The following is a 72,089-nucleotide window of genomic DNA, read 5'->3' on the forward strand; positions in this document are numbered from 1 at the left end:
CTCTATTGTCTGAAGATAGATTCTCTATAATTTAAGTAATTTATTCGTCGAGAATTGATATATAAAGACTTAAATAATAAATTAATTGAAAAATAATTTGCGACTAGTATTGAAAATTTCAATGAAAAGCATATGTATATAGTTTACGCTTCGAGAATTATATGTATTGAGAATATGTATTTGCGCTGATTCTTTGTCCCGCTTGTTATGGCATACGTGTTATAATGATCCTCTAACAATGCTTTCAGGTATGATATTGTATACATTCATCCAGTTTTATTCGACGCCGGTGTCACGTAAAATGGATACTTGGGTTGCGAGAGAAAAGAAAGCTGAGTCGTAGCCCAACTATTAATTCTCTTTTATCGAACTTTATTATGACTTTGGCACTTACAGTAGAATAACGTTGAACAGAGAAAGGGGTGTTGTACAAGAACAGCAACTAGAACGAGAACTCCCCGGGCTGGGTGAAGTCTCGGCTTATATACACCCTGGCTTGGGGATGTTGGGGGGTTTGGTGTGGATTCCAAGGAGTCCGAAAGTCGGGGTTGGGGCCTTATCTCTGATGGGGACTAAGATGCGTCGCGGCGTTGGCGTCCGACAGTCGGGAGTCGATGTCTTTTCTCTGAGAGGTAATTGGTGTCACACCGGCAATCGTTACGTCCGTTTTCATAGGCCTTGGCATCGTGTTTTGTGGATGCGCAATGGTCCATAACGTCTTCGTGTGGCAGAGGGTAAGAACATATCGCTATTAAAAAAGAAAACGAACACGTTAAAACACGTCTAAATCATCTTTTATGTGTATTTTACTCGGAAATCATTTTATCGTGAAATTTTGTTTTCAGAGTTACCATAATTTATCTGGTAGAGTTCATAAAAATTTTTCTGAAATCAATTGCAAGCTTTTAGGAAACCAGGATTTTTCACATTTTTAAGAAGCGTTATAATTATATTGCTGATCTTTATTTTATTCGTGCGAAATTGAAAAGTACGCAAATGGCGCAAAATGCATAAAATGCGCTAAAATATACGTATATAAGAAAACAAATCTCGATTAAAATTTTATTTCCTTGATTATGTTCGTAAAACTACAAACTTGTATAAAAATACGCATTCTAGTTATAAGTGTTAAAACATTCGATCTAGTCCTTATCACATTCATGAAAACCTCCATTTAACCATTCGTTGTATCAACGAACATTCATATGCAAAACTTACCACCTACCACATCCTCCGCGTATTAATATAATCCCCTTTTATAAATTATACACTTTAGAGTGGACTGGTTGGGTCAGAGTGATATAAGCTTACAAGTTCTCGAGGAGTTCTACCGAAGTTACATTTACGTTTGCATAATTTCACCGAAAAAGATACTCTGTAGAATGACAGGTTCGTTTGTTTATGTGATCCGCGATCGCAACTATTTCAAGGGGATTTTATAAATAACCATACACACGATATTCAGTGTATTTTCGTATTCTCGTTTATTTTTGGGAGATTTGTAAAACTGTTGAACAAAATAATTGAGTAACGATTATATTTGCTGAGAAAAAGTCTTTTTCTCTGTACCCCTCCTTCTACTTCAAGCATGTAGTATTGACAATAAGATTGACAATGGCTGAAAGTAATCCAAAAGATTTTTCACCATGGTTATCGGTAACGAAAAAGATTTGAATCATCTTTAATACTTATTCGTAACTAGAATCATTTCAACTAAAATGTAAATTCTTATATTATAACTTTTTTAATTTGTTATGGCCCCTGACTACAACCTATCATTTTTATTTCTAACCTATATTTTATTTCTAACCTATAACCTATCATTCTTATTTCGTAGGAGAAGACGAATGCCGTGAAGGCGTTAGCGCGCGAACAGTGCGAAGCGGCGGTACAGCTGCAGCGTCAGCAGCAGCTGCAACAGCACCAGAACCAGCACCAGCTACAACAGCAACAACAACTACGTGGCCCGTTAACCATCCACCATGCTGGCTGCCCAACGAAAGTCGGGCCCGTGACGAACCAACTAAATACCAGCCACGCAACGCACGGCCGAGCTGCACAGTACCAACACTATCATCACCATCATCATCATCGACACGTGTCAATGTCTCCACCGCTCTTGTTGCTCTCATCGCCAGCTCCGATCGCGGCGACGCACAATCATCTGAACGTGAGCGGACACAGAAACGTGGTTACGCCACCGGATACACCAGCAGATAGATCGCCACCGAGTCCTGGAAATAAGCTAAATAGATCGCAGCATTTGCCACGGGAAGCAACCGGCAGCGTCAGTCCTGGTCTTCCGGCTGCCACATTGGATCTAAGTAGCGCAGCAACCACCAATAGTCCGCATGAATTGTCCACGTTAGTTTAGAAATTTGGTCCGAACATTATATCTTCACATAGGATTGGAGATTAATAGTTGATAGTTAATTTACACATCGATCTTTTTATTTGTAAATTGGGTCGTGGTTTAGAGTTGGTTTGTAAAAATTCGGTCCTAATTGTTAAATGATGAATATTGATTAAGAATAATAGGCATTGATGTACCAATCTTTACTTGAGCACACGCATTGGAGATTTCACTTTTATTCAGTGAAACAGCAACTTCATTACTCGCTTATTCAATACGGCAATTGCATATATTTCATGGACATTTTAACAATGTTTTGAATAATTTCTAACGGTACAATTGTGATGAAGTGAAAAAAATCGTGATAAGAAACAGAGAGAAAAGTTGCTCGTTAATGAATATTGACCAGAAATAAAGTAATTTCTAAAGAATATCCCGAAGACGTCGTAGATATTACGAAAGGAATGATTAATTTATACCCGCGTGTATCTTGCCATTACCATACTATTATTATTATTATTAATATTGTTAGTAGTACTCGATTACATTATTATTAATATTAATATTATTGCCTTATTATTATTAATGTTATGGAACCTCTAGTCCTAGGTTACTTTCGCTGCCACGAAAGGATAAGATTTTCGAATTTTTTACTATTACGTGTAATTCAAGTTTTCCTGTTGCGCATGCGCAGTAGAAAGAAAGTTAGCGGAACTCAAATCTCGAACTATAGAGAGTTGAAAAGTAGTAAAAGTAAAAAAGCACGAATAACATTTGTATTTGTGCTGGATTAAGTTTGATAATTGAAAATTGAGTTTGATGATAACATTTTTTTCGTATTCGCTTTGGTAAATATTAGTTTTATTTAAAATTGAACAAAGCATTTTATGTTTTTCAAATACGGTACATAATCGTAATATCGAATTTTGTAAACTGATAGTAAGAAACTCTATAATTCGAGACTGGAACTTTGATCAAGTTCACATTGAACGTAAACTGACTTAATTTTGTTATTTAAGCGTGTATACTATACGTGTTTGTTCCTTCTTCTCTTGTGCGCAGGCTATAGCTTAATTACTTCCAATAAACGCAGTTATATCGAATCAATGACCGATACAAATTTAGATATTAGGATTATTTAAACAAGAGATTAAAAACTAAAAAGTATTGTTTTTATACTGCATATGTACATATGCAATATGAACGACAGTTTGTGTAATAATATGTCCCCTCTTCTTAGTTTACTTTTGTATATTTTGCGACATTTGATATTAATTTTATGAGGAACGTACTTACACTTTATCTTTGTAATTAAATGTGAAATGAAAGAAAAGAAATGACATGAGAAAAGGAAATTCGATGTACGAGTATATACGAATTGACGGAATTAAAATTTAACGCTATATTTAAATAGAAGACGTGAAATATCTTGTCATCTTAAAATAACTTGATCATTCCTATTCTTTTACATAAAAACACTTTTCGACTGTAACTTAAGAAACATGTCTGCTAACGTGAAACGTGCCAGAAAAAATTAACAACTTCCATTAAATTGGCAAATTTCTCATTAATATCGTAAAACTCGCGTTTACAAAGATCAGATCAGTGTACATAATATACAAAACAAATGCAGAATATATAAATATAGCACATACGTTCTGAATTATATTCGAATTGGGCAGGGTAACCAAGTGAAAATATGTAAATTTCACGATGTGTAATGTACACTTTATCGAACTTGTAAGTAGTGTAGAAATAGAATATTTTACACGTAACAAAATATACAAACGACAATACACAAGTTAAATTATTTGTTAGATCCATGTATAACAAGCATAGTACAAAAGTGTTTTAGCTTTATGTACTGGTAATTATGAGAAATACCAACTTAATAGATGTATTTGGTATGTACCTAGTTAAGAAAACAATAAATTATTCTGAACAGATAAAGCGTTTAGTAGCTTGTAAAGTATGAATTTTCGAAAACGTAAGTATTTTATATCTAAGTAGTTAAGAAACGCGAGCAAGGGAAATCAAACAAAGGAACAAAGTTTTTTTGTTTAAAAATATTTAATTTGTTGTTCTATTATCCGAGGTTAGAAGCGATAATGTACAAAATCTGAATAAATAAGATTCCTCAATATTATTGAATTTTAATTCTAGGGTAAAGTAATATATCCGCATATTTTATTTATATACAATATGTATAAATAATGATGTGATTTGACTAATTTTGTTGAAAGAATATTTGTACTTTTTACATAAAACTTCAGTCTTTTACAAACTTTCTTGTAATTAATAAACCAGTAAAAACAATATTAATAAAATCTATTAAAATTATAAACAAACTCATAAGTTTTAATTTTAGTCCTTAAAGGTTGAAATATTTTGCCCCAATGTCGAGACACTTGTTTCAATCCAAAACATTACTATACTGAATCGATAATGTTGCATGTGCCACGAAAATGATGATAGTGTCAGATAACTTGTTGTGAAACGAAAAAGCATTGCATGTACATTTCTGTTGTTTTGTTGACCATGAGTTTGATGATCTTTTAAACTTGCCCATAGCTAAGAAATCAAACAGTATATCTAAACGAAATTAATTTCAAATTATTTTTTAGGTTCTAAGCTTTTATCTAATCTTTCAGAAGTTGCAAAATTTATTCCACAAGAGTCTTTTTTATCATAACCAAGTACACATCTTAAAACCATTTAAGTCTTCCTTAGTAATTTCTTCTTATCTTTAATAGTAACGAAAATAATTTAGATGAACGTTTTAAAATTGACACCCTGTATATTAAAAATAAAAGATATATTTTCTTCATAATTGGATAGGCTTTTTACAATGGCAATGTACAAATATCAAAATTGCAATTATACTATAACATATGTATATATATAAGCTTCACATTTAAACACAAGATTCTTTATTATATTTTTTTAATACCAATATTTTAATAATTATAACAAGGGTTTTTTAACAAGAGATGTATAACATTGTATACAAATTTTCAAAAACCTATAGATAATTTCAGTTATGCTCTTGCATCATTAATTGTTGATGGAACTCTTACCTCAATTCCATCTAGTTCCTTAGACATTACTATTTGACAGCTTAGCCGTGACCTGAAATTAAATATTATATAACTGAATATGTCAATAAATATATTTATTGCTATACAAATTAATACTAATACACAATAAGATTTCTATTTATCCATTTGAAAATCAACATTGTAAATATGCTAATTCCAACATAGATTTGTAATGATTATAGGGTCATAAATAAAAAACTATGAAAATTTATTATAATTTCAGTTTCGTAGTATTCAGAGATAGCGATTTGAAATTCTACATTGAGATGCAGATTTCGAAATACCCAATACTAACCTGTTTTTACATAAATTTAAATAGAAAAATTCACTTTATAAAATATTAAAAGGTAATAGAATTAATAATGTGAATGATTTGATACTGATTATTAATATTACTGATTATAACGTATCTATTAATTCATATGCTAAATCCAACATGTCTAATTCTTCATCTGTTGGTTTGTCAGGAAGTGCATCATAAACTTCTTTCGAAAATATTAAACAAGTTAATGTTCCTTCACAAGCACCTATATCAATTATATTTTAAGATTACAACATACTTATATAATAAAGTATCAAAAGTTAAAAATAATAAGAATATTAAACTTGATAAAAATGAAAATTTTCAAATATTTTCTACCTCAAAATTATTTATTTTAAATTAAGTAAATTATGCTTCTTTAAAACATACCATATCCACCTAAATCAATTTCATTATTTACTACTATATCTAATATAGTATCTCCTACTTTCCCTTTTGCTTTGATTCTCTCTCCACTTGCTTTAACAAACGTTATATTTACTCTGAAAATAATATTTATGAAAGATAAAAATTATTTCAATATAATTATTTTCTTTATTTTTTGTGTTTCTTCAATTAATCTTCTCTTAATTATACCTTAATTATATGTATCACTTATGATAATAGAAATAATTTAAAAATAAGATATACTTGTCTTAATAATACATAAATAAAATTCGTATATCATATATTTATAACAGTGTTATATTTTTAGTTGTTCACTGTCAATGTTGTTCTTATTAATACTATTCTATTAATACTATGTTATTTTTCTAGATGTTATACTCCTACAAAGAGAAAAATTTCTTAGACATTATTATTAGCATTATTATTTTGACACCAATTTTATATTGGAAGGCAAGTACTGAAATTCTATTAAAAAAAGAAGGAAAGCACAAGAAAATTTGTATCACTTACTCTTGTTTTTCTGAAAGTGGTTGCGTGGTCGATATTCCTCTTGTTGCCTGCAAAAAGGGCAACGTTGTGTTGCTTGTATATTTTGAATAATTTGATGCAATACCGAGAATTGATCTCGAAAATTTTTGTAATTGATTTACTAACGCCATTCCACTGTTATAAATATCATGAGTATGGGACACCCTGACCGAACACCAGATAAGTATTGCGGAAAATATCAATTGTAGATCAATTGTACTTTGTACAAAAACTTCCACGGCATTCTTCGGCTGCTATACTGGGACGTTCCTTTACTGTGATAGGTTATAAAACGATTCCTAACACAAGTGACGTATCTCTACCGGACACGTGCTCTTCGGGCCACACGTTTTATGATACAAGACCAGCAAAATGATCAATGTGTAATTTTACATATCTTACATTTTTTCCAAATGAAATATTGTTTTTATTAAACGTTTAAAACCTCAGGCAACATTTATTTCATCTGATTTCAGTTTTACAAATATATATCTATAATACATATCTGTATAAATTACGGTCTGGTTATATCAAACAGGGACCGACACTCGCTAGGGAAAACTGCCCAAAAATTGAATCGTAAAAACCAATATGAAAGACAACAAATTTCTCGTTCTGCGGAACAAATAGAAATGAGCAGAGTATCTTTATCTTTATCTGAGACATTCAAAGCGTATCACGCATACGCTAAACCTGAAGAAAACTTTCTTGTCTTCCATGTTCATTTTTCCCTTTCCATTTCCGAACGGTTTCTTCTATATTTATTTATATGTTCGTGATTGATGCTATCGACAACATACAACTAAGGGGAAATACGAATAGTAATAGATAGATGTATAATTCATTATGCAATTTTATAGAATTAAATCTTATTTATCTTCAGATATAAAAACTATATTTACCAGCTGAAACACTAACGCATATGCAGTATAATATAATCTACTTAACAATCTCGTTTTAGTTATAATATGTGATTAATTCTTTTGCTATTTCGCTATAAACAGTTTCTTGTGCATACAATATTTTTTTATAGTATTCTAATATATTGTTAGATATTGTAAAGAAAGTAAAGTACAGTTATTGAAGTTTGGGAACATTCAATGTTAACCTTGCTTCAAAAAATAATCTTTAGAATGTATGGGGAATAGATTTTTAGTATTATAGTTGGTATAATGTCATCATTGTTTACAATGTGTTAGAGTTAAAGAAATGAGACAAATTAATATTTCAGAAGCAAATTCAATATTTAAATGATGTTATTTTAAAATGGCAGATGATATGAATGTTCTTTTTATACGAGGAAATGGAAACGTATGTATGGTAATGGAAACGTAATGGTTTTAACATTATTTTAGTACAAGATCTTAGCATAATAGTAATTAACAGTATCCACTACCTTTTAGTCAATTTTTGAAAAATGACATATATGATAATTTGCAATAGTTTGATAATAAAATACTTGTATCAATATTAATAACGTATAATTTGCTATCTCAAAAGGATACAGACTCAGCCAATGATAATGTTTGGGATGATAGTGCATTAATAGAAGCATATGATAAAGCAATATATTTAGCAAAAGAAGAAGTTATCAAGCGAATGGGAATGGATGTTGGAAATTCTCAACCGAAAGAAAACCTACAAAATCTTAAGCAGCCTAAACACGCAAGTAAATTACACAAGGTTGTGATTTTGATAGAATATTACAAATTTGATACAGAATATTATTAAATATATTGATTAAGAAGCAAATTATTTTATTTTGCTATTTACTTATATTTATTTGTATACACATCTTCTCTCTATAGAAATGGATCATAGGAGCACCTTATCGTGCAATATACTCAGAGGATGGAGAAACTTATGAAGCTATAATATCAAAAATTTACGAAAACAATGGCACGTGTTGAAGTGGTTACCACTTCTAAGAAAACTCTACATCTGGTCTTTTTTAGTTTTCTCAAGCACTGAAGCCATCGACAGCGTGTAGACAAAAGACTGCGACGAAGTCAGGCCATAAACAGTAGACAGGCGACGTTGGCTTCGGGGTTTTTCAGTTATTAGGTAACACAGCTAGCGTGCGGATCTGGACCAGCTCAAATTGTATTTTTACTTATTACACTTCTATTTAAATATATTTTCTACCTTACAATTTATCCACGTGTTTTCTCTGTTTACACACCGAATAACCTCAACAGGTTATGGGCCCAGGGCTGTAAATTGCAAGGTAGCAACGTGAAATGAATAAATTGTTAAAGTGTTGTGCTTAGTAAAATAAGGGATAGTGCTAAAATGGAATCAGCAAGTGCGAAGGTCGAGATGTTACGCGGCGAAGAAAATTGGCTCCAGTGGCGTTTTGTTATGCGTACACTTTTGGAGGAAGATGACGACCTGATCAACGTGTGTGAAGAGAATTTGTGTCATCCAGGTAACAGCGCGGAGAAAGAAATCGCTCGTGGAAGATTTTTGAAAGCAGATCGATTAGCGAGAAAATTAATCGTGACCTCAGTAGGAAAGAAACCGTTGGATCTTCTTTTATGTTGCACGACAGCACATGAAATGTGGAAAAAGCTGAATACAGTATATGACATGAAGTCGGATGAGAATTTAAATATGGTCCAGAAGCAGTTCTTCGATTTTAAATGGGAAGAATCTGAAAATGTCTCTTACAACCTATCAAAGTTGGAACTCATAGCGGCGAAGATGAAAGTCCTTGGGAGTGAAATTGGCGAGAAAATGCTGATAACACGCATTTTATCGGTGTTACCAAACAAATTCGATCATTTTCACAGTGCGTGGGATTCCGTGGAAGAAGAAAAGAAGACCTTAGACAGGCTTAGTACCAGGCTGATGACGGAAGAAATTAGATGGAAGAAAGACGACCAGGAAACATCGGTGGCACTGGTAACAAAAGGTAATAATTATAAAAGGGAACAGCAGAAGCAGTCAAGTAAACGTGAATACGAGAAACAAGGACCAAGTTGCTTTAACTGTGGAAAAGTTGGCCATCTAAAGAAGGATTGCTTTAGATGCTTTATATGCAAAAGGAAAGGCCACACTAGCAAAAACTGTTTTAAAAATAACAAAAGAAGCAACAATAGAGACAACCAGGAACCTAGAAACCAAAATCGGGATCACAGCGGAATTGGTCTATTAGGAAGTACCTCAGCGATACAAACGGCAAACGCTGATGTTTGGATAATCGACTCAGGAGCTACGGATCACATGACAGGACGACGGGAATGGTTCAGCGTTTTCGAAGAATTCGATAACACGGTGAAAATAGAGATCGGCGATGGTCCGTTCATGGATGCGTGCGGCAAAGGAAAAATCAGAGTAGAGACTTTTGTGGACGGCAAATGGGTAACATGTACAATGAACGATGTTCTATACGTACCAGGTATGAAAAGAAATCTGTTTTCGATTAGATCTGTCGCAAGAAGAGGCATAGATTTTTGTATTTCAAAGGAAGGGACCAATTGCATATTTTTACAAAATCAGAAAATAATAGCAAGAGGTTCTGTTATCGGAAATTTGTATAAAGTAGATATGCGAGTTATCATACCGTCAGTTTGTAATTTTAGCAATAGAGCGGAGTCAAACGCGGACACATTGCAGTTATGGCACGAACGGCTATGTCATCAGAACATCAGACATGTTAAAGAATTCTTAAAGAATTCAAATATGAAAGTTGTAGAGGACAATAACTTTTTCTGTGAAGGTTGCGCGTACGGGAAACAGCATAGATCGAGTTTTCACGAGAAAATCAATCGGGCGACTAAACCTCGCGAAATTATTTATACGGATGTATGTGGACCTATGAAAGTCGAGTCATTAGGCAAGAAACTGTATTTTCTGACATTTAAAGATGATTTTTCAAAATTCACAAAGATTTACTTCTTACGACGTAAGTCAGAAGTAATTGAAAAACTAAAAACCTTTTGCCTAGAAGTTGAAAATCAATTTAAGGATAAAATTAAAGAAATTCATAGTGATGGAGGGAAAGAATTCCAAAATAAAGAAGTCAAAGAATTTTTAAGAAGTCAGGGAATTAGACACACGATTAACGTCCCATACACTCCTGAACAGAATGGTGTCGCAGAAAGGGAAAATAGAACAATAGTAGAGGCAGGTCGGTCGATGCTATATTCGAAACCAAATCTACCGCTGTTCTTATGGGCCGAAGCCATGAACACAGCAGTACATGTCATAAATAAGACGAGGCCGACAAGACAAGATAAGAAAACACCATATGAACTGTGGTACGGGAAACCGCCGAATTTAGAAAAGTTTAGGGTTTTCGGTACTGAGTGCTTTGCTCACATACCTGCGGAGAAAAGGACAAAACTTGACAAAAAGGCTAACAAAGGATATTTGGTAGGCTATTAGATGACGGACGAGGGTATCGAGTGTACGTGCCAACAGTAAAAAATGTAATATTAAGCCGTGACGTAATATTTAAGCCTGAACTAGAAAATGCGAAATTCGTAAAATTAAGTTTACCGAAAATTGTCGAGCGCGAAGATGTGAGTGCGCAGAGCGATAGAGCATGTACGTATGAAAGTGCAGAGAGTGAACATGAAAAACAACCTCATGGAACTAGCGACAATATGAGACAATTGAGAGATAGAGATAAGATCAAACGAACCGATTTTTATGGTTACCCAGTAACGTACGTGGCGGAAAAATTACCGGTGGATTTTAACGAAGCGATGAGATCCGAAAAGAAAGAGTTATGGGAAACAGCTATGAATGATGAAATGAAATCGCACCATGAAAATAAGACGTGGATATTTGTAGAAAAACCTAAAGATCAGAAGGTACTTAGCAATAGGTGGGTTTTAACGATAAAGCTAAATCCGGACAACTCGGAACGATACAAAGCGCGACTTGTAATAAGAGGGTGTTCACAGAAAGAAGGCATAGATTATAAGGAAACATATAGTCCCGTTGCTCGGTTTGACACAATTAGATTAATGCTCAGTATTGCAGCCAAAAATAATTTACACCTCGGACAGTTCGACATTAAAACCGCATTCTTATATGGAAGTCTGAAAGAAGATATTTATATGAAACAACCTAAAGGTTATGATGATGGTACAAATCGGGTTTGTAAATTGCTAAAAAGCCTATATGGCTTAAAGCAGTCTCCAAGATGTTGGACGGAACGTTTCACAAAATTTATCTCGAACTTAAAATTTTATCAGAGTAACGCAGATCCTTGTTTTTATATTTATACAGAAGACGACAAATTAATGTTGATGACCATATACGTAGACGATGGACTGGTAGCAGCTTCAGACGAATCTTTAATTGATAAATTCTTCGATGATTTAAATAAAGAATTCAAAATTACGAGTTCGAAAGAAGTAAAGAGTTTTCTTGGACTTGAAATTAATAGATTAGAAGATGGTTCAATATTCATTCATCAGAGTAGGTATATCGAAAACATATTGGAAAAATTTAATATGAATGAGGCAAACAGTGTTTCTACACCTATCGAGACTAATTGGAACGAAAGTAACATAGGCGATAATGATTGTAACGCACCATACAGAGAAGCCGTAGGGAACTTAATGTTTTTACAAACCGTAAGTAGGCCAGATATTAGTTTTGCAATAAATATAGCGGCGAGACACTTAGAGAATCCAAACCAGTATCAATGGAAATTAGTCAAACGAATTTTGCGCTACATAAAAGGGACCGCAGACATGGGACTCTTATATACAAAAGCAGGCAGTCTCGAAACCTTTAGCGACGCTGATGTCACGTAAAATAACAAAATAAAAAAAGGAATTTGAGGTAAAAAATAAAAAAAGAAAACTTTATTTTTTTTCTAACATCAATACACTTTACAATTTACTTCCGAACTCTAGGCGTGACTTTCTAAGACTGACTCTTATGATTTTACTTTCGATCGGATCCGATTACTTTCTTTTGTCATCCCTCAACATCCCCACCGTCCATGCATTTGCTAGGCGTCCGCGATCGTTGCCACGTGCTCTTTCTTCTAGAACCTTCGGTGGAAGGACCGTTGGGATGTTGATGGTTCATTAGGCACTTCAGCGATATACATTGTCGCCGAGTGCCGCCACATCTTTATCTCTATCGTCAGTCCGTCGGATTTGAAGTATGCCGGTCGTGACATACCCCCCTGGTTAGATTGATCTTGGTCCTCTAAGATCGTAGTAGAATGGAATTATTTAAATGTAGATCAAAGGATATGTTTATGCTTTTTTTTCAGGAATCGCTATGAATTGATTTTCTGCATGTTATGGTACAAAAGTTATTTCGTTAATCTTAAATATAGCAATTTTACAATATTTGTTAGTGTTCGAGAAGCTAATATTTTCAGAGGCGTAATCATGTTGTAGTTTTCGATCGTGAATTGGTTGGGTTTGTTTACAAAGCGTAATTCCTATCCCGTGAATTTAAGGCAACTAATTAAGGGTATTGTTACTAGTGCTAGGGTCAGCATTATCCTGAAAAAAGTACGCTTTCAATCGGTTACCATGTATCTTTTTCTTAGCATTGTCGATAGAAATAATGTAATAAGGAGTTTTCACATCGTTAATTCTGTAGGGTCCTAACCATTCAATGTCCAACTTATCTCTTTTATGGTCGTTGTGAATTAAAACAAAGTCTCCTTTCCTAAACACAGTCTGAGTTTTAACAATCTTTCTTTCTTGGTCTCGCTTGTATCGTTGCTTATTCTGAATAAGTGTTTTGTGAGCTGTTTCCCAATATTTATTCAACTGTTTTTGCCAAAGTGAGTACATATCATCATAGGTAAGTGTGGGAAATTTGGATATTGCGGAAGGTAAGTTAGCTTTTCGCCCAAAGGTCAATTCAAAGGGAGAGAATCCTGTTCCTTCATGTTTCGCGGTGTTGTACCCTAAACAAATGAAATTAAGTACTTCATCCCATTCTTTGTCATTGTCGTGTAATGCAGTACGAATTAAATCTTTAACTGAGGCATGCGTTCTTTCGAGGGATCCGTTACTTTGTGGGTGAAATGAAGTTGTTTTGATGTGTTTGATTTTAAAAGCTTCTTCAAATTTCGTCATTAAATCACTAACAAAATTTTGTCCCTGATCTGTTAGGATCGTTTTTGGTGCCGAAAATATGTAAATATAGTGTTCAATAAGCGCGTTAATTATGGATTCAGTTCGTTGCGTTTTAAGGGGAACTAGTATCAGATATTTCGTAAGTTCATCGTGTATTGAAAGTATGTATTGGTTTCCGCGTTTGGTTTTCGTCATCGGTCCTATGATGTCCATAGCGATTTTGTCGTTAGGGTTAAGTGGCGTGTCTGAGATTTGTGGGGATTCTTTGGGTCTGATACGTGTTAGTTTCTCCTTTTGACATGTGTCGCATGTTTTCACAAAGTTTTCTACTCTTTCTAAAAGTCCGGAAATTTTGAATTTATCCTTGATCCGTTGATACGTTTTCTGTATCCCTAAATGTCCTACGGTGTCGTTATGGTTTTCCTTTATTGCTTGTATTATTTCGTTTTCGTCTAGTTTTAAGATGGGATTAGGTGCATAAGTAATTTTCTTGTACGTGTCGTTAAAATATATTAGCATGAGTTTAATCTGTGTTTTCTCTAATTCAGTGAAGTCGTTATTTCCTATGCCGATTTTTGTTGTATCTTTAAGAATTTTGTAAAGTCTTCTGATCCAAAGTGTCTCGTCGTATTCTCCTAAGTCGTTTCGAGTTAATTGGTAAAATGTTTGGTCATTTGGTTTAATTTCTAAGAGTTTCGGATTCTCGTTGTTGTCTTTCCATGCGTTGAATGAATTAGTGTGATCAATTACTAGGTCGAGGTTAACTACTTCGTCGCGAGTTAGTGCGTGAACTCTAGATAAAGCGTCTGCAGCTGTGTTATCTTTACCCTTTGTATATTCGATTTCATAGTCATATTCTTCGAGTCTAAGTCTCCAACGAATCAGTCTGCTAGAAGGGTCTTTGCAATTGTGTAGCCACTTAAGAGCTTGGTGGTCGGTTCGAATAATGAAGCGTCGTCCTAACAAATATTGTCTTAATCTTTTCACGGCCCATACGATGGCTAAGAGTTCCTTTTCTGTCGTGGTATAGTTTCGTTCGGGTGGATTCAGTGTTCTTGAAATGTAACAACAAGGATGACCGTCTTGCGACAGTATTGCTCCTAGTCCTTCGTTACTTGCGTCGGTAGTTAAGGTAAAGGTTTTGTTAAAGTCAGGATAAGCTAATATTGGGAAATTACAGAGTTTGTCTTTTAAAGTATCAAAGCTAATCTGGTGTTTGTCAGTCCAATGGAATGGTGTGTCCTTTTTTGTTAAGTCTGTAAGGCTTTTCGCGATTTTGGAAAAGTTTCGAATAAATTTGCGATAATAACCTGCTAAACCTAAGAATGATTTCACGTCCGTGGCATTGCGGGGTAATCGAAAGTTTTTTACAGCGTCTAATTTCTTGGGGTTTGGTTTGACTCCTTCGGATGAAACTACATGGCCTAAGTATTCTAATTCCGGTTTTACGAATTCACATTTGTCCGGTTGCAATTTAAGTCCTAATTCTCTGAGTCTCTGAAATACTATCGCGAGGTTTTCGTTATGTTCTTGAATCGTTTTTCCGAATATCACTATGTCATCCAAATAAACAAAGCAGTATTTTCCTACAAGTCCAGCTAAGGCTCTGTCCATTAATCTTTGAAAGGTAGCGGGTGCGTTTTTAAGTCCGAATGGCATTCGATTGAAATGAAAATGCCCTTGCGGTGTCGAAAAAGCGGTATATTTTTTAGATTTCTCGTTCATTGGAATTTGATGGAATCCTGAGGATAAATCAAGCGCCGAAAAGAATTTTGCGTTTCCTAGTTGTGTTAAAATGTCGTCTATATCAGGTAAAGGGTAAGCGTCTTGTTCTGTGAGTTCATTTAGTTTCCTGAAATCGATAACTATCCTCCATTTCTGTTTTCCTGAGGCGTCTAATTTTTTCGGAACTACCCATACCGGAGAGTTATAAGGGGATTCGGATTCTTCTATAATATTTTTCTTCAACATGTCTCCTATTTGTCGCGAAATCTCGTCACGGTGACATTCCGGTGGTCTATACGATCGTGTGTTAATAATTTTGTCTTTGGTTAACGAAATTGTGTGCTGAGTTAAATTAGTACAGGGTAAAAGATCGGTTTCTAAATTAAAGATGTCAATATAATGAAGGATAATCTTTTCGATGGATTCACGGATTGGTTTTTCAATGTGATCTGTTCTCACTAGGCTTTTTAGTTTTGATACGTTGGAAAAGTCATGAGAATTTTGAATATTGCTAGAAATTTCAACGTTTTGCTCTCCAGTGTTGATAAAACATACTTTAGTTGGTTTGCCTTCCAAATAGATTGTTTGAACTCTGTTTTCTCCAGGAGTCAAATGTATTGGTTTCTGAAATAAAATGGTTTTGTCGTTTAATCGGATTTTGTCATTGGATATTGAATAGTTATACTTCTCTAAACATGGTAGCCCAATGATTCCGTCTTCGATAATAGGGAAATTGTTCGGTACTATGTGAAAAATGTGATTTTGTCCAAAAATTCGTTTCGTTACGTATTCGTTAGTTTCGTACTTGTCTCGTCCCATAGAAAATTTTTGTTTAGGCCCTATTTGTATCGCGTTGACAGTTTTGTTACGTTTCACCAGGTTTATCCCTGCTCCTGTGTCGACCAGAAATACTCGCTCTTCGGTTCGGGTTGACAAAGGTATTGCGAGTAATCTTCCCGTGGCGATGTTGACTCGTATGTCTCGTACGGTTCGTCCATCTCCTGGTTCGATGTTGTTTCTTGTATTTCGTCCCATTCCTGGACTGCCTGGAATCCTTGCGGGTGGTCGATCGCGCTGGCTCGGTGGTAGAAAATTTTGACACTTGTTGGCAATGTGTCCCAGCTTTCCGCACTTGAAGCACTTCATCTGCATATGCTGGTTGTCGGGGCGATTACTAACCGAAGGTAAGCGATTACATGACCAATTAGGTTGTCGTTCTTCTCGCAAGTAGCGTTCTACATCGGCTGCCTTTTTTTCAGCTTCCGGAAGATTCAAGGGTTCACTGCTTAATAGTATTCGCCCTATGTCGCGTCTGAGTCCCTTTAGGTACACACGAACAGTCTTCTTCGTGATTTCTTCAGTCATAATTTTACGTGTTAGTGGTTGTGGGTACTCATTGGTTACTGCGTACAGCAAACGGTTGAGTATTCTTCTAAACCGAATATTAAAACTTTGCACTGATTCCTCGCGTCCCTGTCTCAACTCTCGTAATTGTTCTTGGTACTCATCCGAAGTCACTTGTGCTGCTAAGTTATTTCTCAGTGCGTCGTACAGATCACTGTAACACTCAATAGGAATGTTGCGAATACTTTGGGCTGCTTTCCCCACGATTTTTTCCACTTTTATTGCTTTTAGCAATAGATCTTGCTCCATACAGCGATCCTTCATACTTCTCACTTCTTTGATGAAGTCTTCAACTCCTACATCATCATCTCCGTTGAGCGTTGGGATGTAGCGTATTGCATCCTTAGCTCGTAGAGTGGGAGGAGCGGGCGAAAAATAGCCTCTTTCTTCCACCTCGGGTTGTTCGCTGTCGAGGTGGACAGGTGGGGTGTCTGAAGCTGCTAACCCTGACAGTTTGCGTGCTTTTGCCATATTCACAGTACGATTGATTGCTGTCGACGCACTTTCATTGTCTTCGGTGATAATGGAAGCAAATTCATCGGTCGCAGGGGATCCGAACCCAGTCCGTAGCGCTGCGACGGTTTTCCCGAGATTCTCGATTTCTGCTGCCCTGTGTCTGTTCTCTTCGTCATTTTGCATAGACAAATGTAACATTTCCTCTCGTAAAAGGGCAATGTTCTCGTTCTGTTTTTGAATACTGTCCCATATTGCTCGCAACATTGGGTCAGTTGAGGTTGAAGTTTGAGATTCGTTTGCCTTAGACATTATTGCGCTGATTTATAATTTTCAGACGAAGACGAGTCTTGGCTACTGAAGCTAAATTTTCTTTCACGGTAACGTACACAGGAATTCAGTTTACCTTTTATTGTTACTTCACTTGGTTCGTGATAGTTACTTTGTTGTTGCGGATGACCGTAGTCCCAAATAATTCGATCTTCCGTAGATGATGAATGTCTTTTGGTTTCCGAACAAACACTTTTCACTATCCTGGCAGGATCGCCAAAATGTCACGTAAAATAACAAAATAAAAAAAGGAATTTGAGGTAAAAAATAAAAAAAGAAAACTTTATTTTTTTTCTAACATCAATACACTTTACAATTTACTTCCGAACTCTAGGCGTGACTTTCTAAGACTGACTCTTATGATTTTACTTTCGATCGGATCCGATTACTTTCTTTTGTCATCCCTCAACATCCCCACCGTCCATGCATTTGCTAGGCGTCCGCGATCGTTGCCACGTGCTCTTTCTTCTAGAACCTTCGGTGGAAGGACCGTTGGGATGTTGATGGTTCATTAGGCACTTCAGCGATATACATTGTCGCCGAGTGCCGCCACATCTTTATCTCTATCGTCAGTCCGTCGGATTTGAAGTATGCCGGTCGTGACACTGACTATGCAGGCGACAAAGAAACAAAAAAGTCGACATCAGGCGTTGTATGTAAGTATGCGAATGCGGCCATCACATGGCAATGTAAGCGACAACAATGTATAGCTTTATCTACGACCGAAGCTGAATATGTCAGTGCAGCCTCAGGAGTGAAAGAAATTATGTGGCTAAAGAAAATATTTCTTGAATGTAAATTAGAGATCCTTAAGTATATGCTATGTGTAGACAATACTAGTGCCGTGAAATTAATTAAGAATCCAGAATTCCATCAAAGAAGTAAGCATATTGACGTAAGATATCATTTTTTGCGAGATTTATACAATAGAGGCGAAATTGATATAACGTATGTAACAAGCGAAGAGCAATTGGCGGATATATGTACAAAGGCATTGCCAAAACCGAGATTTGAATATTTAAGGAAAAAGTTAGGTTTGAAAAGTAAAAAAGATATTAAGATGTAATTGTTTGTAAACATGTAGAGTTTTTAGGGAGGGTGTCGAAGTGATTATTACTTCTCAAACAAAAAGAGGAAAAACTCTACATGATCTGTTTAGTCTTCTAGTTTTTTTTTTTGTGTAATAAATTAATTTGTATGGAAAAGAGAAAGGCGGCTGGCAAATGTACTTGAGAAGGCATTGACAAATTAATTTTCAGATATTTACGACAAGAGTTAGAAAATATTAAGAGATAATTTGTAAATTTGAGATAATTGTTTGTAGGGATGTAGAGTTTTAGGGAGGGTGTTGAAGTTCACTTCTAAGAAAACTCTACATCTGGTCTTTTTTAGTTTTCTCAAGCACTGAAGCCATCGACAGCGTGTAGACAAAAGACTGCGACGAAGTCAGGCCATAAACAGTAGACAGGCGACGTTGGCTTCGGGGTTTTTCAGTTATTAGGTAACACAGCTAGCGTGCGGATCTGGACCAGCTCAAATTGTATTTTTACTTATTACACTTCTATTTAAATATATTTTCTACCTTACAATTTATCCACGTGTTTTCTCTGTTTACACACCGAATAACCTCAACAGCACGTGTGTTGTAAAATTTGTAGGTAATACCTTTAGCATGATGGTTATGTCAATTAAGAAATGTACTAAAAATACATATATATATGAAGTAAAGGCTTTCGCATAGTCTATCACAGTGTCATTCAGCAGGTCCTTAACTGGGCAGGAGTACCTGTCAATGTCTATGGGGAGACCCGTGGGATATAGGGTCATGAACCATAAACATGCATGTTACTTATTGTTCATTATTAGCTGCTTGGAATATAATTCTCCTCATTAGACGAGTGATTATTACTACATATATCAAGGCAAACATTTATACATATACATTTATGCACGGGAAATTCTAATACATTGCCTGTAAGGACAGTAACCGAATGGCACTCAGTCATTCTATTAAATGACAAAAATTTCTTTTACTCTGTGTTTAGGCTATGGTAATACACAGAAAGTCGAGTTGAGTTCTCTTTTAGAATCAGAAGGTTTGCAAAGTCAAATAGGACAACAAAAGAAAGCTTTGGAAGAGAAATTCAATGAAGAGAACGATGAGACTTGTGAGACTAATTTTTCTACAAATGTAAATTCGAAAAAATATAATGTAGAAAAAATGGATTGTGACTCTGAAGAAGCAAATGCGTATAAACATCACTTCATACCGGGACCATCTTTCAATTCGATGACTGATATAATGCCACCTGCACCTCCTTTACCATCACAATTAATGGCCAAGTAAGTACAATTTAAAAATTCTAATGGAATGCTGAATACTTCTAATATTAATAAGTAATTTGGAATAAGTTTAACATTTTATTTGGAAAAAAAATACGAAATTTTAATAAAATGTACTAGATTACCAGATAATGATACAGACGCACTTTCAAGTATGTTGATGTCATGGTATATTAGTGGTTGCATGGTATATTACACAGGTAATTATTTCATATAAGTATTTTATTGTATATTAAATTTTCAATGGACTATGTTATTTCTTTTGTAGGTTATTACCATGGTTTGAAACAAGCAAGAAACAATCAAGAGAACAGGAAGAACTGTTGATTATATCAATTTTTTCAATAACAATATAACAATAATATAAGATATAATAAAATATAAAACTCATTGTATTTATTTACTTCAATTATTTGAAATAAAGAACAGCTTTATTTTCATATAAGACTTTAAGACTTTTTTAAAAATAATTACTAAGATAAGAAAACATAAAAAACATATTTTTGATAAAATACACTCACATATATATGTCGGGTTATCATTAGGATTTAAGGCGCGTAATGATCCTTCGTTTGAATTAGCCATTGTTTTACGAAACAGAGAATATATTTACGCGAATAAACAAGGTTTTACAAAATATTATGAATAATGAGTTTAATAAATAATAAGATTAACAAACGATAAGTTTAACTAATAATTAGATTAAAGATTAATAAGTTTAACGAACAATAAGAGGAACGAATAATATGTCTTACGAATAATGAATTTAACGTATAATGAGATTAACGATTGATAAGTTTCACGAATAATGAATTTAATTAACGCTATTAACAATGTTCCGGGGTTCAAACGAATCCACGGTCAACAGGATAACTCTTTACTATGTGTAGAATAATTTTAAACACAAACTACAATTGCTGAGACACTCGGTAAATTGCTCGATGTATCACTTTCCAAGGTGATCACACGAATGAATATCTGATGAAAATCTTTTTCGCTATACGATTGCATTTGTTTGTTATATGCTCGCTGGAAACATCGAGAAGGTTCCAATCGTTGTTGCTAGGCAATTTCTGTCAAAAGTTTGTTGTATACTCTTTGGAAACATCGAGAAAGATTCAAACGCCGTTACTAGGCAGTTTCTGTCTGGAGATTGATTCCTAATACAACGTGTGTCCCATTATATCGACATCTCTAAAGTACAATTCTATGTGATTTCTAGGGAGAACAATACAACCGATCCACACCTTCGTCAGGCAAAACGTTTATCCCGTGACCGTGGCTACGTTCGGCGACCAGTTGTCACCTCGAACCCACTTTCGCTTTCACAAATATCAAACAATTACAAATGACAATTGCTTAATTACAGTTATGATAAAATCTAGGCTAAAGCATTAGAAGGCTTCCTCAAAATTGCAAAGGGAAGGCTCCGGTTTTCCTTTCATCTCCGACATATATAATACAAGGATATAATACAACCGAACATTTTAAACTTAGCCTATAGCGCGCGCGCGCACACACATGCACACACATACGAATGATTTCTCGAACGATAATCCATTTATTTATATTTTTCAATATCTGTCCTTACGATTGCGTATTTATTTGTTCCACGTATCATATTTATCTATTTGCATAACTGTAGGTGACATTTTTTTTAACAATTTTGCTAATATTTCATAACTTTTTAATTCATATTTCAAAGTGGTAACAGGTGTTTCTTTCTTTTCAAGTCTCCTCCATATCGGGCTTATTTCTAGTAGCCACGCTTGCTTACAAAGCAATTTTATATCTGCACAAGAATATCTTTCAGTACATTTTACTATGTGGTTTACAATATCTGTATTTTCTAATAAGTGGTTGCTAAGGTATAATTTGAATATACCAAGTCGAGCAACTTCATTGGGTAATGATACGTATATTTGCTTTTCGAGACGCCTGAGTAAAGCTGCATCAATGCCCCTAATAACATATTTACAATAAATATTATCGTTCTATTATACTAATAATAATGAAGGAATACTTCAAACAACACAATAACATATTTGGAATTTGGAGAAATATTACGATATTTTCTACTTAGAAAACATTGAAATAACGTGATATACGTACCAAGGGGAATTAGTTGTAGCCAGAAGAACTACATTAGAATTCTCATTAGACACTAATCCATCCAATCTAGAAAGAAGTTCTGATCTGAATCTCTTTGCAGGTTCAGACAATATACAGTCTCCTTTATTTGTGGCGATCCAGCCAATCTCGTCGATAAAAATAATTGTAGGCGAATGACTATAGGCAAGTTCAAATAAAACCTGTTCAGTTTAACAAATGTATTATTCATTAAATATTATATTCGAAATTCCTTAAATTCATTGCCTCATCACGAATATGATATCATTTCGTTTTCCAAACAACTATTCTATTTATATATAAATGACGAAAAATAAAATCAAATCTTTTTATACCTAGAATCTCTCCTTCATAGACAAAGGAACAAAGAAACTTACATAGACAAAGCAACTTACACGTATATACTTCTCGGAATCGCCTCTCCATTTGCTGACCAATGAGCTGGCAGTTATGTTAAAAAAGGTGCAATGGCATTCTGTCGCGACTGCCTTCGCTAACTTCGTTTTCCCTGTTTTGTATATTTCTTGTAAACACGTACAGAAATGAAAAGAATACGAGTATCTTACCTGTACCAGGTGGGCCGTACAGCAAAATACCTTTCCAGGGGGAAAACGGGCCATCAAAAAAGATAGGATACTTAAGGGGATACACAACGGCCTCCTTAACAGCGGTTTTACATTCCTCTAGGCCTATAACGTCATCCCAATGTACATTTAATTTGTTTACTATGATCTCCTGTGACGATACAAAGATAAAATGGCGTCTTCTCTATATTAAGTAAGTGTTACGTAATTTGATATTTGAAGCGTTACTGAAATCACGTCATCGTCGATATACGTTGGACGGTTTATCGACGGGAATTTTATCGTTTAAAAGCTTTACGATACGTATATTAATCGAAAATAACTTACGCATGAGATGTCCTCAGCAATCTTTCGTAATTCCGGATTATCTGAATAAAGCTTTTCAACGCATTTCAATATCTTCGATTGCATGGATTGTTCCATTGGGACGTTAAATAGCTCTTCTGATGAACGTCCATCATTCTCATTGGGGAATATTGACGTCACTGTCATTGCGAGATTAATATGATTCGTATTGTCATCAGTTATCTTCTGCTGTAGATTCGTCTCTTTCACAGGCTCACTTCTCGCTTGTTTACTAACAGATTTGGCTTTTGTCTCAATACTTCTACAAACACTGGATCATATTGTAATACGATACGTTGAATACGATACGTTGAATACGTTGAATACCGTTTAATATCGTTAAATAATTTAAATTCTTACGTTTTGCTTGCATTTGTCACTTCCCTCGTCATTTCCCTTCCAGTTATTTTCTTACACAATATGGGATATTTTTGAAATTTCATCTTGTAATAATTTTCATACTCTGCAACGATAATTTCCAAATCGATGTTGTCGCAAACCCGATGTTCGGGAGATAGACGAGCTTCCCGGAATAATACATCGCTAACGTCTATATACATAAAAAAATGTAGTTTTTAATTAATTATAGTTTTTAACTAATTAAAAATATTTTTCGCAATGACTGAACACTATAAGATAACCATCAAACAACTGTTTTATCTCTAGGTAAGACAGGCAAAAGAATGTATTTACTATATAAATCCTCGAAGATAATTTCTTGTCTTCTGCTTTTTAATTTCCAATTTTTAGATGGATAAGAATAATTTGAATTTATACTTCATATATTTGTTTATAACTAGTTAATCTACATAATCGATTGAGTTATTCTTAACTACTGAATTACCGATGTCGAATTTTCAAATTTGGTTTCGCCTTCTCTCTCCATGATGTCCACTGATTTCTATTTCGATTGGTCACTGACACTATTCAAAAGAATTGGAACTAGGAATATATTTTAATTATAATATACTCACCCATTGTGTTCCAAATAATCACATATAAGGTGTAATATGTTCCGATGACGTTCCGAAATACGACTCTCCTCCTAATATAATTATTTTTTCATTACAATAATATAAGGTTTTTCATGTAATTTTTTGTTACATTTGCGAATTCAACGAGTTACACATGATTTTTCATGAAACACGAACGTTAAAAATATTTGATACAGCCTAATTATAAAAATTGTTAGAAGCAAAAGTCATAGATACTATGTGCGAGTATCGCATGAAACGAACAGCTATTAAGAGAACTGCAGCAATATTACAAATCAAATAACAAAACACACTCGTCTGTGACGTGGAAATTCTAAAATCTAAAATCTAGAATATTCCTTACCTTTTTTCGCAGATTATAAAATATCTTATTCATACTACCTTGCATCGATAAATCACCGTTCATAGTGACACTTTCAAATCGCCTATCGTTTCTCAATGCATACGAGAATTTCCGTTTATTGCTTTAAAAACAACCCGTCCATTGCGTTTCTCTTAAAAAATTCTTTCAACTCTGTTGAAAACCGAGCATCAAACAAGAGACAAACGATTTGTTGTCATGGAAATGTTTGGTTCACACATAAGCAACGCACAAATATAATGATAGAATAGCTGAGTGTGTGTACTGTATAGTAAGATGGATGCAACATGGAAATAGAAAGAGAACACCATGTATAGATACTTCCTGTCCTTGTTTAATCAGGCATGCACACTAGTGGACACTGACGCTGCTCGTATACCGCTGTTACATATTTCCTGTACAAGTGCGCGTCATTAGACAAGGACGGAACATCCTCTCTCTACTTCTCTATCGCGTTTTTAGTTCGCTCACGAGCTCTGTACTTATATCTATTACATTTCCACCATAAGCAGCGGCCGTGCAGTGACTTACAAAAGTTCCGAACGGTTCCATCCTGGGCGGACGGTTAATTGCGTTCGGTACTTCGAGGCAGGAAGGTGAGTACAGAATCGCTCCTCTTAGTACTCTTATTAGAAGTGTTATCATCGAATATAAGTTTTTTCAATAAATTCTTATCGTTTTACAATCTTTCTAGAATACAATGACGTCAGCAATCGATCATTTTCGCGAATTTATTGTAAAATAATTGGGGGAATATCTGGAGTTCTTTATCGGTTTCGACTGTAAAATCAGCAACTATTCGAATTTTTCATTCATAATTGTGACATTTTCGACTCTTCCGTTGCCAAGACTCTCTTGAGAGATTTTTGGCACGTTCCATCACCCTTGTTAAACGAGTGCACATTGGTGGATATATTGATTTTAAAAACCAATACGTGTACGAGATTTATTATCTCACTGGGACAAAGAAATCCGTTTTATTCGCGAATTTTCCGTGTTTCTTCTTAATTTTCGTGAGTGTCTGGCGCGGAGCATTATTTGAATGAACTTTTCATCGTTCAGATTATATTTCGTTTAAAAAGATTGAAATTGATGTCGAGAAGAAATGAAACAAGGTGCTCGGGCATTCTTTCGTTTCCCGGGGAAAGAGAAATATGAAAAAAAACGGTCGTTCTTCCTTCTGCCATTTTCGTCCATTACCAAAATGGCATGACCCAAGTGTCCCGGGCCGTGAATCAATCAAGCGAATTTTGAATAATTTTTGAATAATATCCAGTTAATAATTTGTGAAACAAATTAATTTCATTTTATTGTTGGAAACAAATTAGTTGGATTTTTCTTTCTTTAGCAGTTTTTGCCAGAGTTGACCTGACGTGCTACTTCAGTTTCCATCTTCGCTTCTTGAAACTTCCAACGTCCTTGGTGTTGGAGTCTCCTTGCCCAGGTGAGTACATAGCTTCTAGATACTCGTCGCTGTTCATCCTTACGAGCCTCTCGAGCTTTAGTTGTCAATTGTTATCGTTAAAGGAAGAGAAGCTCGCGACAGATGTTATCAAACAAATCGTTTATTCTCGAAAAGTTCGAACTTGTTCGTTGCGTTTGAATATATATGGACGGACGCCATTTTTCATGACATCATCATGATTTGTCATGTCGTGAGTATAGCTTCTGACTACCATATGTTTGTGATTTATGTGAAATTTGACCACTATACCGTGATAGAATAATATTTCCAATGAATTATAAATATTTTACATTGTGAATTATAAATATTTGTTACAAATTATATCGTACTTGAGATGAAAATGAACCATATATCTGCTTATGGAATATGAGGTAGTAAATCATTCGAAACATAATAACGATTAATTAAGCACATATACAATAACGTTTACGAATGAATATTGCGAATTATTGTATGGCTTTAATGCGGTATTTAATGTTTTGATTGCGGTCTTTGAAATGGTATCATAGGTGCTGATATAATATCGCGCGAAAAAGGAAAGACCAGTGGTTAATATTGCAGGTGCACCAGTGCGTTGCGCTCGTCGAGGGTGGTTTTGACGCTGGTGCCGAGGAAAGGCGCAGAACGTGTTCGATCGACCCGCGAACGTAGCCTGTGCTCATACTGCGACAGAGTTCGTTTCAGTTAGGCTCAGTCGCTGTTTGTCCGTCGACAGCGTATAGTCGCGTCGGCCTACGATTCCTTTTTTCTTCTTGTTTCTTGCGAACTCTCTCGCAACAGCCGTTCTATACGTACGCCGCCAGTATATCGCGTGATCATCGTTCCCGTTGCTCCCCTTACCCTCTCACGTCCTTCGAAGAAGACCTCCCTTTGGTTTTTCCTTGTTTGGAGGGAATTCATCGCTCGGACACATGGACTGCGAAGTACGAGGGTATTCCAATTTTTTAATATATAAATTTAGTTTCCTCTATGGTGTTAGAGAACATAACGCGAGCATTTTATGATATAACGAATATATTCGTATATATTTTAGTTTATTCATTCGTCAAATTTCCCTAGTAGGCCGGCCTGCAGCTCACATGCAGCACTTAGTAAAAATTTGTTTTGTTAGAGGTTGGCCATTCTTCTTGCTATAAAAATATCGTGAAGTCATATCATATGATAAAGCACCTTCTGAAAGCTAGATGCTCGATAACGAGCCTAATGATTCTCGGTAGTTTGTAATGTCAAGCTTTGAATTGGCGAGATCGCTTTGCTGTCAAACCGCCGTCCAGCGGCGACCACATTCTTTAACCACGTTCAAGGGGTATATCACGCTACAGAAACCATCAAAGGGTTTGCAAGTTAGTTGCCTTTTAGAAGTGGGGCAGTTGGTTGTTACATGTCATCCGTAGTTGCTGGCTGTTCTCCTTAGTCGCCATACATCGTAGAGACGACGGTTATAGTCGCCAGTTGTCCTTGCTAATGGTTGCTTGTTGTCGCTAGTTAGTTCTCGTTATCGTTATGTATTCCATCAATCACGCGAAATTTAACGTATGGGATTTTATTCTTCTTTATTCTTTCTGTAGGGAGATTTTTTAAGACGAGGAAAATATAGAATATTTCAAGACGACGGTAAGGTTTGAATTTAAGTAACTATTTTATGATACAACAAAGTGGAAAAACGATTTAATTTTATAAAGTTTAAGGTAATTTTTTAAAAAACTTCGAATTTAAAAGATTCAAATAGATATCTTAAACGTAATTAAACCCTCCATATCGTAAGAAATTAAATGAAATTGCGCAAGAAAGTTAATACATTTAATGTATTATTTTAAACATTTATTTAAAAACATTTATTTAAAATTTAAGTGTAGGCGTTGACGCGCGCGCGCCATTCGAAGCATTGGTCAGTTCGTTACATCTGCGGTAAAAGTTGTAACTACGAAGAAGCTTAACATATGGTGCGTCTCAAGACGACAGTAAAAAGTATTAAGAGATTTTTCGAGATTTTTTCTTTTAAGTTTCCAAGTACTTTTTCTATTTAACTTCTTTTTTTTGCATTTTCTCACAATATTCGATAAATAGAGACGAAATATGACAGTTCTTAGTTCGGGGATTTATTGGTTCGAAAGTTACTTCAAAAGTGTTTCTGGAGTTTGTGCGGTTAATACTTTTAAACTACTGAGTACGACTTATTCCGTATGGCTGGACAAATCTTTGTTGATACTGTAAGCGTAACTGGTCCGGATATTGTCTTGTGGAGATAGAAAAATACACGAAGTATTGATTGAACTACATATTTTTTTAATTCTTTTTTAATTCTTTTAGTTCTTCATATATTGATAATAGAACGATATTCCGCTACTTTGAGCACAATATAGTAATGTTTAAATAAATAATAAAATTTACGCATTTCGTCTTCATGCGTCGATAAGAAAATGCAAAAAAAGTTAAATAAAGATGATGCGTAGATGCGAAGTTTAGTCAGCAATAATATTTAAAACCTCTAAAATATATAGTACACATTTATTTGCAAATAAGCTCAATGAAATTAAACTGTAACTGTGTTTCCAATAATGTCTTCGATGTATTGCTCGCCATTATGTCGGATTAACAACTCTAAGTGATCGACCTTAATCACTAAATGGCGGCCGTGATTCAGTGGTATAGCTTTACATATGACGGACATCGCAGGCGCTTATAAGACGTCTGTTGTGAAACGTTTCCAATAGCACCGTTTATGTGATAGTGGAATCTGAATATATATATATATCGCTGAAATATATATCGCTTATCACTTGAGTCTGACACGATCGTTTTTAAATAGAATCACAATTTTTTATTCTTTACAAAATCAGTCTATAAAGATTATGTGCAAATAAAATAGATAAATAGATAAATGGTTGTACAAACTTATAAAACAGATATTACAAGTATATCTAAATAAATGATATATTTATAAATTGTAATATTTGATCTAAAGTTTAAATAAATAAAAGAGATACTCGTGACTTACAATAAAAGTATTTTTTTTCAATTTTTAAACAAAGCAAAAGTGGATAACAATTTTTCAAAATGTAAAAATCAACACAATGGTTGGTTTCTTTAATTAATCAATAACGTTTAAAGTTAATTAATGTCCAGAGTGGTTTGTACATTTTGTATTTCGCCGTATTTCAACGTTCGATATGTAAATAGAACTTGATGCCTGAAATATCGAAAAAATAATTAAATCCGATCGTTCTGTCGAATTTGCAAATTGTATACTCGTGTAAAATCGAGTGCGCTTGTGTATGCTGATACGAAATGTGGTAGTATATTTTTCTTTTTTCGATTATCGTTATCACTTTTTGTGTGGAAAAATTAATTCCGTGAAATGGAAGTGCAATCAATACGGTTTATCACGAAATAATAGCACAACGACGGTACATATTGGTATTGACGTCAGCTTCACAAAATTTCTCGAGTATCGCGGTCGACTATTTGGGTTAAGAATTCATTTTCAAGGTTCTACAAGCACGAGTATCTTATGGATATGAAATTTTCAGTGTACATTTTAATAACCATATTTCATATTGCATGCTGCGGTCCAAGAAAAATCCGCAGTTAATATTCTGCTAATCCCTGCTGCTTTTAAAGACCATAAGTAAGGTCCGTAAGGTCGTCCGTAAGGTTTAAAAGATTTCGAGTAGATTTGTATTACGTATTTTATCTTCTAATTTTTAAAGAGAGGGTCGTGTTTAATTAATTGAAAATGACGAAACTGTAATGGGACATTATTATCAAATATTAAACGTGGTTCCATTGGGTACTTTTATGGTCTTTGCGAGATATATATGCATTATATGTTGCTATTAGCAACGCGTAGCGATGAACGATGGAGAGCAGTACCTTCGTTATCTCGTCTCGGCTGTGTACATATCAGTAATGCACAGTACTCGTACTAAATATCTTACAAATTCCATACAGATTTTCAGATTAGTTTCGAATAATACCAACACGACCATGATAGTCACAGTACAGTATTAAATAGTGCCACTATGCATAATACACTCCTAAAATGTTTCTACAAATATATTTGTCCGAATATTTTTGTCAGCTACTATATCCTAACCAGGATTTATTAAACAATATATAGATTTAAAAAAGAATATATAACGACATTACTTGTTTAGGCTAGATTGGTTTAACTTGTATAGTTTTAATAACTGTGTAAGATCAAACAAGAACTTATCGTTAGTTTGGCGAGATTTGATTACACGAAGCAACATAATTGCTTTGAAACTCAGGACAGAAAACAATGTCAACCGGTAGACGCGTTTGTCTGGTGAACGTGTAACGCGTGAATAATAGATAGCGACAATCACGCGAACGCTAGTTACAGCTGACTTGGCTTACATTGTAGCATTCAAACTAGAGTATACGAGCCGTAAGCGCTATTGAAAGTTCAAAGGCCGACTAGTGAGCTTCATCCTATCTCATTTTTTAATCAGGCGATGGATCGACGAATCGTATTGATTTCGAGGATTATTATAGTTCTGTGGCAATTTTAAAGCGTGGTTTGTCTAATCTTGTCTCGTTAGCTACAGACTCTTTGGCGAGCAGCCTGAAACTTGATCCAGTTTCGAGAAAATGAAAAATTCGTTTCTTCTCTTTGCTTCCCTGTTCCCTCTTTCCTCCTTTTTCCCTTTTTACATCGCGTTAAGACCCGTTAAATAATATTGACTGCCGTGGACGCTGGCTGAGAAGTGCACTTTATAACTAGCTTTAAAATCGCTGACGTCGATGAGGACAAAGGTAAGTTAGAGGGTCATTTATCTGAGCTGGTGTTATTCGACCTGAACTCTGCAGCTTTTCAGAGCTTCTTTCGTTTTTCTTTTAAGAGCAGAGATGTTAACTGGTCTTTTGTTACGTGTAAGAAGTATGTACTAAAGCTTATTTAGCACCAATTGGTTGCTCAAAGTCGAGATATACATACCTATATTATATTAATACGTTACAGAAGATTACGCGTTAGTTAGCTTATGAGAATTTATAGTGTGTCACAGATCACAAAAGCAGAATGACTACTTTTTCATAAACGATATATGTATATGAATTGAAAGTTTAACTATTACGCCACATACTTCTCTCGATAAACGTCGTCGAGTGCATATTGTTAAAGAATATTAGCCATTTGAATTAAATAGTTTCGAAGATACTAATGCTTCTGTGAAGTTTTTGCAGGCTGTTAATTTTTTATTGAGATACTACAAATTTTGAATAACTTCGATTAGAAATAAAAATCACATTACATTAACGCGTAGAATGTAACGTAACGTAGATAATGTAAATATAAATTATATTACAAGGAAATAATACGGGTAAGTAATGTGAAACATTCTGGTTAAAATTGCATCCTTTGAAGGCTAGGACACACAGTACTTACGAAGTAGATTAAGTACCAAATGGGGTACTTAAGAAAATTCATGTTGTCATTGTTTAATAAACATCTTCAGCTAATAGCTTTCTGCAAAAGCTGGTTTAAGTTATGCTAGCTTATTCCTTATTAATTGCAATTATATTGTTCGTATCTCCTAGAGGATTAACAATCCATTTTTATAATGGATAATAAAAGTAAATTCCTATTAGGTTGTCCCAAGTTTCTTTCGTTTTATAAAGAAATGACAGATGCACAACATATTTTGTTTTATGTTATTCTATATTATTTTACATTAAATTGGAAAAAGGTGGATCACACGTAATTCAATAAAATAATATAAAACGAAAAATGTTGTACATCTATTACTATCTTATAAAACGAAAAAAACTTTTAAAACAACCTAATATTTCTCTACTACGACGCTTTTACAGTGCTAAAATATCTGATAAAAATGTTAAGAAATTCTAATATTGATTTAAGCGTATCGATTTATCTGCTCTTCATATTTAATCAAACAGAAATTGTTAATTATGATTTCCACTTAAAAGCGGATTGCATATTATGAGGATAAATTATCAAATTCATCTCTAATATAGACATTAGAGAATCATTCATAGCCGCAATCCTGTTTACCGCTAACATTCCTGGTACTCAATAATTCATTAGGTGACTGCTTTAGCCGCACAGAATACACCTACAAATAATTAATCGCGATTAATATTCCATCGACTTTTGAAAATCCCTCATGTGATCTATTTCATGCGATGAGAATACGTATAAATTGAGATTGCGATCGACCATCCTCAGTCGGATAAATCGAGTGATTCAAATTATAACACAAAAAAAAGTTAAAACTAGTTATATTATCTTATTCAATTTTTATGTATTATTTGGCGGAAGAAACTTTGGTAATTGGTAAGTAAAGTTCACCTCCTTAATGTTAATGATTTTAATATGTTATTAAGCTCAAAGTTCTAAGGAATTTTCTATATATACATATACATATACATAACTGTATGCGTATATGTATAATATACGTATAACAACCAAAGTTCAGCTCTCAAGTGTACGCAAAACTTTTATGTTCATTTTACGCTCTACCAGTATGTTTCATGAATTTGTTTGCTAACAGTATCGAAATAAATAACAAGCAGAGGACGAGCTATTCATGAATTGTTTTGCCAGCGTGTACGCTCCCAATATTTTCTATTTGAGAAAACATACTTGTTGCTATTGCAACTACAAATATTTTTACAGTCGACGCTTTTGCCGTGAATCATTGGCTAACATGTAAAATCGAGAAAAAACATGGTTTATTGTGATGGAAATGTGGAAAACCGCAAAACCGATATAGAAGGGAAAATAAAGGAAAGGAAGATAGATAAGTAGAAGCTTGGGGTCAAGTTTAATTCACTGAAACCGAGCTGCTTGTATTATCACAAAACAAAATTGCCAGTACGTCATTTCCGTACTCTCGTCCTCGCGAAAATGGTTTCGCTTGTTAAGGAAAAACGAAGAGACAGGGAAGAGAGGAAAAAGCAGACGGAGAGCGCTTTTAAAAAGCTGGCGAACCGTGTGTTACCACAACGAGACACGCGATGCTATTTGTCGCTTTAAATTGTGCCGCAACTCGTTTTTGAGATCTTTGCCAGGGGCGCGTTAAAACATGCTGAAAATATATTTCTGGCTTTTCTGGGGTTTAACTGAAATATGACAAATAACGTTGTAAAACATATGTACTTATGACTTACAGAGTAATTGAGTGTACAAAATATATAGTATACAAAATAGCCAGCGATTTAGGGCTTTAAAAGATCAAAAGGAAAGAAAAGAAAAGAAAAGAAGAAAGATAATATGTTGTGGCAGTCTAAGTCGATCTAAGAAAATAGATAAAGGGAGGGAGGGGCAAAGCTAGTTAATCTGGAAAGAATCCAAGCGTCAATTTCAAGCATTTACAGAGAATCAAGCGGGCTGGTTAAAGTCGTGAGTTGAGCAATTATCCCGCGTTAGGTTCAATCAGGTTAGTCCCACGCGAAATTGATCCAACCATGCGAAAACGAGTGTATTCTGATTTCTGTCGCAGATACTTCTGGCTAGTGCAGTACCTACACGGTGGTTGTTGAAATAGCCGCTTCTCATCTATTTTCCGCAGCACGGACATCATCCTTTGATCCCTTACGACTAACGAAGTTTTCGAAGATGTACGGCAGTTTGAGATTCTACTTGAAAATGATCATGATTGCGGTCTGTGTGCCGTGTGCTCTTCTTTCTGTCCTTCCGTTAAAAACTGGTAAGTTGATACTGATTAATTATGCCATCGAAACCATATATAATGGCTACAAAAATGCCGCTAATATAATATTCCTTCTTTCTTGTATCTTCTTTCTTGTATCTTCTTTCTTGTATATATATCTTGTATATATATTTTTCTTATATATATATATATATATATATATATATGACTGATATGAATTTCTTTCGGTCTCGAATGCGTTAAAAGAGAGCGCAAAGAAGTCGAAATTACTTATTGTAATTAGTAAAACGACCTGAGAGGCAGACAGATACAAGAAAGAAGGAATATTATATTAGCGGCATTTTTGTAGCCATTATATAGGGTTTCGATCGCATAATTAATCAGTATCAACTTACCAGTCTTTAACGGAAGGACAAAAAGAAGAGCAGACGACACACAGACCGCAATCATGATCATTTTCAAGTAGAATCTCAAACTGCCGTACATCTTAGAAAACTTCGTTAGTCGTAAGGGATCAAAGGATAATGTCCGCGCTAGGGAAAATAGATGAGAAGCGGCTATTTCAACAACCACCGTGTAGGTACTGCACTAGCCAGAAGTATCTGCGACAGAAATCAGAATACACTCGTTTTCGCATGGTTGGATCAATTTCGCGTGGGACTAACCTGATTGAACCTAACGCGGGATAATTGCTCAACTCACGACTTTAACCAGCCCGCTTGATTCTCTGTAAATGCTTGAAATTGACGCTTGGATTCTTTCCAGATTAACTAGCTTTGCCCCTCCCTCCCTTTATCTATTTTCTTAGATCGACTTAGACTGCCACAATATATTATCTTTCTTCTTTTCTTTCCTTTTCTTTCCTTTTGATCTTTTAAAGCCCTAAATCGCTGGCTATTTTGTATACTATATATTTTGTACACTCAATTACTCTGTAAGTCATAAGTACATATGTTTTACAACGTTATTTGTCATATTTCAGTTAAACCCCAGAAAAGCCAGAAATATATTTTCAGCATGTTTTAACGCGCCCCTGGCAAAGATCTCAAAAACGAGTTGCGGCACAATTTAAAGCGACAAATAGCATCGCGTGTCTCGTTGTGGTAACACACGGTTCGCCAGTTTTTTTTTTTTTTTTTTTTTTTTTTTTTTTTTTTTTTTTTTTTTTTTTTGATATCGGTGACTGCCATATTCTCTTGAGTTTCCAAATCGTAAAGAATCTTTCCCCAGGGATTGGTCAACTGTGTATGTCCCCATGCGACGTAACTTGCTTAAGGAACACGAGCCGGTGATATGCAGGCAACGTATAATTGATTATCATTCGCTCTGAAACGCTGAAGTAATGACCAGTGCAGTGGTCCAGTGGTCATATTGAATGCCGCTGGATATATCAGCATTTGGCAACCTAACCCAGAGAAGCAGGAAATATGAAGCTACCGAATACCAATTAACTTCGTAGTTGCACGGTTCACATTCCATCATTTCTGAATATGCGAGGACAGTCCTCTTATTGTGCTTTTAATTCTTTTATTTGTTTCATTTTCAGCAAATATACTGGTTTTTTTAAATTAAGCTTCTGTTTATACAGAGTTACAGATTATATTAATTTTATATAGAATATATTTAAGAAAGATATTTAATTTTTTGCTAGTTAAGTATTGATCGATTAAGTTACTGTACCTTTGTTCCGATAAATGCGTGCCATTTCCTCGAATCTAATATCATAGCAAATGCCAATACCTATTTTGCAGCCCTTCACATCGAACGTCGTTAGGGAGTTACCAGGACTGAGTGAATCACTCTCTCGAAAAGTAATCTTATTAGGAATGTCGATGTCGAATAGATGTACCTAATAACATAAAAATGTAGTCGCTAATTCTATTGCTGCAACTTTTGTAATTTAATATCAAAGTTACCAACTCCTAAACTTTAATTATTTTTTATTTAATAACTGACAGCGTTTTTATCACTTTCTTTTATTAAAAAATCTTATCATTTAATAATGTTTAAAAAGGAGAAAAAATAAGTATAATAATATTTTAAGTATTTGAAAAATTTATACAACACAAACACATTACAACAAAAATGGGCGTTTCCCGTATCATAACGTATTTTATAAACCGTAAATTATAGAATTGGTTATAGTATACGTATGTACATATGTATATTCCTAAATTATTCCTAGATAGAGTCACTTTCTTCGCCCCAATATTTTCAAATTCAAAGCCATAAAGGAATATATTACTTACCTTTCGGTGTTTTGCTATCAAAGTTCCATCGGGACCCCAAATAGTACAGGTATTGTACAATTTATCGCCCTCTATTTCAGGCATCGTACCACCAACTACATAGATGTTGTTTTCTTTAGCTGCGTTCGATGAAGCAACGCTCGTTTCACCATCAGGAATACTCTCGGCGTATTTTGGAAAGTACTCTGCGTTGCAATATTTCAATTAATGAAATGTCTTTTGTTCCAACCATAAATTAAATTGAAATGTTTGTCAGTTTTTTATTTTTTAAATTATTAAAATAACTAAGTTTTATATTTCGACTTAATTAAATATGCAATTACTTAGCTAATAGTATATATAATAAATTGTTTCTACAGGTTCAAAATGAAAAATGAATATTTAGAAATATTTAATTACGACAATGCTATTTGTGTTAGCATCAGTGGCTTGTTACTCAACGACTTTGCTAGTACTTTTTGAAACATAAAGTTAGTTTTCAATTAACACTTATACTAGAGGCGGAATTATAAATGCAAAATAATTGATAATACTAATTTATAAGTACCTAATTATTAGTATCTTCAAAAATATATTTATACAAAAATCACGATAATCATGAAAATGGGGAAATCCTATATTCTCGAATCAATTCACAATTTATTTTGTATATTAATTAGATTCCGCGCTCATCAGTACGTACTCACTGGCGAGATCGAGAAAATGTATCGGCAATTCCTCGTACGACCAGAGGATCGGAAATATCAAAGGATATTATGGCGCAGCGCGAGTGGAGAAACAGAAACATATGAGCTTAACACCGTAATACTCTTATCATAGAAATAGAAGCAGTCCTCAATTCCCGCCCGCTAACTCCTATCTCCACCGATCCAAATGATCTCCTAGCCCTCACTCCCGGACATTTCCTCATTGGCGATTCATTAATGTGCTTACGTGATCGAGATTTCAGAGACATTCCATCGAACCGACTCTCCAAATGGCAGCATATCCAACAGCTTAAACAACATTTTTGGAACCGCTGGCATAAGGAGTATTTGAACGAGCTAACCAACCGCAATAAATGGAGCAAGGGTGGACACAGCATCCAAAAGGGCACAATCGTCATCCTCAGAGAGGACAACGTTCCCTCCATGCATTGGCCTCTGGGCCGAGTTCATCCAGGCGCCGATGGTGTTGTCACGTAAAATAACAAAATAAAAAAGGAATTTGAGGTAAAAAATAAAAAAAAGAAAACTTTATTTTTTTTCTAACATCAATACACTTTACAATCTACTTCCGAACTCTGGGCGTGACTTTTTAAGACTGACTCTTATGATTTTACTTTCGATCGGATCCGATTACTTTCTTTTGTCATCCCTCAACATCCCCACCGTCCATGCATTTGCTAGGCGTCCGCGACCGTTGCCACGTGCTCTTTCTTCTAGAACCTTCGGTGGAAGGACCGTTGGGATGTTGATGGTTCATTAGGCACTTCAGCGATATACATTGTCGCCGAGTGCTTTATCTCTATCGTCAGTCCGTCGGATTTGAAGTATGCCGGTCGTGACAGTGTCATCCGGACAGCTACAGTTCAGACGGCAAAAAGCATTTTGGATCGGGGCGTCAAAAGGCTTGTCCCACTGCCAATTCAACCCGATCTCGAGAAACCCGAACAACTAGCCACCGAGACGAAATAAGATGGGAACTTCAACCACACCTCGCTAGTTTGATCGGTACCCTCTCAACGGGGGGAGAATGTTACGCCATGCGGCTTACCATAGGTCATATTCTTAACTATCGATCGCGGCACTATAATGTCGCAGACGGACCGTCGCGTCTGCCCGGCAAACAAACATTGTAGTGGCAAGCGCATGATTCATTAAGCAGGGCGACTTCCAGAAACGTCGACTCGTGGTCGTTATTTTACCTCGCGTAAAAGAATGTGGCGTGATCCGAACGTAGTGGGGGTCGCCTTCCAGAAAAAACGAAAAAAATCGAAAGGCGTTCAGAACTTTTCGAGAAGTCGAACCGTCAACACAGGTGGTATGTCGCGCATTACTTATCAACCAAAACGCAGTTACATTTTTTTTGTTCCATTTATATCTTTCTAGTTAATAAGTTGTTGAAATAAACATTAATTTATTTGTGTTAATTCTGTGGAATTTCATTGAACTACTGAACTGATCAGTTCGTGGCGTCGATTATTTAATCGTAACGGGAAATTACAACTCTCGTTGACGTGCTATCTCGCGATCGCGTCTCTCCGCGAACGGTCGAAACAAAATGATTCACTAAAAACTGTCCTGAATTCCTAAGAACTTATTTACCGCAAAACTGACAAAGTGTTTATTTAAAAAATGAGGTTGAAGGTAGTCCTTTTCTTTCATTTCATTCATTTTCATTTTCTTTCTTAAGTATGGCTAACACAATATCTAATCAATTAAAATTTTATATTTTCACGTGAAAAGTTTCTTTAGATAATTATTATCAACATGATGACTAACTCTTACGGATTAATACGTGTCTGTAGGGCAATCCGGTGGACTCGATCGGCTTTTTACTTCGAAAGTTGAGTAATCGGTGTCGCTTTCTTACGCATCTTTGAACTGTATAAATGTTTTAAAATTGTTTGATCCAGAATGTACCACACCGGACAATCAAGAAGGCAGGTGCCTTGACTACAGAAAATGTAAACCTCTGCAAGAAATATGGCAGATACAGTACCGTACAGCCACCGATTTTTATAGACGATCAGTGTGCAGATACCAGGGCAATGTTACGATCGTTTGCTGTCCGAACGATCCAAACAAAGAGAAGAGAGAAATTTTAATAAAAACTGTGTATAAGTATAAGGCTTTGCGACCACCATACTGAGGTTTTAGCAACGTCTCTCATACCAGGGTGGTCGATGGTAAACCAGCTGAACTTGGTACGTTTTATGTCTTTCTTTCCGATTAATAATAAGCCATTTACTGCAAAGAATGAACTTTAAAGGCATTAAACAGCACATCAATGTACATTTCAATTAGACTAAATAATAATGCTATGATTTTATCGGTAGTAACTTTACTTATTAACTTGAATTATTTCTTTCTTTTACTTCATGTTAGGAAGAGTATCTTTTTGCTTGAAATAAAAAATTGATATAGGAGTAATAATATGGATAGAGATCAAAAACTGTTAGGGCAGAAATTACACGTTTGAACTTTATAGTTCAGTATAGTTCAAATAGAAATTATATAGAATTATTTAATAATTTGTATTCCACTGGAATAAAAATTTAATTTCTGTCTTTATCAAATCTCTGTTTCAGAGTATTTGTACGTATGTACTTATCGTCTGCTGTATGATCGAATTTCGAATAGGTAATAATCGTTGTTACTCGTTATGTGAGAAAAAATTATGTATATTCACAACTATGACTATTGCATTTTAGGCGCTTGGCCATGAATCGCTGCATTAGGTTTTCGTAATCCCCGAAACCCAGACAAACCACTATGGAAGTGCGGAGGTTCCCTGATATCGGCTAGGCATGTTTTGACCGCAGCACATTGTGCACATATGGATGGAATAGAAAACATACACAATCATAATATTGCCATTCTTAGATTGGTGGAGGAGGTGCCATTTTCGAGTAAGTCCTCAAATATATATATATATATATATATATATATATATATATGCTATTGAGTATTACTGAAGTATCATATCCTGAAATTTCTTACTGTACACATATATTGTGTCATAAAGCGTGTATAATTCTTTCTCATACTTTTGGTCATTAGTTTCCTGCATTTTCATTTATTTTTTTATTTTTCAGGGTACGTATATCCCATTTGTACGAAAGAGCCCCTACGAAAGAGCAACTTCGTCGGCTATAACCCCCTTGTTGCTGGATCGGGAGCATTAAGATATAGTAAGTGATATCAATTTTATAATAAAATTAAATAGTTCCAGTCTTAAATATCTTTCTTATTTTCTTCGTAGGACGACCACGACGTAATGCATTAATGGAAGTACAAATGCCAGTGATTAAGAACGCCGAATGCAAAATAGCTTATTCCAAATTTCCTAATGCACCTGATATCACTGATGGTATAATATGCGCCGAACATGCTCAGGGTGGAGAGGATTCTTGTACGGTAATTAAGTTACAGAGTTACTACAAACTATACGGTATCTGAAGACACGTCGATTCGAATTAACATCAAATCGACGTCTTAAACATTAAAAATAATAGATAAACACAATTTAATAGTTTTGCCCACTTCTCACACCTCGTTATGGTATTTAATCTAATTTCCTCTAATCTTAGTTTTGCTCAAAATACATATAACATGTACGTTATAAATTGGAGTATTTCAATACACAAATCAATAGAAGATTATTACTGTATATAAGTATAATTTCAATACAATTCGATCGATATATTTCAGTATCTTTGATTAAAAATTTAACGATCCTTTCAGGCTGACCGCGGCGGATCACTGCTGATACAACATGAATTAACCTCGTATTTAATAGGTATTGTGTCTTATGCTTATAAGTGCGGCACAGCTGGGTATCCCAGCGTTTACACTAGGGTCACATCGTACCTTGACTTCATTCTCCAAGCGATGCAATAATATGATATTACTGTTCCATAAATATCATTGTGTAAAAAACGTAAAGTTGGATTTTCTTATTGTGGAGATAAGAAACAGCTCAAATTTACATTGTTTTGTACGTTACAAATTATAGGCTTAAAATGTACGAAATGTAACTTTGAAACGACACTAATTTTTTACGCACGATAAACCTCCACAACTTAGGTATGTAAAGATGATAAACGTATATTAATTCTATTAATTTGGTAATAATAAACCAACTTTCTGAGAAGTTCTGTAAATTTCGTTTCTTTTGTATCAAGAGAATAATGGAATATTCCACTTAGATCGTATACTTCTTGTATGTACGTACAAAATTTTCCGGCTAATCTAAAACACTTCATAAGATAGAGAGCTTCTGGAAATTCGGACACAGAGAGTGCATAAAATACAAGATAAGTCTCGTGTCTTTCAAAATTATTTTTTATTCGCTAAAAACGTCCTGTGTACTCATGCAATCACATGCAACCTCGAAACTTCACTTATTTTTTATCACTTTCCAATTCAATACACAGTTTCTGCATTTTTGACTATATGTAAGAGAAATTTCCATTCAGCCAAAGGTGTACTTACAGATTATAGATTCCTATACGACTCTCAGTAAAAATTTATCCGCACTCCAGATAGTTAAAACTTCTGTCGACCGTATTGATCCATCTGCACTCTTCGTATGACGTCAATATCTGTTCAGTGCTGCTGCGCAGGTTTCTTTGTGTTACGTCAATTCGTTTGTGACCGTTGCGCGAGTAATGGCGCTTTGCAATGGTGATTTGCAGGAAAACAGTGCAGGATGCTGTGATTCGTTTCTTGTGGTCGGAGGTTATGTTTGATGCCTATATTTATCAAAGATTTAATGCACATTATGGAGAAAGTGTTTTGTCACGAAGTGTGTTTGAATGGGCACAAAAGTTCAAAGAAGATCGCACAAGTGTTATGAAAAAACAGCTGGACGCCCGTCCACATCCACGATGACAACATTGAACGTGCTCATGAACTTATGCTCTATGGAATAGACGAGTGACAGTGGATAATGTGGCAAATCATTTGCAAATCAGCCACGGCTCTGCTTATGCAATAGTACACGACAGATTTGGATTTTAAAAAGTTTGTGCGAGATGGATGCCGAAAAAGCTGATGAAAAGGTGAAGACGACGATGCATTCGTGGTTCGCAGCTCAGCCCAAAACATTTTTTAATGAGAAAATATAAAGGTCCTTCGGCAAATGGACAAAGTGTATACAGAAATCGAGTGATTATGTCAAAAAATGATGTATGTCTTTTTTGACAATTGCTTAAAATAAATTCTACACCGACAGAGCGGGTAACTTTTTACTCACCCTCGTAAGACACTTAAATTTCCAATCTATTATGATGAATAAAAGAGCTTATACTATTAAATCTAATTGTATTTTGTTGCATGAGAGTACACGTGTATGTGATGTACATTACCTTTATATCCCCTTGAACGCTTCAATATTACGCATATATACTATATTTTGTACAGCTTCTATAAAATTTCGTATGTTTGTTTAGGCTGTTAATCTAGAGGCTGGAGTACAAAGAAGTGGCACAATGATGTGGGCTGATGACATTTATAATTATCAAGGAATCACCCCTACATTCGCTCAGGTATATATCGTTGACTATAATGTATTTAACATATATGATTGTTAGAATATTAATAATTAATTTTTAATTCTATCAGAATTTTAATGAAACTGTCCCTTGGGAAGGAAGAACTGATACCTTGATATCACGGTTTGTACATCCTATATATACGACAAATTTTAGAACATTATATAACGAAGAACCAGATCGTCGTGGCCATGTGATGTGAATAAAAGGACTTGAATTTGATGATATTTTTATAATGTTAGATAACATAACTAAGTATCTTCACAGTAAGATAGGATGACATGGTTTACATGATCTTAATGTTGTTCACTCGAGTGATGATATTATAAGGAAAAGCGTAATATCACAGGTAGGATGATTCATAATTTAGAACTACTAACTCATGTATGTATTAAAAATTAAAGAAATATATTAAATTTTATAGGATATTTATGTTTAGTAACCAGTAATTCAGAGATTGGTATTCATGGTTACTATAACGAGGCTGTAGAAACGCACCCTTTCTTCTTTGCAAATGGTCCTGTATTTATGTCTAAGCCGAAACTGGAACCTCTGAATAATTTAGATTTATTCTTGTTATTTTCTAAAATACTTATCTACAGTATACCATAAGGAATGATACCGTATCGCACCTAATCAAGTGCCTTAAGAAACATCAACAGGATATCACAGTAATCCCTTATCGACTGATATGTAAGTAAAAGTTATCTGTCATTGTTATACACAATTATGTGTTAGTGTTATACACAGTTATTTATCATTTTCTATTAATTCAGTTGTAGCCACTACAATATCTATGACACTGGTAGTAATTATAAGAACAATAATGATGTTCTATAAGAGGAAATGATGATTAGGAACAAAAACTTACAGGTAAGTCAAAGTATATGTTATTTGCCATTTGAAAAGAAAGTTACTAACTTGGAATTTTTTGATAAATAATAATTGTGCAAAATATATTGGATTTCAAATTTGTCAAAAATTGAAATTTAAGAAGCATTGTAATAATATAACATTAATATTTTGATTTTTCAGGAGATATCATGCGGTGGATGGATAATATGTAAAAAATATTAAGCAGTATATGAATTTTCCTATTGCGTAGAGATAACAAAATGAATTTTAAAAAATGTCGACATGGTAATAAGAAATAGCATCATGACAAAGAATATATAAACACAGTTTCATTTTTTATAAATAAAAATTTGTTGTTCCAGATTTTGAAATATAGTGAAACGTTTAATTAGTATCTTAATATCTTTAAATAATTATTATTTTAGAATCAATTGTAATTGTATCATACGTACTTTTGAATTCGTGCAAGAACATATGTTATTTTGAAGTAGTTATTATTAGGAAATTGTTAGACGCGAACAGTATGCGAAAAGTTAGTATGTAGTGTAATAATTATCAATCAAAGCACAAGAATTAAATTCTTTAGGAAAAAATTTCCGGAATTTCTTATTTACATGATTATAAAGAAATCCATAACAAAAAGGAGCTGCTTTCTAATACTTCTCTTCCTTGTAATGCCTACGTTAACAATAACGAGGTTCGACTTTTTGTTTTTAGAGGGATACTGGAAAATTTGAAAGTACAGTACCATTGGGAAGAAAATCACGATATTGAAAACGATATTTGCAAGTAAATTTCCAAAAAATCTGTTTTCAAATTTTCGCTTTCTATTTCACATTAAAAGAAAGGGAGGGCTGCCTTCTTTTTCTGCAAGACAAAACAAACATTCTGAATCTCGTATCAATGAATGATGTCAATAAGTTATTTTTCTTTTCAGATTGAACAATATTCCAGATTTATTCATAATTTCATACTACGCGAAGAATAGACTTTCATAGGTATATAAAGGAAATATTAAGTATAGGAAAACTCTTTTTCGTTGTAGGTGACATATGCTTCACGGTTGAACACATGTATTTTTGAACACATATAAATGAAAAAGTACTCTTATGGAGAAAAAGAATTGATACCTTCGATTGACATTAGATAATGTATATAAACTTATGAACAATCACTATCACTATCAGTTTGTATTTTAGGTGCACACGCAGATTTGTTGGAGTTCTTATAAAATGTACTTCCTGTACGAACGTTTTATTCTTCCAAATTTTACGATACTATGTCTCATATGATAACTATATGGATTAAACGTAATATAAATGATCCGAAAATAGACTCGAACGACATTAATTGTCTTTCTATTTATACCAATATCGAAAATACAAGTAAAGCTGGAGCAATAGTATGCAAGAATGGACTATTTATTATTTTAAACCAAATCATAGCATATTCAGAATGCACAGTATTATCATGAAACGACGAGTTTTATGTTAATTCCGACCGATTACAATACCTTTCTTTCGTTTACAAGGAACGACGAGACTGGCAGTTGCGTGATTTCCAATGCAAAAGCCGCGATATCTGCACGATAACCTAACCTCAACCGATTTTGTTGTACTATTCTTACGTGGACTTCGTTTGTACCACTTTCGTAACAAAAATAGAATACGTAGAACACAGCATTCCGTTATGCGATATTGTCGATTCCTAACATCCGAAAAATCAGAGATAATTTTTTCCCTACAGTTGTACATTTGTGTGAAAAATTACGAACGTAAAGTTGTTTGGTGCATGCACAGTCCTCCCCTCCGCTGCATTTGCGTGGACATGCTAGAAAGATTCACTTTTCCACGGTGAAACTGTATGTATTATAATTTCATTTTTACAAAGGTCGAACATCCTACTATGCATAAATTTAATATTAATATAAGCAGGTTTCGTGTTAAGTATTACATCTGACGTATAAGCACACGTGTGTACGAGCCTTGGTTTTAAATGTCTTATAGTAGACACCGAAAAGATTATTCAGTTGGATATCTGACTCAACATCAATATTTTACTAGGAGATAACATGTTAAGAACACGTTGGTGGATGGCATGGGAGATGATGAATGAAGACATACTTCTGTGAGATACATAAAATAGTAGTCAGAACGTATTTTGGCGCTTGGGGACAGCAACAGCTTTTTTTTTGTTTTTATTTATTTGTTGAAATTACAATCAATTCTCGCGTTGAGAATTTTCAGTAATTTTTCCGGCGTGGCGCAGTGACATGGCTGTTTATTTACAATAAGTTAATACTTATTATAGATAGGTATAATTTATAAGTATTATAAGTAAGTGCATATGCTTAATTTGGATAATTAAATGAATCTAACGTTTAGGTCTAGCGAGTAGTGCCTCTTCAGCCTGCGAATCTGGTCCGTCGTATCGAGTAGTCCAGTGATTAGGGGGTTTCGGTGTTTCTTGACTCTTTTGCTATATCTGTCGCTATATTTTGCTATTTCCTCTTTGACTGTAGGTATCTTGAGGTCGCGATGGATGGTTTCGTTGGTAACATACCAAGGTGCGTCTATTAAGGCTCTTAGCGCTTTCGATTGGAATCGTTGTAGTATTTCGATGTTGGAGTTACTTGGACAGCAACAGCTGGTGATACTGTCATACACCTCCATTTATAAACTTTCGAAAATCGATGTGACCTTCAAACTTTAGTGTATTCTGTTTCACAGCACAAAATGTTTCCGAAACGTAAGTTTATTGTTACAATAAACTTGACTAGTGGCTCTGAAATACTATCCTTGAAAAAACAATGGGGAAATTGGAGCAAAAAAAAAGAAGGAAATAAACAAAGACCTTGTTGGTTCGTAAAAATAAAATATGCTACAGGAAAAATTTTTTCCAACGGATTGAGATGCGACAAGCTTTAAAAGCTATGACGTGAATCGAGCGTTTGTCTACAAGAGCGCTTTTTCGGTGGATATATATGTCGGAATGACATTGGGGATAGGGTTGTCGGTGTTTGAGGAGTCTTCATTGAAGGTAGCCATCGTTGCGGTGTAACGAAGATACGATTTATTGACACAGGTATGAATAACACAGGTTTTGACAATCTACCACGGCGGTGAGACGTCCGCGACACTAGTGACAGTGGTCTCCGGTTCAATAACGAATCCGCGGCCAACGGGATGACAGATGGGCGTTCTCGCTGAATCTAAGTCTGACTCGTAAAAATAATTGCTGAGCGTAAAGACGTTACTCTTTGGTCGACGGGAGCGCGTAAAAGAATGCCCGTCCCGTCCCGACGATGTCACAGAGGAAAACTATAATGGGGTGTGTCTAAGGACACGAGATCATCGGATTCGTCGAGGAAAGCCTTCGTTTAGGAAGTAAGGGAAATTGACGTTGCTGCTAATTGGTCAATCTCCATATCGGTGGTTAGAAAAAGATGTTAGCCGCCCTCGAGGGAAAGTTGCTAGTGGGAGACGCCGCTCGTTGAAAAATATGTCTCCCCTATCTTCCCGTAGTTGGGACAAAGACTGTTTGTCTGTTTGAAGGACTTTAGTTAACTAAACCTTAAGATTTATAACGGGCCCTCCAGCTAGCCGAACATGTACTGCGGAGACGCATCGACATCTGGCAATCATCTTACTCGAAGAATAGGGTCTGCGTGTGGCGAGCCACGGGACAGAAACCGTTGGAATGTTTACTGTCGCGTGTCGCCACGAATATTTCTTTTAAGGAGAGCTATAGAATTACTCCATACCTTTGTTAGGCAAAGCGTTTATCCCTTGACCGCGGCTACGTTGGGCGACAGACTGTCACCTCGAGCCAAAGCTCACCGTCACTAATCTAGAACAATTACAATCGGATTGAATAACTACAATTGTTCAATTACAGCTATAGTAGACTCTAGGTTAGAATGTTGCGGGATTATCTAAAATTCCAAAGGCTCCGGTGTTCTTTCATCTCCGACATATAATTATATAATGACTCATTGAAAACCAGCTTTCATTTTTTGTTGATAGTATGGTAAGAAAATGTGAAGTTCGAACGCTTGTAACGATTGCCTGAGTTGCGTCATCCTTGGTTTTAGGAAAAGATAGGGAAGTCACTGAAGGGTGTCGCGGCTTCGATGTCTTTCGTAGCTGCGACGCGGAGGCCTCTCGGTTGTTCTTTGAACAATCGTCAACGTGGACGAACGTCAAAGCGAAACCACGCGAATTCGGCATTTCCGATAATACGGAACTCTGTAAACGCGACTGCGTTGAATTCGTTCGATTAATTCCTAGCAGTATCTATAAACAGTGAACTTAAGGCCCCATACACAACTGCATACGCTAGGTTGTAAGAAATAATAGCTATATAAGTATGTAGCGGCGCATGAGTTAGAGAACGATGCAAATCGAGAGCGACTCATATTATTGTTTTGCCTCGTGACACTTACACAGTCTTGACGTACATGTAACGTCAACAAATATCTCCAACAGACTCAGGAAACCTGAACAGCCTTGCACACGACACCGACTCCCAAAACAAAGGAATATGAATTCGGCACATAGGCATAAGATAAACGAACATCTAGAAGGGCTGTGTCTTGATCGAGTCTTTCAGTCTTTCGGTAACGGTCAAATCGCACACTTGTAATCCTATTATAAAATAAAGGTACCTCGAACTCTGGTTCAAGAACCCAACATTTTTTTATTATTATTTTCCCATTATTTTTACGTGACATTTTGGCGATCCTGCCAGGATCCATTCGCTTCAGTGTAAACGAAGTTACGATTTCGGTCTACGGACATTATTGAAGATCGAAGGATTCGAACTACTTGTGTTATGAACTTTGCTGTCAATAATTTACCACGGTGGACCAAATTAACGGGGCCACTGTCAGCATAGAACAAATCAACAGAACGAGTTTGACACTCAAACGCATTTGAACGCGCCACAGAGGAAAACACCGCAAGGGAACCTCATTCTACGAACTTACGTATCAAGGTGAGAAAAGTCGGAATTCTTTTAAACAATATAGAACGCGAAAAGTTAGTTTCTCTAGTAACTCTAGCGAAGAGACAATATGAACAAGAAAGACACAAAAGCCGAGACAAGTTTACCCTCTACAAGTGGAGTTCAAAATAAAACGGGAACACTCGATTCCTCTACCAGAGCAATTTTAGACTTAATACAGAGACAGAACGAAGAATTTCGACAACAATTTAACGAAATAAAGAATGCTTTAAAATTAGCGAACGAAGAAAATAGAAAACGCGCTAACGAAATGGAAATATTAAGTAGAAACCTCTCTCGTGTTAAACTACCACAAATAAACGTAAAATCAACTGAATTCGGTTCTATGATGACTGACGATGACGATAATATATCAGTATTAAAACACGATACTAATCCACCTCCACCTATGCCACAAAAGCCACCAACATATGTCCAACCATCCAATTCAACAGCTGGAAACTCTGGAAATCTAAAAGCTGTTTAGTATCTCCGATACTAAACGGAGAAAACGATATAAGTGTAGAAGATTTTATTCGTGAAATAAAAGAAATGAGAATGATGTGTAGCGAACAAACGTTATTATTAAAAATGATCAAAATAGAGAAAATTGTAGGAAAAGCCGCAATGACAATCCGCAATATCCATATTAACGAATTCGAAACTCTGTACGAAGGATTAAGACGTAACGTAGCTACTCAAGCATCAGTAAGAGAACACCAAGATCAGTTAAGAGTGATAAAGCAAGGAATAACCGAAAGCGTGCAAAATTATAACATTAGATTTCGACGTGTTTTCAACAAACTTCAATACAGCATTACCAATGAATATAAAGACGAACTAACTCGATGAGCGATGAACGATCGACTATACATGGTTTCTGTGATTGACTATGTAAGAGGCCTTCGTTCAGAAATAGGACACGTGCTATTGGCTAATCCCCCCCCCCCAAACATCATCGATGCAGAAAAAAAGGCAATGGACGTGGAAAAATACTTTCGCGAAGACAACGCTCGCAGACGGATGACACGACAAACAACCACTCCACCATCTTATCGTAACCAGACGTCTCGTCCAGTAGGTAACCGCTTCACGATTACAAGTAACATGAATAACAAAACTCCACCCACACAAAACATTCTACCAAGAATGAATAATTTTACAAAGCTTGAAAATCGACCATTAAACGAAAGGCCACAAACGAAATGTTTCAAATGCGATCGATTGGGACACCTTGCCAATCAATGCCAAAATTTTCGAATACCGCCTCAAACAAAAGCCCTTCCAGGAATAAACCACATTCAAGAACAATCAGAATTAACAATGCTACCTCAGGAAGATTATCCACAATACGACTACAATTACCAGGACGACGAGGATTGCGATTTTTCGTTGACTCGGGAGCAGGAATCAACTTGCTTAAACGAGGATGCTACCCAGGAAGGACAATAATACCAGACACATAGAAATTCTCCATGGAACATTCCAAATACGAATCCAATTCCAAAATTAAACTAAATTTATTCAACAAAGAGATAGAATTTTCCTTAGTAGATGATAATTTCCCTATCATAGAAGACGGCATATTAGGCTTACCCGGTTTAAATCAATATCGATTCGAACTCTCCAATAAAACATTAAAATTAGATAATAATACTCTTCTGCTGCAGCAAGAACCACCCCTCGCATCGGGAGAAATCGTTCAAAAAATTGTATACTTCGACGGAAAGCCAACGCCAGTATGCTTTATCAATGGTGGTAAGTTTTCAGTCCAAATTTCTAACATTATTGAAAATATAAACACTGTAGATCAAATCTAAAAATTCAAATCTTTGATTCGACTATCGCACATAGAAAAACCTCTTAGAGAACCTATGTAGTATTTTCGTCTGTACCTACTTAAATTATATTTATCTTATTTTCCTTTAAGCATTCGTGAACGTAGTGGTAATGAACTTCAATGTGTTTAGAATTTTTTGTGAAATTTCCGTACTTTGCTATACTTATCACTCCAGAGTTATCGTCATAAATTTTTACAGGGTTATTGTCTAGATTTACATTGAAGACCTTCATAATTTCTCTAATAGACATTAATTCACTCACCGCTTCCGATAGAGCTACATACTCTGCATACGTCCAGGCTTTTGTCACACACCTTTGTTTTTTAGATTTCCAACCGATTACATTTCCATACAATTTAATTACATATCCAGAAGTAGATTTTCTATCTAAATGATCTCCTGCCCAATCAGCGTCCACATAACAATCTATCGTTTCACACTTTTCATTCCTTTTCTAATGTAACCTTAAATCTTTAATATTAAATATTTCAATATTTCGGTACAAATATTTCAATATTCGCAAAGCATATTTAAAATGTGTCTCGCTACAACAATCTTGAAATCTACTTAAGATAATTCACACTATAACTTATATTGGGTCTGGTATTTGTACTAATATACAGCAATGCGCCAATTAAATTCTTGTATCCAATGTCATTTCTATTTATCTCAGCGTTTTCAATTTTTAAATTTGTTTCCGTTGGTGTACAGTACAATTTGCTGTTTTGTAATTTATATTTGTTCGCTAATGATTCAATGTATTTCGTTTGGCTTAGTTTCATTTCATTTTTTATATAATCATACTCTATATTTATTCCAAAATATTCTTTTACTTCACTTAAATCTTTCATTTTAAATTTATCAGGTAATAGCTTCTTTACATTTTGTATCCTTTTTTTGTTTTTACTACAGATTAACAAATCGTCTACATATATTAGCAAATAAACAACATTTTCCCCCTCTCCATGAGTATATAGGCACAACTCTATGTTATTCTTCTTAAAATCCAATGTCGTCACATACCTATCAAAACACTCATACCAATCCCTCGGACTTTCTTTTAACCCATAAAGCGCTTTCGATAATTTACAAACTCTATTCGTTCCGTCCGCATATCCCTTTGGTTGATTTACATATACCTCCGAGGTTACTTCACCATTTAAAAAGGCAGTTTCTACATCCATTTGCTCAATTATTACTCCATTTTGACAACAATATGATAGCAATATCTTAAAGGTCTGATTACTCGCCACTGGAGAATATATGTCATCGGCTACGTTTCTTTGTTGAAATCCCCTTACCACTAATCTAGCCTTATACCTGTCCTCTGATTTTTTCGTGTAAACCCATTTTACATCTAATACTTCTTTGCCTTTTACCCTTTCTACCAATTTCCAAGTTTTATTCTTATAGAGACATTCTATTTCCTTATCCATAGCCTGTTTCCAAACTTCACTATTTTCACAACAAATCGCCTCCTCAAATGTGCAAAAGATATCTACTCTACAATAATTTGCGTGAATCTCACTACTGTTTTCCTTTTCTGGATACCTTACTGGAGTTTTCTTATTACGTGTAGATCTCCTAGGAATCTTTACGCTTTCAGAACTATTATCATTTTCATCTTCTCTACTTTCTAACTCTTCCTTATTCATGCTGTCCAATAAATAATTATCTTTACTATCATCGCTAACTGCATCGAATGAATTCTCCTCAAAACCGATACATTTTTTGTCTGTTTCTACGACCTCTACATGTCGCTACTGTTATTTTTACACCTAATAGGACTCTCTAACCTACTTCACTATATCCTAACAGAATTCCCATATCTGCCTTCTTATCCCATTTGGAAACTCTTTTTTGTTCTGGCCTTCTTACAAAAACTTTACTTCCATATAGATGTAGATTTTTAACACTTGGTTTTCTCCCGAAGAATATTTCAAAAGGTGTCTTTCTTTCTATAGTATTCGCTAATATTCGATTTTTCAAGTATGCCGCTGTACAAACTATTTCCGGCCAGTACCTTTTATGTACTTTCGCTTCCGCTAACAAGCAACGCGCCATGTCCATCACTGTTCTATTATACCTTTCCGCTGTCCCGTTTAATTCATGTACGTATGTTGGGCAATTATTTATTCTTATACCTTTATCCCTAGCAAATTTATAAATTCGATTATTTAAATATTCTTTACCATTATCGCATCTTAATATTTTTAACCTCTTGCCCGTTAAATTTTCGGCTTCATTTACGAACTGTACGAAAGAATCAAAGACCTCATCTTTTGATTTTATACAATAGATCCTAGCTATTTTACTATAATCATCGATAAATGAAATGAAATATTTTTCTCCATTGAATCCGGTAGTCTTAAAGGGACCACATACGTCCGTATGAATAATTTCCATTATTTCCCTAGCCTTAGTTCGATTATTTTTGAAAGGTAAGTTATGCATTTTGCTTTCTATACACACCCTACATTTCAAAAGTTCCTTTTCAAATTCATTCGGTATGCCAGTCACTAGCTGCTCTTTACCCAAAATCTCTAAATATTTAAAATTTACGTGTCCTAGCATCCTATGCCATCTTTCCTTTTTACTCATACCACTACGTTCGGCGCTGTTTACTAAGTGCTTCTTCCCTTTCAATATACTTTTTATTCTATATGTCCCATTCTCTTTGAACTGAGCTGTAAGTATATTATCCTCATCTATTACTTTCGCAATATTTCCTTTGGAAATAACCGTATTCTTATCGTCTGCTGGTTTACCTAAACTAATCAAATTTGCGGACATTTCTTTCGCGTAAAATACTTTCCTCATATTTATTTTATTTTGTTTTCCGAATGCTTCAAAATAACTTATAACATTCCCAACTTTTGTCGCTTTTATCGGTCTATTATCGCCTAAATATATATTTACCGGTTCTTTTAGGTCGATAGATTTATCGAAATAATTTATATTATTAATTATGTGATCGGTACAACCGCTATCTAATAGCCACACTATTTCGTTCTTACTTATTTCATTCGTCTCACTGCTGTTTGCTGCGTGCGCCGTTGCTGTCCATATGCCTGCTCTTGAGTTTCCATGCTCGCCCGTGCCGGTTCTTGATTGATGATGAAAGTTTCCACGTCCTCTGCTCGTATTGCCTTTGTTCTCTCTTCCTCTGTTTCGACCAGGTGTTGGCCCATGCCAATAGCCGTTACTGCTTCCCGCTTGGACGCCATTTTGACACTCTCTCGCAAAGTGTCCTAATCTTCCACATCTGAAGCATCCTTCCTTTTTTGCAGAAAAGGCGTTGGTTTGCCTTTCTCCTCGATTGGATTTATTTTTCTTCTCTGCTATCTCTATTTTATTTTTTACATACGCTACCGTTTGATCCTCTTCTTTCAATGCGTCTATTATGTCCGCTATGTAGCTGTATTCTTCGGGTAACGTATTCAGCATGTAATTCAGCTTTTCCCTCTCACTTACTTGTGCGTCCGCACTTTTTAATTCATTTATTAATTTTTCGAAATCGTTAAAGAATGATGCTGAATCACTGTAGTTCTCCAGTCTTATGTTTTCCAATCTCCTTCTGCATACGATCTGCAGTGCCGTCGACTCTTTCAAGTACATTTCATCGAACCTTTTTATTATATCATACGCCGTTTTTCCTTCCCTAACATACTCCAATTGTCTGTTCGATATTGCACTATAAATTATATTTATCGCCTTCAAATCCTTTTTGTCCCAGTCTTCATCGTCTCTTTCGTTCTTCATTCTAGTTGTAACAACCTCGCATTCCTTATATTTGAGAAACATCGTGATTCTTTGCTTCCACATTCCATAATCCTCACCATCGAATATAGGTATCATGATTTCCGATCTCTCCATTTTAATTGATTCTTCTTTTTTTTTCTTTTCTTACTCAAGCGTTCCTACGTGCTCGAAGTATATTTTTTTTCTCTGAAAGTTTTTTTTTCTTTACTGAAAACTCACTCGCAAGATCGTAACCACGCACTAAATATCTTGCAAAACTAGTAACCACGCTCTGCTACCATGTTAAGGAAATTCGAGGATTTGGGAATACAAATAATTGACTATATTTCCCACACAACAGTTATACATCTATATTACTCTCTGAAGAACGTCTTGCACGCACGCTGGTCGCCAACCGACTATCCTAGATTCTTCTAACATCTGGCAACAGTCTTTTGTCTCCACTAAGACCTTGACGCCCTCTAACCCTTACACACACACTCTCATGTACAGTGTAAATGTATCACTTCCCTAACAAATAAGTATGTTATTTCGTTACCACTTATCTCGTTCATCTCGCTGCTGTGTGCTGCGTGCGCTGTTGCCATCCATATGCCTGCTCCTGAGTTGCCATATTCGCTCGTGCCGGCTGCTGATTGACGATGGAAGTTTCCACGCCCCCTGTTCGTATTGCCTTTGTTTCCTCTTCCTCTGCTGCGACCACGTGTTGACCCACGCCGATAACTGTTACTGCTTCCCGCTTGGACGCCATTTTGACACTCTCATGCAAAATATCCCACTCTTCCACATTTGAAGCATCCTTCCTTTTTTGCAGCAAAGGCATTAGTTTTCATTTCTCCTCGATTAGACTTATCTTTCTTTTCCGCTATTTCTATTTTATTCTTCACGCACGCTACCGTTTGTTTCTCTTCTTTCACTGCATCTATTATATCCGCTATGTAGCTATACTCTTCGGGTAACGTATTGTTTTCGCACGTTCGCTGGGAGACGCGATCTCGAAGAAGCGCGCCAACGGGAGTCGTAAATTCCCGTTACGATTTGCTAATCGACGCCGCGAATCGCTCGATCCCTTATTTCGTTTAGGATAATAAGGGTAGTTAAATGAAGGATAACGCTGTTGCTAACAGGTTATTATATATTTTCACAAACCAACAACTTCGGTGTAACACAAAATGAATATTTGTTATGAGATGACTACGAATGAGTGCGACCTGAGTCTCTAGACGGATTATCGCGTATACTGATGGATTTGTCGACTCATTGTATTCGAATTGCTGACCGCTTGACGAGATGCTTGATTGAGACTGACTGATCTTCGGGTGTAAACCCGGTCGAAGGATGTTGACTGTTCGAAGGATGTAAAGTCAGTGATGTTCGGAGACGATGCTGTGGCGGAGGAAAGCTAAGGATGGGTGTGTCTAGCGCACGGGACCATCGGATTTGTTGGTGACGATTTTGACTAAGGGAGTGAGGGAAATAGTCTTCGTTGTTAATTGGTTAAACGAAGAGTCTTAACCGCCCTCGAGAGAAAGTGGTTCGTGGGAGGAAAGTTGCATCATACGTGAGAAAAACCAACTTTCCCTTGTCAAGCCGTAGTAGACAAAGGTCTTTAGAAATGCTTTGGAAACAGACGTTTGTTCAGTTTGAAGGACCTCGACTAGGAAATTCCTAAGATTTATGGAAGATACTTGAGACTATTGAGGGTACGCAGTGAGTATCCGAAGACATCTGGTTGCCATCTTGCCCGCGGTGTGTGGCCTGGGCTAGGTAGAGTTACGCGACGTAACACGTATTTATCATGTAATTCAGCTTTTCCCTCTCACTCACTTTTGCGCCTGCACCTTTTAATTCATTTATTAATTTTTCAAGATCGCTAAAAAACGATGCTGAATCACTGTATTTATCAAGACTTATCTTCTCCAATCTCCTTCTGCACACGATCTAGTGCCGTCGATTCTTTCAAGTACACTTCGTCGAACTTTTTCATTATTTCATACGCTGTTTTTTCTTCCCTAATATATTCTAATTGTCTATTTGAGAAGGCACTGTAAATTATATTTATCGCCTTCAGATCCTTTTTATCCCAGTCTGGATTGTCTGTTTCAGTCTTCACTCTAGTTATAACAATATCACATTCTTTATATCTCAGAAACATTGTTATTCTTTTCTTCCACATACCGTAACCCTCACCATCGAATATCGATAGCATAATTTCCGATCTCTCCATTTTAATTGATTTCCTATTCTTTACTCAAGCGTTCCTACGTGCTTGAAGTATTTTTTCTTTTATTTTATATTCTTTGAACGTTTCTTCCCTTACTAAACTCGCAAGACTAAAAACCACGCACTAAATAGCTTGCAAAACTAGTAACCACGCTCTGCTACCATGTTAAGGTATAGAGAGGATTCGAAAATACAAATAGTTTACTTTATTTCGCACACAACAGCTATACATATATATATTACACTCTGAAGACTTCGATAACCTTCTTGCACGCACGCTTGTTGTCAACCACCTCCTCTAGATTCTCCTAACAGCCTCCAATCGTCTTTTGTCTCTACTGAGACCTGGACGCCCTCTGACGCTTACACACACATTCACGTGTACAGTGTAAATGTATCATCTACGTAACAAGATCATCAACGTAAAATCCTACCGTCCTCCCGAACATCATAAAACCGAAATAAATAAACAGATGACTGAAATGTTAAACAAAGAGATTATAGAACCCTCCGACTCTCCCTATAACTCTCCTGTCTGGGTCGTTCCAAAGAAAATCGACGCATCAGGGAAACAAAAGTGGCGAGTAGTGATTGACTTTAGGAAGTTAAACGAACTAACAGACCAAGACGCGTATCCACTACCTGACATTAACGATATACTATCACAGCTAGGAAATAAGAAATATTTCTCCTCTTTAGACTTATCCTCAGGGTTCCATCAAATACCCATGGACGAGAATTCAAAGAAATACACTACATTTAGCACACCATAAGAACACTTCCACTATAATAGAATGCCATTCGGGCTCAAGAACGCACCTGCTACCTTTCAAAGAATGATGGATACCACGTTAAGAGGTTTGATTAACAATCATTGTTTCGTTTATCTCGATGATATCATTATATTCGGGCAATCGATGGAAGAACATACTAAAAACTTAGTCATTATATTCCAAAGACTCGGGAAAGTAGGTCTAAGAATACAACCAGATAAATGTGAATTCTTAAAGCCCGAATTAGAATATCTAGGACATGTAGTGACAGCAGATGGAGTAAAACCTAACCCTAAAAAGATAGAAGCAGTAAAGAATTTCAAACTACCAAAAAATCCTACAGATGTAAAATCATTCCTTGGGCTAGCTGGATACTATAGAAAATTTATTAGAAACTTCTCTAAAATTGCCAAACCTCAATCTATTTTTAAAGAAGGACATTTAGTATTAATTCATAACGATCATAAAGAACACAAGATAGATACTGAATGGCCAGGGCCATACACCATTGAAAAAGTGAAAAACCCCTTATTATGAAATAATAGTAAATCACTCGATTAGGAAAATACATGGTAACCGTATTAAACCTTACTTTCCAGGACGATCTTCACCTTCTTCATAGTTAGCTAAGCTAAACGTTATACCCCTTAATGGTAGTTCTATATATCAAGAAAAATTAGCTCATGCATACTTATATAGCGAATCCGTAAACGTAATTATAGGTTTAGACATTAAGGATATATATGCAAAACTCAGCGAAATTAAAAGATTTAGACTAATGTTAACAGAACATTTTAAAAGTGAATGCCCGTATTCCAATGAAATGATTACACGCGCTCGCAAAAGAAATTTAGACAATGTAATCATGCATATTAAATTTATGACACACACTTGTTACCGAAGAGGCTCATTGAATTTTGTTGGATCCATTTCTAGAAGTCTATTTGTAACTCTGGATAACGATAATTTAGAATTAATGAATAAAAATATAGATAAATTTTTTGATGAAAACAATAACTTAAAAACCAATATAACTTACAAAACAAATTTCAAAACTATAGCTTTACCCTTAACTGACAGTCTAGAAGAAATCCTAACAAAAATTGAAAACGCTCCAAAAATCATTAATAATGTATAATCGTATAGAATGCACCTCAATCAAATTTCCAACGAAGTAAACTCTCTTAATTATGAACATAGAATTAGAAGTCTTAAGAAATAGGAACTAAGTGTCTTATAAATTATTAGTTATATTGATCTAGCATTACTAGGAACATATGTATATTTAACAAAATAGGATTATTCGATATTATAAGCAAATGCCTACCTTCCAAATTATGTATTCGCGTATTATGTTGTAAAACCAAAGAAAAAAAAAGACACAGGTATAAGCAATATCTCTAGACCAATAGAGCGCACCTTTAAACACATATTCCACACCTGAAATACAACCATTACGAGAATTACCTGAAGACACCAATTCAGTCATCCTCGAAGCAAGGCATGTAAGATTCCAAAAGGGCATACAAAAGGAGGCACTACACCGAAAATAAGAGTCTGGAGGACCAGCCGCACTCTAACACTGGGGGAATGTAACGTCAACAAATATGTCCAACCGACTCAGGAAACCTGAACCGCCTTGCACACGACACCGACTCCCAAAATAAAGGATTATGAATTCGGCACGTAGGCATAAGATAAACGAACATCTAGAAGGGCTGGTTCTTGATCGAGGCTTCAGTCTTTCGGTAACAGTTTAATCGCACACTTGTAATCCTATTATAGAATAGAGGTATCTCGAACTCTGGTTCAAGAACCCAACATTTTTTTATTATTATTTTCCCATTACTTTTACGTGACAAGCAAAGCGTAACGATAAACAAACTCCGGGCAAAACAATGTTGCCGCTGCGTGCAATCGTCAACCGAGGTTGAATTTAAAGTTTTCGATACTCCCCCGAGTATAAATAAAAGAACACGATCGTTAAGACAGTTAGTATCGAACATTCTTATAGCGAATTAATATCGAACGAACGTAAGCATTACCTTGTATACACATATCGAGCAACACTAAGCGAACGACGACTAATTCTGTACTGCAAATAATTTTAAATACATTTGACTACACTAAGTATCAACTCGTCTGGTCATTAATCAACAACGCGTTTAATCGTCCTCCACATACATGTTGTATAAGCTACTATGTGTATATTTATTTATGTTTCCCATAGTACAGACGTATTCCTTATTTTATTGTAGCTGTGTAATTTCAGTAGTCTTGCATAAAGGACATCTGTTTTGTTGCAATTGTATCAGCTATTAATTGTAATACTTGAAGCGTTTGTATCTAATCGTCATGCATCTGTGGTGGCACTCGACCATGGAACTTTCCAACGGCTTCGCGACACAAAGCGCTATACCTTCAAAGCGTAAGGCCGACACGCCTAATGTACCATTGATATCCCTACAGTTCTTTCGCCGAATATTCGGAAGAATGCATACGCGGCAACCGTTGCGGACATCTAATAAACGCGTGCGTAGTGGAGATATCGAGGGGCAACAAAGAAAAGAATCCATTTGGTTTCGAATCAAAGATTCATTCTGCCCCGAGCTGCGGAGTGCGAAAGGTTAAGCGTCATAGCGAAGCAAACACAATTAGAGATACGTGATTATTGACTCTTGATAGTTAATCGTTAATCGTTGTTCATCGTTAATCGTTAATTGTTTTTGATCGTTCATCGTTAATCGTTAATTGTTGTTGACAGTTAATCGTTAGTCGTTAATTGTTGATCATAAATTGTTGACTGTTGATTGTTAATAATTTAATTAACTTTTTTGTTGAACATCAAGAGTATTTCTTGTGGGCACCTTCACCCACTATCCACCTCACATCGTTATTCTACATACGGAAGGCAAGATTGATATCAAGTTCGAAGGACAGACCGCAGAAGTCTGGTCTCTGCTATTACCACGAGACCTTTCGAGACCGCGCAAGGAAGTGCCGGGCCCCTTGCAACTGGACCCAGTGAAACGAGACCAGCCGTCCGTAAACGCGGCATGTGGCGATGGCTTTAGTATCCCATCGCATTTTCGTGACGGACAGGGCACCAAGGATCTCTTTTCTTGTGAACACCGGTGTCAATATAAACGTATACTCGTGCAACAAACTACGCGGATCCGCGAACAAAGATACGTACGAGCTGTTCGCGGCGAATCGAGTGGTCGAAGCAAACCGAAAACGCCTTTCGCGAGTCAAAACGCATCGTCTCTGACGCCACAATGTTAGTGTCACGACCGGCATACTTCAAATCCGATGGACTGACGATGGAGATAAAGATGTGGCGGCACTCGGCGACAATCGGCGGCAATATCGCTGAAGTGTCTAATGAACCATCAACATCCCAACGGTCCTTCCGCCGAAGGTTCTAGAAGAAAGAGCACGTGGCAACGGTCGCGGACGCCTAGCAAATGCAAATGCATGGTGGGGATGTTGAGGGATGACAAAAGAAAGTAATCGGATTCGATCGAAAGTCAAATCATAAGAGCTTCAGTCTTGGAAAGTCACGCCTAGAGTTTGGAAGTGGATTGTAAAGTGAATTGTTGTTAGAAAAAAAATAAAGTTTCTTTTTTTTATTTACACCTCAAATTTCTTTTTTTATTTTGTTATTTTACGTGACATTAGCGCATTCGGTATCGGCAACAGCGCGTGAACGACAAATGGCAGCCGCTAGGATTCGTTACAAAATCTTTGTCTCCCGTGCGATTAATTCTGTATTTAGAATAATTTTAAATATATTTGACAATATCAAGTATCAACTCGTCACGTCATTATTTAAATCATCCACCACAAATCCAAAAACAGAATAAGGAAAACAGAGAAACGAACAAATAGAAAATTAAGTTGCTAACATGTTTTTCTATAATAATATTTTAACATCAATATTGTAATACGCAATGTGTTACGCCGCCTAAAACATCTGCACGCCAGCCCGCGCGACCGGACAACAACCGACCTGCGTAACGTCACTTCGACCCTCAATAAACCTAAGGACCCACCATAACTTTCACTTCCCTGTATTGTTTCGCCATGTGTCTTCAATCCGTTTGTCTTGAAGAATTTCTAAAGCTTAAAAATATTCTCGAAACACAGTCGGTTTTTAGAGAGGTCCTTGGGTTTATTAGTCGCACTTAAAACACGGAGAAAGCGGGTATGCACCCATTAGGAAAATCCGAATAGCCCTGTAATAAAACAAGCTAGGTTTTTCTCACGCACACAGTCATCTATCCACCACGATGGTAGGAGACTCGATACTCATCCCTTCGAGCAGTAGTGCAGGTCATGACCAATCGACACCGCGCTTCGTGGCCCTCACTTTTTCTAACGAAAGTGGGAACAACGAATCCGCGTTCTTTAGGCACAGGGGCACACCCACACCGAACTTTTCTTCCGTATTAGAAAAAGAGCGACAGACAGTCTAAAAACTAACGCCTAACGCGGCAGTCTACACATAGCGCGAGAGTCGCATACTTCACGCAAATCTTTTGTCGGTTCTCGGTGTTGTCGAACACACATCTTCTCTCCTAAATATATTATAGTGCTAAGTCCATTAATACATTAATTTCCATTATAAGAGCCCTGCTCTAGCGTACATATCTATCGCATCTTCATGCGACAAGTTGTTAACTATTTATTTCTCTACGTCAGTGTAATCTAAGTGTTGGAAATATATAATTTATAATTCTGTGAATCACAGTGTTATACAAACTCAATCACCCCTATTATCTCAACGGAAATCAGGGGATCGATCAATTCGTGGTGTCGATTGTTATAATCGTAACGGGGATTTACGACCCCCGTTGACGTCTCTCCTCGCGATTACGTCTCCCCGCAATTGGTCGAAATTTACACAATGTGAAAATGAAAAAATTGGAAGCAACCGAACTACGGATGAAACTAAATCACTTCGCTGCTTGTAAAGATAACTTTTAGTGTTATAAACATAAGTCAAGTAGCAAAGAGCATAAATTGAATTTACCCAAACTCTTCTTGAAATCTGACAAAATGATTCTTTATTTTGTCAAAAAAATCTTTACGTATTTTCCATTCCCATTCGTCGCTTTTTTCAGTGGCGTGTTTATCGCTACGTCGAAACTCCGTCGGGTAGCAGTTAATTTCATTTAAAGTAGAAAACTATTCAGAAACGTGTATACGTTACACAGCAACAAACCAGTCGCCCTGTTATTACCTCGTTCTCAACAGTTCAAATTTCAGGGACAACCGACTACTTAGTATCGACCCAGTACGTCATATTTACTCGCCAAAAGAATTGTAAACGAAAATTGTAACCAGACGTGCCGTTAGTAACTACCATTTTTCGCGAAACTTCTTTTTCATTTGGCGGAAATTTAAACAAACCCCGAAACACCGTGGCGTTTTGCAACTGTCTTTAATCCTTTAAGATAAAAAAGATTGACGCAAAATTTTGACGGGATGAAATTTCACGATATATTCAGGTGAAACGATGCGAAATTAGAGCGAAGCTTATAATGGGAATATAGTTTGCTTGTCTGTTGTCATAAAATGAGATATGCAGAATATATTAAAAAATAGAGTATATGTAATACGAAACTTTATATTATTCATGTTATTATGGACAAAATATCACAATATGTTCATATATTTAAATCTCCTCCGAAAAAGATTATTGTATGTAGAACACAGTTTAACTGTATTTTGAATTCTTGTTTATCAGATCACAATTGATAAGTTGATATTAGGATGATTATCCTCATTTGAAACAATTTTGTGACTGTTACTTGTCAATATACTTTATATCTTATGTACATTTTAAATATAGTACGCAAACTCGAAGTTGCAAGGAACATTAATAAAAACTCAATATTTCAATAACGCCTTTCATGATTATAATTAAATATTTTTTCAAAATGTCGTATCAGTGTTACATCTAGCACCCCCTCCCCCACACACAAAAGTTTACCAATTTATAATATATGTACTAGTAGATTGACAAGTTACGATTTACAGGTTATATAGAATTCTATTTTATGATTTTATAATTTTTCGTTAAATACAATAATCAAATAACTTGCAAATAGTAAAATTTCATTTGTTTTATCGTCAAACTTGTGCAAGGGAACATATTAATGCTGGTAACTTTAGTGACTTGCAAAATTTCAATAGTGCAAGACAGGCCAGATATTCAATTGCAATTGGTTGCTATCCATATTTTCATCGGTCTTACAATAACCTTATGTTATCAATTATGAATTAAAAAGTTAATGAAATCACAACTCACCCAAGGCCAATGGGTATGACTTCTTTTCGAAGATCGATTGAAATCTCGAGTTTGTTGTTTGAGACATTCAGTTACCACAAGACAAAAACACCACTCCATTACAGCCGACGTAAACAAAACATGACAGATTCTTCCAATTCTCGGACAACAAACATAGGCATACATACTGTTTTAAAGTCACAGTCTGTCGTTGAACTTTCGCCAAGTAACTTGATACGCACATATACACGTCCCTCGAAATCAGTTTTCGACGAAAATACATACGTGACATGTTATGTTGCAACCGAACGTGAATTTCTCGCGGGAAATAGCCTGATATCGTTTATTTATGCGTCTCTCAAATACGAATTTTACTATACACTTCGTTTAAGACACGCCATTTTGCAAAACGATTATCGAAAGATTACTGCTTACATCGAGATCGAGAATAGATTCGCAGGAAGCTGGATGCCGCGATTTCTTCCCGCGCTTTACTTTCTTCCGAAGTTGTGATTGGTTGATTTCCTGCTGCCATATTCGGTTTCGCCGAGAATCGTGAACACGTACGCTGGAAGCAATGCGGGGTAATTATTTAATTTATTTCATAATATTATTTAACATATATCGTGAAAAGTTCTGAATATTCGGATTCTTCTGTTATCGTTTCATCGTATGTTAGCATTATCAGCTCTCGATATCGAATTGGCAAACAGAATTTTTCTCATACAAAGTAAGTCACATTAAGTATATGTATATGTATAGTCGAAGCAATGCAATTAAAAATTTTTCCATTTTAATTGCTATTATTTATCACAGACATTTTACCGAGCATTCATTTTATAAATCTTATACATACATATATATATATATATATATATATATATATATATATATATATATATATATATATATATATATATATATATATATCGGGTTTACATTAGAATTAGGGTTAGGGGCGTGAAACGAATCTTCGTTTGGGTTACACGTTGTCGTTATGCAATGGAGAAGACATTGACTAGTGCAAATACGATTATTATAGAACCGGACAAGTAACCGCGGTAGTTAGGTGCTCGAGATACTAATGACAATGATCCTAGGTTCAATAACGAATCCGCGGTCAACGGGATGACAACAGAACGTACTCACAAAGTCTAAGTCTGAGAATAATCACTGATCGCGAAGGCGTTACTCTTGGATCGATGAGATCGCGAGCGAGAAAGCCTTTCCCGTCCCGATGATGCCACACAGGAAAACTATAACGGGGTGTGTCTAAGGATACGAGATCATCGGATTCGTCGAGAAAAGCCTTCGTTCAGAAAGTGTTGCTGCTAATTGGTTAATCTCCATATCGGTGGTTAGAAAAGGATGCTAGCCGCCCTCGAGGGAAAGTTGCTAGTGGGAGACGCCGCTCGTTGAAAAATATGTCTTCCCTATCTTCCCGTAGTTGGGACAAAGACTGTTTGTCTGTTTGAAGGACTTTAGTTAACTAAACCTTAAGATTTATAACGGGCCCTCGGGCTAGCCGAACATGTACTGCGGAGACGCATCGACATCTGGCAATCATCTTACTCGAAGAATAGGGTCTGCACGTGGCGAGCCACGGGACAGAAACCGTTGGAATGTTTACTGTCGCGTGTCGCCACAAATATTTCTTTTAAGGAGAGCTATAGAATTACTTCATACCTTTGTTAGGCAAAGCGTTCATCCCGTGACCGCGGCTACGTTCGGCGACTGACTGTCGCCTCGAACCCAAGCTCATTATCACAATTCTCGAATAATTACAATCGGGTTGAATAACTACAATTGTTCAATTACAGCTATAGTAGACTCTAGGTTACAATGTTGCGGGATTATCCAAAATTCCAAAGGCTCCGGTGTTCTTTCATCTCCGACACGGCCATCCTGACTATCACACGTCCTCGTGTGTAACTAAAATATCGTATTTCTTACATTAGATTCGATACAACTGACATTATTTGCGATTTAACTAAATGTCCAAGTAAGTCAAGGGTCCAGTGCAATAACAAAGTTTCGTTCGGAGGTTTGACAACAGAAAAATAAAAGAGAATAGGAATTTGTAATGTTATAATTTGTATTCAAAGTGTTAGGTGCGTTCTGTGAGTCGCCAGCCAGACCGTAATGACACAACAGATCATTTTCGATTTCGTACACCGGTGAACCTCAGTTTGTTGGATCATATTGCCACGTTGGGTGCATTACACCCAGAAAGCACGTAAGCCCACTCAACGGGTTACAACAAAAGCACGTAACCCCACTCAACGGGTTACAACAAAAGCACGTAACCCCACTCAACGGGTTACAACAAAAAGCACATCAACCCACTCAACGGGTTACAACAAAAACACATCAACCCTCTCAACGGGTTACAACAAAAACACATCAACCCACTCAACGGGTTACAACAAAAACACATCAACCCACTCAACGGGTTACAACAAAAACACATCAACCCACTCAACGGGTTACAACAAAAACACATCAACCCACTCAACGGGTTACAACAAAAACACATCAACCCACTCAACGGGTTACAACAAAAACACATCAACCCACTCAACGGGTTACAACAAAAGCACATAAAACCACTCGGTGTATTACTATGACCACAACACAGTGTTAATGATCCTCTGAGGTCAGTGTACTTGCATCGTTATTATCACCGCCGTTGTCATCACCGCAGACGTCTAACTCAGCAGGGACGCAACCTTCTGGCATTTTTCTCAGTCTGTCGTGTCTGTCCTTATATGATCGTTTACCGTCTAAGGTTTTTAGGGTATATCTATCTCCTTCCAAAATCTCGGCTATTACGAATGGACCCCTGAATTTCGGATCTAACTTCGTCTGGTTTCTTTCCTCGTTTTTACGTAACACGAAATCGCCAAGGTTGAACCTAACTATTTTAGCTTTGTTTTTGTCGAACCTATCCTTATCGTATTTGGCGCAGTGATACATCGAGCATTTTCGACGATCGCATTTGCGTCTAAGTTAGTTTCGCTTAGTAAGGAGTTATCCCGGTGATCGTGGATTCGTTTGAACTCAAACATTGCTAATAGTATTATTTAATTTAATTATTCGTAGATCGTATTATTCATTAGGCTTAGTGTTTGTTAGACTTATTATTAGTTGTACTTATTATTTGTTAAGCTTAGTGATAGACCTGTATATATGTCTAAATAAAATCTCGGCTTTGTGAAACGATGGCTAGTCCACACGAAGAGTCGTCGCGCGCCCAAAATTCGAATCGTGACCCGACATATATATATATATATATATATATATATATATATATATATATATATATATATATATAAGATATATATACAAGAAAGAAGATACAAGAAAGAAGATACAAGAAAGAAGGAATATTATATTAGCGGCATTTTTGTAGCCATTATATAGGGTTTCGATCGCATAATTAATCAGTATCAACTTACCAGTCTTTAACGGAAGGACAAAAAGAAGAGCAGACGACACACAGACCGCAATCATGATCATTTTCAAGTAGAATCTCAAACTGCCGTACATCTTAGAAAACTTCGTTAGTCGTAAGGGATCAAAGGATGATGTCCGCGCTAGGGAAAATAGATGAGAAGCGGCTATTTCAACAACCACCGTGTAGGTACTGCACTAGCCAGAAGTATCTGCGACAGAAATCAGAATACACTCGTTTTCGCATGGTTGGATCAATTTCGCGTGGGACTAACCTGATTGAACCTAACGCGGGATAATTGCTCAACTCACGACTTTAACCAGCCCGCTTGATTCTCTGTAAATGCTTGAAATTGACGCTTGGATTCTTTCCAGATTAACTAGCTTTGCCCCTCCCTCCCTTTATCTATTTTCTTAGATCGACTTAGACTGCCACAATATATTATCTTTCTTCTTTTCTTTCCTTTTCTTTCCTTTTGATCTTTTAAAGCCCTAAATCGCTGGCTATTTTGTATACTATATATTTTGTACACTCAATTACTCTGTAAGTCATAAGTACATATGTTTTACAACGTTATTTGTCATATTTCAGTTAAACCCCAGAAAAGCCAGAAATATATTTTCAGCATGTTTTAACGCGCCCCTGGCAAAGATCTCAAAAACGAGTTGCGGCACAATTTAAAGCGACAAATAGCATCGCGTGTCTCGTTGTGGTAACACACGGTTCGCCAGTTTTTTTTTTTTTTTTTTTTTTTTTTTTTTTTTTTTTTTTTTTTTTTTGATATCGGTGACTGCCATATTCTCTTGAGTTTCCAAATCGTAAAGAATCTTTCCCCAGGGATTGGTCAACTGTGTATGTCCCCATGCGACGTAACTTGCTTAAGGAACACGAGCCGGTGATATGCAGGCAACGTATAATTGATTATCATTCGCTCTGAAACGCTGAAGTAATGACCAGTGCAGTGGTCCAGTGGTCATATTGAATGCCGCTGGATATATCAGCATTTGGCAACCTAACCCAGAGAAGCAGGAAATATGAAGCTACCGAATACCAATTAACTTCGTAGTTGCACGGTTCACATTCCATCATTTCTGAATATGCGAGGACAGTCCTCTTATTGTGCTTTTAATTCTTTTATTTGTTTCATTTTCAGCAAATATACTGGTTTTTTTAAATTAAGCTTCTGTTTATACAGAGTTACAGATTATATTAATTTTATATAGAATATATTTAAGAAAGATATTTAATTTTTTGCTAGTTAAGTATTGATCGATTAAGTTACTGTACCTTTGTTCCGATAAATGCGTGCCATTTCCTCGAATCTAATATCATAGCAAATGCCAATACCTATTTTGCAGCCCTTCACATCGAACGTCGTTAGGGAGTTACCAGGACTGAGTGAATCACTCTCTCGAAAAGTAATCTTATTAGGAATGTCGATGTCGAATAGATGTACCTAATAACATAAAAATGTAGTCGCTAATTCTATTGCTGCAACTTTTGTAATTTAATATCAAAGTTACCAACTCCTAAACTTTAATTATTTTTTATTTAATAACTGACAGCGTTTTTATCACTTTCTTTTATTAAAAAATCTTATCATTTAATAATGTTTAAAAAGGAGAAAAAATAAGTATAATAATATTTTAAGTATTTGAAAAATTTATACAACACAAACACATTACAACAAAAATGGGCGTTTCCCGTATCATAACGTATTTTATAAACCGTAAATTATAGAATTGGTTATAGTATACGTATGTACATATGTATATTCCTAAATTATTCCTAGATAGAGTCACTTTCTTCGCCCCAATATTTTCAAATTCAAAGCCATAAAGGAATATATTACTTACCTTTCGGTGTTTTGCTATCAAAGTTCCATCGGGACCCCAAATAGTACAGGTATTGTACAATTTATCGCCCTCTATTTCAGGCATCGTACCACCAACTACATAGATGTTGTTTTCTTTAGCTGCGTTCGATGAAGCAACGCTCGTTTCACCATCAGGAATACTCTCGGCGTATTTTGGAAAGTACTCTGCGTTGCAATATTTCAATTAATGAAATGTCTTTTGTTCCAACCATAAATTAAATTGAAATGTTTGTCAGTTTTTTATTTTTTAAATTATTAAAATAACTAAGTTTTATATTTCGACTTAATTAAATATGCAATTACTTAGCTAATAGTATATATAATAAATTGTTTCTACAGGTTCAAAATGAAAAATGAATATTTAGAAATATTTAATTACGACAATGCTATTTGTGTTAGCATCAGTGGCTTGTTACTCAACGACTTTGCTAGTACTTTTTGAAACATAAAGTTAGTTTTCAATTAACACTTATACTAGAGGCGGAATTATAAATACAAAATAATTGATAATACTAATTTATAAGTACCTAATTATTAGTATCTTCAAAAATATATTTATACAAAAATCACGATAATCATGAAAATGGGGAAATCCTATATTCTCGAATCAATTCACAATTTATTTTGTATATTAATTAGATTCCGCGCTCATCAGTACGTACTCACTGGCGAGATCGAGAAAATGTATCGGCAATTCCTCGTACGACCAGAGGATCGGAAATATCAAAGGATATTATGGCGCAGCGCGAGTGGAGAAACAGAAACATATGAGCTTAACACCGTAATACTCTTATCATAGAAATAGAAGCAGTCCTCAATTCCCGCCCGCTAACTCCTATCTCCACCGATCCAAATGATCTCCTAGCCCTCACTCCCGGACATTTCCTCATTGGCGATTCATTAATGTGCTTACGTGATCGAGATTTCAGAGACATTCCATCGAACCGACTCTCCAAATGGCAGCATATCCAACAGCTTAAACAACATTTTTGGAACCGCTGGCATAAGGAGTATTTGAACGAGCTAACCAACCGCAATAAATGGAGCAAGGGTGGACACAGCATCCAAAAGGGCACAATCGTCATCCTCAGAGAGGACAACGTTCCCTCCATGCATTGGCCTCTGGGCCGAGTTCATCCAGGCGCCGATGGTGTTGTCACGTAAAATAACAAAATAAAAAAGGAATTTGAGGTAAAAAATAAAAAAAAGAAAACTTTATTTTTTTTCTAACATCAATACACTTTACAATCTACTTCCGAACTCTGGGCGTGACTTTTTAAGACTGACTCTTATGATTTTACTTTCGATCGGATCCGATTACTTTCTTTTGTCATCCCTCAACATCCCCACCGTCCATGCATTTGCTAGGCGTCCGCGACCGTTGCCACGTGCTCTTTCTTCTAGAACCTTCGGTGGAAGGACCGTTGGGATGTTGATGGTTCATTAGGCACTTCAGCGATATACATTGTCGCCGAGTGCTTTATCTCTATCGTCAGTCCGTCGGATTTGAAGTATGCCGGTCGTGACAGTGTCATCCGGACAGCTACAGTTCAGACGGCAAAAAGCATTTTGGATCGGGGCGTCAAAAGGCTTGTCCCACTGCCAATTCAACCCGATCTCGAGAAACCCGAACAACTAGCCACCGAGACGAAATAAGATGGGAACTTCAACCACACCTCGCTAGTTTGATCGGTACCCTCTCAACGGGGGGAGAATGTTACGCCATGCGGCTTACCATAGGTCATATTCTTAACTATCGATCGCGGCACTATAATGTCGCAGACGGACCGTCGCGTCTGCCCGGCAAACAAACATTGTAGTGGCAAGCGCATGATTCATTAAGCAGGGCGACTTCCAGAAACGTCGACTCGTGGTCGTTATTTTACCTCGCGTAAAAGAATGTGGCGTGATCCGAACGTAGTGGGGGTCGCCTTCCAGAAAAAACGAAAAAAATCGAAAGGCGTTCAGAACTTTTCGAGAAGTCGAACCGTCAACACAGGTGGTATGTCGCGCATTACTTATCAACCAAAACGCAGTTACATTTTTTTTGTTCCATTTATATCTTTCTAGTTAATAAGTTGTTGAAATAAACATTAATTTATTTGTGTTAATTCTGTGGAATTTCATTGAACTACTGAACTGATCAGTTCGTGGCGTCGATTATTTAATCGTAACGGGAAATTACAACTCTCGTTGACGTGCTATCTCGCGATCGCGTCTCTCCGCGAACGGTCGAAACAAAATGATTCACTAAAAACTGTCCTGAATTCCTAAGAACTTATTTACCGCAAAACTGACAAAGTGTTTATTTAAAAAATGAGGTTGAAGGTAGTCCTTTTCTTTCATTTCATTCATTTTCATTTTCTTTCTTAAGTATGGCTAACACAATATCTAATCAATTAAAATTTTATATTTTCACGTGAAAAGTTTCTTTAGATAATTATTATCAACATGATGACTAACTCTTACGGATTAATACGTGTCTGTAGGGCAATCCGGTGGACTCGATCGGCTTTTTACTTCGAAAGTTGAGTAATCGGTGTCGCTTTCTTACGCATCTTTGAACTGTATAAATGTTTTAAAATTGTTTGATCCAGAATGTACCACACCGGACAATCAAGAAGGCAGGTGCCTTGACTACAGAAAATGTAAACCTCTGCAAGAAATATGGCAGATACAGTACCGTACAGCCACCGATTTTTATAGACGATCAGTGTGCAGATACCAGGGCAATGTTACGATCGTTTGCTGTCCGAACGATCCAAACAAAGAGAAGAGAGAAATTTTAATAAAAACTGTGTATAAGTATAAGGCTTTGCGACCACCATACTGAGGTTTTAGCAACGTCTCTCATACCAGGGTGGTCGATGGTAAACCAGCTGAACTTGGTACGTTTTATGTCTTTCTTTCCGATTAATAATAAGCCATTTACTGCAAAGAATGAACTTTAAAGGCATTAAACAGCACATCAATGTACATTTCAATTAGACTAAATAATAATGCTATGATTTTATCGGTAGTAACTTTACTTATTAACTTGAATTATTTCTTTCTTTTACTTCATGTTAGGAAGAGTATCTTTTTGCTTGAAATAAAAAATTGATATAGGAGTAATAATATGGATAGAGATCAAAAACTGTTAGGGCAGAAATTACACGTTTGAACTTTATAGTTCAGTATAGTTCAAATAGAAATTATATAGAATTATTTAATAATTTGTATTCCACTGGAATAAAAATTTAATTTCTGTCTTTATCAAATCTCTGTTTCAGAGTATTTGTACGTATGTACTTATCGTCTGCTGTATGATCGAATTTCGAATAGGTAATAATCGTTGTTACTCGTTATGTGAGAAAAAATTATGTATATTCACAACTATGACTATTGCATTTTAGGCGCTTGGCCATGAATCGCTGCATTAGGTTTTCGTAATCCCCGAAACCCAGACAAACCACTATGGAAGTGCGGAGGTTCCCTGATATCGGCTAGGCATGTTTTGACCGCAGCACATTGTGCACATATGGATGGAATAGAAAACATACACAATCATAATATTGCCATTCTTAGATTGGTGGAGGAGGTGCCATTTTCGAGTAAGTCCTCAAATATATATATATATATATATATATGCTATTGAGTATTACTGAAGTATCATATCCTGAAATTTCTTACTGTACACATATATTGTGTCATAAAGCGTGTATAATTCTTTCTCATACTTTTGGTCATTAGTTTCCTGCATTTTCATTTATTTTTTTATTTTTCAGGGTACGTATATCCCATTTGTACGAAAGAGCCCCTACGAAAGAGCAACTTCGTCGGCTATAACCCCCTTGTTGCTGGATCGGGAGCATTAAGATATAGTAAGTGATATCAATTTTATAATAAAATTAAATAGTTCCAGTCTTAAATATCTTTCTTATTTTCTTCGTAGGACGACCACGACGTAA

General features: G+C 35.8%; 3 protein-coding genes and 3 long non-coding RNA genes across 22 annotated transcripts; 3 read left to right on the plus strand and 3 right to left on the minus strand.

Moving 5' to 3' along the window:
* The first annotated feature begins 284 nt into the window (after positions 1-284).
* Positions 285-2,374, plus strand: LOC126876912 (protein odd-skipped-like). Its single transcript, XM_050639728.1, has 2 exons — positions 285-734; positions 1,838-2,374. Exons 1-2 carry the CDS (start codon positions 705-707, stop codon positions 2,372-2,374), a joined length of 567 nt encoding a protein of 188 aa, XP_050495685.1. The 5' UTR covers positions 285-704.
* Positions 2,375-5,149: 2,775 nt separating this feature from the next.
* On the minus strand, positions 5,150-5,949 carry LOC126876913 (uncharacterized). Its single transcript, XR_007694616.1, has 2 exons — positions 5,747-5,949; positions 5,150-5,482 (listed from the first exon to the last, which is right to left on the minus strand). It is a non-coding gene; the product is annotated as an uncharacterized LOC126876913 (long non-coding RNA).
* A 1,537-nt stretch (positions 5,950-7,486) lies between these two features.
* On the plus strand, positions 7,487-20,457 carry LOC126876915 (survival motor neuron protein-like). 9 transcript variants are annotated; one of them, XM_050639741.1, is made up of 5 exons: positions 7,487-8,371; positions 8,497-8,752; positions 19,713-20,010; positions 20,131-20,210; positions 20,279-20,457. In XM_050639741.1, exons 3-5 carry the CDS (start codon positions 19,889-19,891, stop codon positions 20,335-20,337), a joined length of 261 nt encoding a protein of 86 aa, XP_050495698.1. In that variant the 5' UTR covers positions 7,487-8,371; positions 8,497-8,752; positions 19,713-19,888; the 3' UTR covers positions 20,338-20,457. The 9 variants fall into 9 exon arrangements, with proteins under 9 accessions (XP_050495698.1, XP_050495697.1, XP_050495696.1 ...); XM_050639740.1 differs by lacking the exons at positions 7,487-8,371; positions 8,497-8,752 and adding an exon at positions 18,975-19,325 and having other exon boundaries at positions 19,432-20,010; XM_050639742.1 differs by lacking the exons at positions 7,487-8,371; positions 8,497-8,752 and adding an exon at positions 18,981-19,641.
* LOC126876914 (katanin p60 ATPase-containing subunit A-like 2) lies at positions 20,385-24,941 on the minus strand. Of its 9 annotated transcripts, none has more exons than XM_050639731.1 (7): positions 24,044-24,941; positions 23,430-23,619; positions 23,052-23,340; positions 22,707-22,875; positions 22,518-22,648; positions 22,123-22,322; positions 20,385-21,972 (listed from the first exon to the last, which is right to left on the minus strand). In XM_050639731.1, exons 1-7 carry the CDS (start codon positions 24,045-24,047, stop codon positions 21,612-21,614), a joined length of 1,344 nt encoding a protein of 447 aa, XP_050495688.1. In that variant the 5' UTR covers positions 24,048-24,941; the 3' UTR covers positions 20,385-21,611. The 9 variants fall into 9 exon arrangements, with proteins under 9 accessions (XP_050495688.1, XP_050495687.1, XP_050495695.1 ...); XM_050639730.1 differs by having other exon boundaries at positions 23,430-23,970; XM_050639738.1 differs by having other exon boundaries at positions 23,914-24,941.
* LOC126876916 (uncharacterized) lies at positions 22,772-25,562 on the plus strand. The gene is made up of 2 exons (XR_007694617.1): positions 22,772-22,917; positions 24,935-25,562. It is a non-coding gene; the product is annotated as an uncharacterized LOC126876916 (long non-coding RNA).
* Positions 25,563-31,764: 6,202 nt separating this feature from the next.
* On the minus strand, positions 31,765-33,668 carry LOC126876917 (uncharacterized). The gene is made up of 2 exons (XR_007694618.1): positions 33,404-33,668; positions 31,765-31,988 (listed from the first exon to the last, which is right to left on the minus strand). It is a non-coding gene; the product is annotated as an uncharacterized LOC126876917 (long non-coding RNA).
* Positions 33,669-72,089: the final 38,421 nt, after the last annotated feature.

This window comes from Bombus huntii, unplaced genomic scaffold (assembly GCF_024542735.1).
Source record: "Bombus huntii isolate Logan2020A unplaced genomic scaffold, iyBomHunt1.1 ctg00000105.1, whole genome shotgun sequence".
In the NCBI taxonomy this organism is placed as follows: domain Eukaryota; kingdom Metazoa; phylum Arthropoda; class Insecta; order Hymenoptera; family Apidae; genus Bombus; species Bombus huntii.

Bases quoted from the DNA above. Each gene is read 5' to 3' on its own strand.
- LOC126876915 (XM_050639739.1), top strand. From the start codon at position 19,682: ATGACAAAAATTTCTTTTACTCTGTGTTTAGGCTATGGTAATACACAG. The intron at 20,011-20,130 runs GTAAGTACAATT...AAAATGTACTAG, and splicing joins CCATCACAATTAATGGCCAA to ATTACCAGATAATGATACAG. The intron at 20,211-20,278 runs GTAATTATTTCA...TTTCTTTTGTAG, and splicing joins TTGCATGGTATATTACACAG to GTTATTACCATGGTTTGAAA.
- LOC126876914 (XM_050639730.1), bottom strand. From the start codon at position 23,629: ATGTATATAGACGTTAGCGATGTATTATTCCGGGAAGCTCGTCTATCT. The intron at 22,876-23,051 runs GTAAGTTATTTT...GTATCGTCACAG, and splicing joins TTGCTGAGGACATCTCATGC to GAGATCATAGTAAACAAATT. The intron at 22,323-22,517 runs GTAAGTTTCTTT...TAAACTGAACAG, and splicing joins GTGTAAGTTGCTTTGTCTAT to GTTTTATTTGAACTTGCCTA.
- LOC126876912 (XM_050639728.1), top strand. From the start codon at position 705: ATGGTCCATAACGTCTTCGTGTGGCAGAGG. The intron at 735-1,837 runs GTAAGAACATAT...CTTATTTCGTAG, and splicing joins ACGTCTTCGTGTGGCAGAGG to GAGAAGACGAATGCCGTGAA.